Below are 52,806 nucleotides of genomic sequence, written 5' to 3'. Positions count from 1 at the left end.
GAGATAGGGGTGAGAGAGAGAGAGAGAGAGAGAGAGAGAGAGAGAGAGAGAGAGAGAGAGAGAGAGAGAGAGAGAGAGGAGGCAGGCTGTCCATCATGTGATGATATTTGACAGTGGTGATTATTGCTTTGATGGAGCAGAACACTTAATAAAGGAAGATGACATTTCTGAAGCCCTACCTAATTAAGGGGCTTCCTTTTAAAACAAAGAAGTATGCCATTAACTCCTTTTTATGTTTGGTGGTGGTTGAATCAGATATTTTCATCATTAATATGAAACTCTATTAGGAAACTCATTAAGTGGTGTCCTTTTTACTTTTGAAAAGCATACACTCTTTTTCCTTTTTTATGTTTGGTTGAATCAGAAGTTTTCTATGAATATCTTCCTTCTTTCCTTCCTTCTTTCCTTCCTTCCTTCAGAGTCTGTCAGGTGTAATAGGCGTAGAGGGAGGTTCATGGGGGGAGATATTACTGCGTGACCTTCTACAGAATAAGCATGTTGCTAAGGGCACCGGACCTGACGATAGCTACCACACCAGCCTCATTTACAATGCAAACGCAGCCACTGTAATCCAAGTGTCCTTTCTGCAATCACAGAGTATAATCTGCTGCCTCTCTTGTAATAGACAACACTGGCCACTTTACTGCCCGCGACGCCACACAATGAATATTTGAGCCTATATTATTTCTCCCCGGGCTATGCATTGTTCTCATCTGGGCATCAGCAAAGATTAAGGCAGATGAGTGCATTGTTGAGCCACTTGTGTGGAAAAGGAGGCTCATTCTAATACAGTTAAAATAGTCATTGGTCGTGTTCATGAATTATAATGGGCAACAAAAGGTTTGTCTGCCGCCAAAGCCTGTGAAAGAGAGATAGCTTTTGGTCTGATTCATCTCCATTCTGAAATAGATTTTAAAGCACTTTGTGTAATGCATTCACCAGCCAGTCAGCACTGGGCTGGCACATTCACGCCGGCCGCACGGCACGGGCTACTGTCATCTCTTATTATTGTATCTTAATCCAATTATAAATGGGATCTCTCATCCTTAGTCCAGTAATCCATGGTAGAGTGTTGCTCTTTAGGTTAAAGACTGATGTAAAATGGTCTCTCTTTTCAAAGGGGGATGTGATTATGTCACTCCTTTGTCTGAGGGGAGATCCAGCCATTCGTAATCTGTAGGAGTTCCTAACCCCAGCCCAGCCCAGCCGCCCGGCCTGGCCCCCTCAACCCTCTAGCCCACTCCATCTCTATCCCCAGCCACCTCAGCATCCACCTCTCCAGCCCTCTGAGAGAATCTCATTCCCCCTTGTTCTAGTAGATAGATAGAAGCCAGAGGCTGTGTCCCAAATGGCACACTTTTCCCTATATAGTGCACTACTTTTAACCAGAGCCCTATGGACCCTGGTCAAAACGTAGTGCACTGTAAAGGGAATAGGGTGCCGTTTGGGACGTAGAGGGAGACTCTGAGAAGACTTATTTGTAATGTACCGTCTTCTTCTTTCTGTTGCCTCCTTCTACTTTATCTAAAGATATATGCATTGTGTCATGATATCTCTAACAGAACTCTGTCTGTGTTTATCTAAAGATATATACATTGTGTCATGATATCTCTAACATAACTCTGTCTGTCTTTATCTAAAGATATATACATTGTGTCATGATATCTCTAACCGAATGCATGTCTATCTTTATCTAAAGATATATTACATCGTTGTCATGATATCTCTACAGAATCATGTCTATCTTTATCTAAAGATATATAACATGTGTCATGATATCTCTAACAGAATCATGTCTAATCTTATCTAAATATATACATTGTGTCATGATATCTCTAACAGAACTCTGTCTGTCTTTATCTAAAGATATATACATTGTGTCATGATATCTCTAACAGAATCATGTCTATCTTTATCTAAAGATATACAGTGCATTCAGAAAGTTATCAGACCCCTTGACTTTTTCCACATTTTGTTACGTTCCTCATCAAACTACACACCATACCCCATAATGGCAAAGCGGAAAACAGGTTTTTGCAAATTTATAAAAAATACAAAACAGAAATACCTTATTTATATAAGTATTCATAATTGACTCCAAATTGAGCTCAGGTGCATCCTGTTTCCATTGATCTCCTTGAGATGTTTCTACAACTTGATTGGAGTTCACCTGTGGTAAATTCAATTGATTGGACATGATTTGGAAAGACACACACAGTTGACAGTGCATGTCAGAGCAAAACCAAGCCATGAGGTCGAAGAAGAATGTCAGTAGAGCTCTGAGACAGGATTGTGTCAAGGCACAGATCTGGGGAAGGGTACCAAAACATGTCTGCAGCATTGAAGGTCAACATGTCTGCTTCCCTCATTCTTAAATGGAAGAAGTTTGGAACCACCAAGACTCTTCCTAGAGCTGGCCGCCCGGCCAAACTGAGCAATCGGGGAGAAGGGCCTTGGTCACGGAGGTGACCAAGAACCCGATGGTCACTCTGACAGAGCTCCTTCCAGAAGGACAACCATCTCTTCATCCCTCCACCAATCAGCCCTTTATGGTAGAGTGGCCAGACGGAAGCCACTCCTCAGTAAAAGGCGCACGACAGCCCGTTTGGAGTTTGCACCCCAAGATGCACCCAAAGGACTCTGAGAAACAGGATTCTCTGGTCTGATGAAACCAAGATTGAACTCTTTGGCCTGAATGCCAAGCGTCACGTCTAGAGGAAACCAGGCACCATCCCTACGGTGAAGCATGGTGGTGGCAGCATCATGCTGTGGGGATGTTTTTCCGCGGCAGGGTCTAGGAGACAAGTCAGGATCGAGGGACAGATGAACGGAGAAAAGTACAGAGAGATCCTTGATGAAAACCTGCTCCAGAGGACCTCAGACTGGGGTGAAGGTTCGTCGTCCAACAGGACAACGACCCTAGGCACACAGCCAAGACAACGCAGGAGTGGCTTCAGGACAAGTCTCTGAATGTCCTTGAGTGGCCCAGCCAGAGCCCAGACTTGAACCCGATCGAACATCTCTGGAGAGACCTGAAAATAGCTGTGCAGTGACGCTCCCCAACTAACCTGACAGAGCTTGAGAGGATCAACAGACAAGAATAGGAGAAACTCCCCAAATACAGGTGTGCCGAGCTTGTAGTGTCATACCCAACCCAAGAAGACTCAAGGCTGTAATCGCTGCCAAAGGTAAAGGGAACCCAAAGGGAAAAAAACATTTAATCAATTTTAGAATAATGCTGTAACGTAACAAAAGTGAAAAAGTCAAGGGGTCTGAATACTTTCCAAATGCACCGTATACATTGTGTCATGATATCTCGAACAGAACTATGTCTGTTTGCTGTGTACTGTCCTGCCTAGAAGTTTTTAGATACGCATTTGGACCTAAACATGTTGGAGAGACTCAAGGTTTGTTGTTTTCATGACAGAAATGATTCAGAAGCTATTAAGCTATTACTATTAAATAGTCATGGCTTAGTGATACCATTTGAGTAAACAATGGCATGGGTGGTTTTACCTTTGTGATGAAAAATGTAAAGATGTGATGAAAAAAGTGTACATGGGCATACCGTCCAGTTGACCTCTATGAAATTATGAACGTCATGATTTTCACTTCAAAGTTGGGACACTATCAAGTTTGACAACAGAGACCTCATTTGGTTTCATTCGTTTAGCGTGTCCTCTTGGACAAGGACATCACTAAAACAAAGAAATAATAATGATAACATTGTTGGGTAATAGGTTTGTTTATCTTTGTTTTTCGTATCTACCTTCATGCATTTGCTAAACTTGCCTCACGCTTGATGTAAAAGCAGCCTATTCGACAGACAGAGGATGTTCATCCCATAAGAATGAGTAGATATAGAAATAAGAATGAGTAGATATAGAAATAAGAATGAGTAGAATTTGAATGCCCATGGTTAGAGGTTCTATATCTGTTCCACTCATTCTAATTCTATGGTTCATCATGCCATTTGATTCTAGTGAAACTATAGGCTATGTTCAACCACTTTCATCAGCCAACTATAATTTATGGTTTTAATATGTTTAATTGATTTTAAGTCATGTTCTTGGCTAGACCGGAAGACACGCCAAATACCTTGTAAATAGTAAACACATACAGCTACAACAGGAAGTTCACTTCACGGTTTTGGTGTATCATTTCACTTCTTAATCATTGTTTCTGCTTGGGATGATAATTTATGAAGGACTAAATTGCTTAAAGGGATTTGACATTAAAGGGATTATTCCCATGTAATCCTCTGGTCCCAGTAGACCCAACCTGATCAGTGAGCGCTGCATGGCCAAACACCACCAGCGCACTTTAGGAAATACCAACACACACACACACAAACACACTGAAGGAAATACCAACGCCATGCAATTGGATATTCAAGAAGGAGGTTCGTATTAGAGGCAGAGACATATTAACAGCCTGCTGGTTTTCCTTGTCATCCCCAATTAACGATGGCAAATCCTGTTTTCATCCTAGTAAATGAGAGTGTTTAAAGGTTAGGGGATTTCATTTATTTCATTTTATAACTAAAGCAGCTTGTAATTTTCTATGGGTGTTAAGTTAGAATTTTGGGAGGGGGGTTAGAATTAGGAATGGGAATGGTGTTGTTACAGGATCCTGTATACCTCTGGAGACACACACACACACACACACACACACATACACACACACACATAGGTTCAGCCTATTAGGAGAGTAAAGGCTGTTTTAAAAACAAGACAATATACTCTGGACTGTTAGTATCTGTGTGTAGGTATGTGTGTGTGTGTGTGTGTATAGGTATGTGTGTGTGTGGGATGTTGCTGCATAAATACTAATAGTCCCTGTTCATGTCTTCCTCCCTGCAGGTGGAGCTGACAGGAAGTAGTGTATTTGACTACGTCCACCCTGGTGATCATGTGGAGATGGCAGAGCAGCTGGGCATGAAGCTGCCCCCGGGGCGAGGCCTCCTTTCTCAGGGCACCGCCACCGAGGACGGCGCCAGCTCTGCCTCCTCCTCCTCACACGCAGAGACCCCCGAGCCAGGTGGGCTTTACAGGGCACCCGCCGCGGGCAAAGGAGGAGGAGAGGGAGGCAGATGGATGGGAGATGGGTGGGGGAGTGGGAGAGGGGGAGAGTTGGGTGTATGGGAGACAGGGGATGGAGTGGGAGATGGGTGGGGGGAGTGAGAGAGGGGAAGAGTTGGGAATGTATAGGAGACAGGGGGATGGGGTGGGAGATGAGGGAGACAGTGGAGAGGGGATGGGGTGGCTTTTAATGAAAAAACTGATTGGTGTTAACATTAGAACGAAATGTGCCATCTTCAACATGGTTTCAAAAGGGAAAGCTTTTGGCATTTTTATGCTGTTTTGTAATTGCTTTACTTCGGTTATTTGAAAAGCTATTATGAGTTTGGGTGTTTGGCTGGCATACCTGATTGTGTTATTGTTTTTACAATAGAGTACAGACAGTTTAGACCATGTCAGTACTGAGTTGCTGCATTTTATCATTGTAGTGTCAAGTAAGAACAACAGTAGATTCATTTGGCTGTTGACTCACACTCAGACCAGTCTGTGGGGGTTTTCTGTTATGAAGGGTGGGTGTGTGACATGATACGTCTGATGAGTGTCTCCAGCAATGCCCCAGATCCTCACAGGGACAGTGGAGAGAGAGACTGTGAAGCCCAGCCGTACTGTAACACGAGCTTACCCACCCTGCCTCCTTCCCCAATTTAATTAGAGAAGGAATTGTATAGAAGGAATGAAAAGAGGTGACATTCCTCATTGGGATTCTTTTCAGGCCTGTTATAGGCTTTGCCTTCCAAATGTTCCCATTTTCATTGTGTTGTACTGATGATAATTTAAGTATTAGGGGGAAATCCATTTATAAATTMAACAAAATGACTTGATATCCATCAGTCCCTTAGTTCATCAAGCTGTTCAAACAGGAGGAAGATTGGCTGGTCGGCCCGAGTCTTCGGAGAGATTCTGTAATTAGATCTTCAAAGGATTTATTATTTCCTGATTGGGGCTGTAAATGAATTGAAGTTCCACATTTTGTCCTTTTCGTGCATTTTTTTCCAGCCAGGAGATATTTCACACTGGCAGAGCAGCGGAAGAAGAGAGGAGAGGGAGAGACTGTGTAGGAGTGCTTTCCAATGTTCATTTCTTTGGCGAGGAGAGAGAGAGAGAAAAATAAAGAGGGTATCTAATGAGCGTTAGGGCTCCTGACATTGAGATTTATTTGTGTACACAGGGACTATGAATGGGCTGTAGGAACAGAAAAAGGGCACCCAACACTTTCCCACCTCCACCACTTCCTGTCCTTTTCTCCTTTTTCTCTCTCTCTCTCTCTCTCTCTCTCTCTCTCTCTCTCTCTCTCTCTCTCTCTCTCTCTCTCTCTCTCTCTCTCTGGCAGCCAAGTGAAAGAGAAGCGGGCAGTGTTTAAGGGAATGCCAGGTTTTTCCATCCTCTTGTCACCTCCCACTTTACCCGTAAACACACACACACAGCGACCCCCCCCCTCCACCACACACACACACCACACACACACACACACAACACACACACACACACACACACACACACACACACACACACACACACACACACACACACACACACACACACACACACACACACACACACACACACCACACACACACAAACTCCACCACAGAGCTCCTGTTGTACTTCCTCTCTCAGCTCCACCAACAGGATGTCACATCTTCTTCCCCATCCATACCTGCAGGATATAATAGTGTTATCAACAGTCTATTTTGCATACATGCAGCAGACTGGGATTCCTCCCCCTTCTCCTCTCAAGGGCATGTCAGCTTGGTAATAAAGCTGTGAGTGGGGTGTGTGTACGTGTCTGAGCAGACAGTCTTTTTCTTGGAGATAGTAATCCTGGGTGTTTGTCAACAAGGTTTCTTTGGTAAGTATGAGAGTGGAACAGGATGCACTAGCGATGTGATTATTTACATTTGAGGGTTAAGTGCCTTCCTCAAGGGCACATCGACAGATTTTTTTTAACCTAGTCGGCTCTGGGTTTCGAACAAGTGACCTCTCGGTTTTTCTTCTATTTTTATTATATGAAGAATCATTTTGGGGGGGTTCATTTTCTGACTAAAGATTGCAGGAAGGGAATAGAGGTCGTTGAATATTTCACCCAATCAAGACGACAATACGGGTTAATAAATATACAACAGTTTTGCATTTTAGAATGCCAGTATAAAATCGTTTTCAATAGTTGTAGTGTTGCTACATACAAATGCACATGAAGTATTTCGGTCCAATCAAAGCAAAGCTTTGTTTGTTTACACTGAGATTCCAGAGAGGCACAAATTCCTCTTTTTCAATATATTTCAATCCATCAGTCTTCCTCAGGTCACACTAGGGAGTAATTTATTGATTGGAATTCATTTGAACTCCCAGTAATGTTCCCCCACAACAATCCTATATAGCATGTCTCTCCATATGAATGTTTTGGAACGTTTACGCCACTGTCTAAGGAGGAGACATAATTAAGTTTCAAGTTTTAACTTCATTTGCCATATGTGGGCAGCGGAGCTCTCGCATTAAAAACAGCATTTTCTTTTCTTATCACAGGAAGTAGTGTCCAGTCAAGGTAGTGCAGTTCAGTCTTACATCATTCAAATGAGTTCAACAATATTCTGTTCATTTAGGGGTAAAAAGAAAACTAATTGACATAAATAGTTCATTATGTGTCACAACAGTCTTAATTGTCCAAGGCATTGACTTATGTAAGGATCATAAGTCCTTGATTATTGTTGCTAATTATGCTATTAGTACAATGAATGTGAATAATTCTGTGTAATTGTACACATTTATCATAATTAGGAAGTTACCAAAGTTATTGTCATCTACATTTTACATCATGTAAAGGACAATTATCATTAGTTTCTCAAAAGATAGAGCGGCTGTGGAGCTGTGGGCAGTCGTGCCGGATGGTGTGGGTGTATGTGTTGGACAGTGTTTGTGTATACTGTATGTGTTAGGCAGTGTGTGTATATGCGCTGGGCAGTGTGTGTGTGCGAGCATGTGTGTGTGTGTGTGTGCGAGTATGTGTGTGTGTGCGTGGACTTGGTGAACTCCTATCCCAGTAGGTTAGACCTTTGATTTGTGTGGATCCTCCTCTAGCCTTTAACAGGTGTCTGCTGCATGTGACATTTGAAATGCAAATAAAGCTCTTTGCCAAAAGCCCCAGAATCTACCCTTGACAAGTCAGAGCAACCCCCTCTCACACACACACACACACACAGAAACACACACACCTGGTATGAGGGTCTGAGTCGAGGGCAGGGTTCTCCACCGTGGTATGTGTAGAAAAATATCTGTCAGAAAACACTATTAACTCCATAGACATGCACTGATTGTGGAAATTCAAATTCACACTTTTATTATGGATTTGCAAATGTGCTTCAATTAATTAAATAAAACCACTTTAACAAAGAAAGACTAAGTACGGTGCCATTATTATATTACAAAATTATTATACTAAAGCAAGAATTAGCCATTTTAAAAACGGGCGTGCTCTCCTAGTTTAATTGGATTTTTCAGAGTACATAATGAGCAATCAGAGACTATTATTAGTAGACTTTTCTAATGACTTTTTTAACTAAGACTAGAGGACGTGGATGTTCTGTTTACAATAGGGCATGAAAAAAGGTCATGGAAGAGTTGACTGACGACATAAGAGCTCACTGCTCCGATGTGAAATACATCTCATACTCCACGTGAATATCTCTCATAAATATAGATTTTAATGTCATGTAGGTTGAAATCAAACTTCTGAAGTGATATGTATAATTGAGAATATTATTTGACTACAGAGATCAGCTTCTGCTCTGCGTGTGTGTCTATGTGTGTGTGTGTTTTGGTGTGCGTGTGTGTGTGTGTGTGTGTTTGAATTATCCCCAGCCCCAGCTATTGTCCTGGGAAATAGGAGAGGAAGGAAACAATGACCTCCACCTGTTCTTGTGAATTAATGTTAGCCAGGAGAGGATGGGAGAGGAGGGTAGAGGAGGGTAGAGTAGAGGAGAGGAGAGGAGAGGAGAGGAGAGGAGAGAGGAGAGGAGAGGAGAGGAGAGGAGAGGAGAGGAGAGGAGAGGAGAGGAGAGGAGAGGAGAGGAGAGGAGAGGAGAGGAGAGGAGAGGAGGGAGAGAGAAGGAGCTAGCGTCTTTCTCGGTCCGCTGGAGGAAGGGTGGGGGTGTAGGAGGGTGGTTGAGTAGGCCCCGGCTCTCCTCCTGGCTGATAGACCTGCTGGAGGAAGGGTGGGGGTGTAGGAGGGTGGTTGAGTTAGGCCAGGCTCTCCTCCTGGCTGATAGACCTGCTGGAGCTGTTTATAAAGTGCGCAGACACACACACACACACACACTCGCCCTCTCTCACTGTCGCTCCTGGCCACAGTCAGCCAGAGAGGAAGTCTTCAGAGAGGCCCAGGGGCTGATATGCAGCCAGGTTGGTCGTGTTGGAGTAGTGTATAGAGGCTGGTTGGATAGGGTGGCAGGTTGGCTGTGTTGGGGTCATGTGTGCTCAGATGTGATACTCTTACACAGGGGCAGCTGTCACAGATTTGTATCTACCATAGCGCCCGTCCTGCCTCATTTATAGTCTGCTGGTGAAATTGCTCTCTTTTAGATGTCTTGTAGCCCAGAGTCCATATTGTTCTTTGGTGGTGTGGGCAGCAAGGCAATACCATGCAGTCGTATTGTACAGGCTATATGTGGAGTGTACATTTCACAGACGTGTATGTTCACAAATGTTGTGAAGGGTTTAACATGGCATGTTGTGACGGTGAATACTGTAGCTGGTGGCTGGTGACAGTGGATCCCGTCCCAGTCCATTCCAGCCCTGTCTAGCAGCATCAACCGGCGTCGGTTTATTCTCTCTCACGTCTCCCTCTGATTAGGAATGCAAATCCAAGTGTTTTGTTCATCTGTCTCTGTCAATACGAGGATATATTCAATTAAATAAACATCAGTCTTTGTTGTGATGCCCCCTTCTCTTTCTTTTATCTATAGAAACAGTCAGTCTACAAAGCAGACAGAGCTTATGTAGCTTCGAATGGAAATGCCAATGGAAATAAGGAAATGTGTTGCGTCTTGTGTACTCACCAGGAAATATGATATTTGCTGTCCAATATTTATTATTTGAAACATGCCCGTGACAAAGATTTCTGGATTTAGCGTTTGATTTTCATGTCGGTTACTTTCAATAAGGAGATAGGAAGTGGGATTTATGCTAGTTTCCTGTGACTGTGAGATGTGGTCTCCATCCCAAATGGCCCCCTATTCCCTATATGGGCCCTGGTCAAAAGCAGTGCACTAAATAGGGAATAGGGTTCCATTTGGGACACAGTAGTGGACTGTGCTGTGGCATTGAGTTCAGAGCGACTCTTTTTCTTTATTATTATGAGGAAAGTCCCTTAAGGGATCCCACTTCACAAACCTGCTGTGGTAATCCCAACAAATTTAAGGTCAATAGAGCAGGATAAATCGTATTGAAATATATTATTTTATTGATGAAATGAACACAGTAGCAATTACCAGAATTAAGTCAGAAGGAATTGCAAACAACCTACAAAAAAATATCTCGCTATTGTCTTTACTACTGTAAGTGCGTCTGAGGTTGCATGCGGTGTTGAAAGTAGTTGGTTTTCCTATATATAAATCAATATAGCTACCTATATGAATTGAGATTAGTGGTTGTTTAAACAAAGCTTGTACTGTGTGATTTCTGTGAATGATCTACCTGTCTTGGTATCCTAATTCAACACTCATAAAGCTCCTAACAGGGTAAAAGTCGTAATATAGTCCTTGATTTTCTGCTTGCAGGGGTAAAAACCATAAGTTACCTTAGAATGATGAAAGTACATATTAGTGCATCAGATAGATTCTCTGTCAAAGCATCAGTGTGGGTGTTGATGAACTAGGCATCGTAAATAAAGGCCTACCTGGCTCCTCGATCGCTAAGACAAATGTTTTTTAATCATCCGGTGTGTTCATTTATCCCAGGGCTCTAACTTTAGCCTTAAATTAAGCCTCTTGCTAAAGCATAACTTGATTTAAAAATTTTAATAAATCAAAATACCCATCAATCATGGCTAGCCTTCGTGTGGCAGCAGGTCTTTGATAAAATGATTCACCGCTTGCTGTATTTTCCCTTACAAAGCACTGAATATATTGTATTTTCTGTTATGCTTATAGCTGTAGTTTTAACCCAGACTTTATTCATAGACCCCACTTTTAGATATGAAACTAGTGTGTATTGATGAATTATGAGAGTGTTGTTTTGCTTGTGTTATTTATCAAATGAACCCCCTTCCACAAGGCCATTGTCCCCGCTGTGCCTCTTACACTTTTTATATCAATTCTGTCACTTACAGTTGGCTGTGACTGTGCTCAGTTATACATATTTGTTCTTAACGCAGATCAATGTTAGACAAGGAAAGCGTTCGTCTGAAAGCTGACATCTCAACCACTCTGTGGTGTAATTATTCAGGTTGCAGGTGCAGCCAATTATGTAGTATTATCTAGAGTCCGTCTGTGTACAACGCACACCTCTGACAGCTAGTTGACTGTACATGAAGACAATGGCTTCTGCTGTAACCCCTTAAAAAGCCCTTCCCACATTACTCAAAAGACTTATCAATGCTTTTGAAACGCATGTGCATTTCCATCATCACTCCTCCTAGTACCCGGAGCTGCTCCCAGGCGCTATCAAGCCGCTCGGGCTCGGCGCCTACATACGCAAAACAATCCCTAAAGAGGAACAAAGAAACTAATGACAGCTTAGCCGGCCTAAAAGATTGAAAATTCTGTCACGTTGAAAGTACAAGATCACTGGAGGAGGAAGGCATCAGAGCTTTGAAAGACAGAGGCAGGATCAAGCAGTCTCCTGACTATTAGAAGCCAGTTTTATTTAAGCTTATTTGGCTGATAAGGTTGTCAGAAAAGGCTTTTTTTATCAGCCTAGTGTAGTAGGGAGGCATTACCACACTGCTCTGTTCCCATGCAGTGTAGAGAGAGGGCTGCAGTGCTTTGTGGGAAAGGCTTTTGATAAAGCTGCCACATGTTTTCACACAGGAGGAAAAGCCACTTTGGAGTTCAGCTCTCTGATGTTAAGCGGTGGAGAATAATAACACACTGTTGAGAATGGGGACCCTCTTGTTTATATATTGTATTTTTGTCTTCATATGTAGACAGAGCTTTATTGTGTAGTCTGAACAGTCTGCGTTGGTTAATGTATTGTCAATGAATCGCTCTGTGTAAGAGAAATACGTGGTCAGAGAAGTAGTAACCTGGCAAGACAGAGGGGTTTTCAGACTTCCCCTCCGGGAAGAGAAAGGGAATACAAAATAGTAGCCATTGCAGTCACTCTGTTTTTTTTTTTTTAAAGCAATTGAGTTCTTTTTCCAGTTTGTGGAAATGACAAACCATGTCCCTTTGAATATCGCAGAGGGTGGAATATCAAAGACCAAGCATGTTGACAGAAAACGCAAACAAATAACAGTCATATTGTCCGAGTCCGACAACGACTCCTCGCTCACAAATAACGGCCTTCTAGAATTGTACATTGGGAGTATTAACTTATCAGACATGAAATATTGGGATGTCTGAATGACTCTGTCTAACTGGGTAGGAATGCATTGGTATTCTGTTAAGCTCTTATAGGCAAGATGGGTCACTGTGTTTCTCAGGCATTTATTCATAGAAAAGGAACTGCTGCTGCAATCTGACTTTCCTCCCTTTTAAATACATATTTTAGATCATTCACAGGAGTAAATAAAGGCCTTATTTGCAGCTTTGTGCACTATTTAGACTGCCCTCTCTCAGAGCTGAATTGCTTTTTGTTGGGCCTAAATTTCATATATATTTTTTTGTTTAACTAGGTGCTTATAAGACCCGGTAGTAGATAACAACAAACAGCAAACGGGTCTACTCCCAATAAACTGGGAAATTATCGCTTCTGCTCTTCCTCGTGACACAATTTGTCAAACCTGCTGATAGGAAACAAATTCTATTCATAAGGTCCCCCTCCTCCCGTCAGCATCGATGTGATTCGGTAGCAATTCAATTATAGTTTTGTGAGATAGTGAGCCCAGAGAGAGAATCCAGGCTGACAAGAAATATGACAGGACAGTTACAGAGTGTTTATGCAATTAAACTTTCACTGACAATACCTGGCGAATGATGAATGCCTGGGCTGAGGTGTGTGTGCACAAGCAATGTCCCACAAGGATTGCACATTTTTCATTATTTTACAGCTGCTCTGATCTTCCAGGGCTGGCCGGGAGCTGTTGCAGGGAGGGAGAAGAAGGGAGAGTTTGGAGGAGAGAGAAGGAGAGGGGGGTTAAAAGAGTGGGTGAGAGAGAGATGGAGATAGGGGTTAAGAAAGAGAGTGGGGAGAGGGGGAGAGAGAGAAGGAGATAGGGGTTATAGAAAGAGTGGAGAGAGGGAGAGAGAGGGGGAAAGGGAGAGGGCTTAGTAGAGAGAGGGTGTGGAGGGGTGTATAAGGGGGATGGAGTGTGGGGAAGGAAAAAGCTTGTTCTATTGTTGAGAGGACAGAAGCAACGAGTGACCCTTTTAAAACAGAGATGGGGTTTTTAAACGTGTCAATGACATGTTAAAAGAGGACTAGCTATTTCTTCCATAAAAATGACTGTGTTGTGAGCACTGAAACCATAGCACTTTTGGTTAGAATGACTTTACATTTAGTTTATGTTTAGCAATTACATTTAGTATGGGTATTTTGTATTTGATTTCTTCACACTCATACAGTGTATAAAATCTGCACCTGAAGGCTCAAACCCAGAGTAAAGTGTCAAGGGAGGCACAGCAGTTTGGTATAATCATAAGATTATCTTATGTGGTGCAAAAAATGTATTCCGTGTTAACATACAATCCAATTCTCAGGCAGTTTGCATTTCATTTGTTATCAGACAGTTGGCAAATTCAAACCCTATTTTAATAGGGTAGAAATGATTTCAAAGCTACTCTTTATCTAATGGAATCTGAATATTTTCCATCAAAGAGACTGACAGTATCTACATGGGATGTCAATATTCATAATTGCATGATGGTGTGTAGAGTCTGTTCCTATAGGACTCCTGTGATGATGTACTGTGTCTTAAATAAAATATAGGGCCAGGTTTGTGCGCCAGCTTGCTAGCGCTCAACACTCCTTACGTCTCAAATGGCACCCTATAGGCCCTGGTCAAAAGTAGTGTACTATATAAGGAATAGGTTGCCATTTGGGATGCAGCCCCCTACTGTCTTCCCCTTCATCCTGTCTTTGTCTTCTACCTTAATCGTGGTAGTCTTCAAAAGCCCATTAAAAGTAGGGAGCGAAGGCGTGGAGCAAAGAGTGTCCAACACAAACACACATTGATAATACACATCTGTCTGTCCTGTGAGGAGAAAAAACGCATTTAACGACAGAACACCGACGATCTCGCTAGCGTTACCTGCAGAGTGAAGTATAAAGAAGCAAGATCTACAATAATGGCATGGTAAAACGCGGACAAAAAGACAGTTGCGAAAAATGTAACGAGACAAGGGATCTTTTGGGAGTAGACAACTGTTAGAATGATGTTGTGCGATAGCTTCTCTGTTTATATTCTAGTTAACAAGGTCGTTGTGACCTTGGAAATACATGTCTTTGTCTACTTTGTCGCTGGCTTCATTTGCTAGTTATCAGCCATACAGGCATAGCCCGGTAAATGTTATTAGTGTGTTAGTCAATGGTTGGCATTCCACTGAGGGTTTCACCGACACCGGTTCGTTTGTCCACAGATCAGAATTTAGGAGAGGTGTTCTTTTTAATTAATCATTTGTCCTTCAAACAGTCAAGTTTCTCTCCTTCGTTATACGTTGGTTCTCCACAGATAATTAGGTCCCATAGTTCAGCTAATTCCACTTGAGAACTGGCTGTAGCCACCTGCTTCTTTTGTATGGGTAATCTTTGTCTTGTAAGATTCTGTCCCCGTAGACTATTGCAGCTCATGAAGAATGAGAAAATGTCTCTTTTTCCCCACAGTGTCCTCCGTGCACTTGCCTAAAATTTTAATTGTATGCGTACAACACTTCTCTCTCTCTCTCACGCACGCACGCACGCACGCAGGCACACACACACCTACACACCTACACACACACACACACACACACACACACACACACACACACACACACACACACACACACACACAACACACACACACACACACACACACACACACACACACACACGCAAATACACACACCTTGGTGTGATAGGGAGGTGTTGATTTTTAGGTGTATATGGATCTGAAAGGGAAACTAATCCTATTAATTCAAAGTGAATAACAAAGAGTAGCAGGCCTTTTCCCATGTTGTTCCATTTATTCAACCTGCTAGTGTTTTGTTCTTCCATCATAATTATTTCCCAGTCAGATCCGCACTGATTTCCTGGTGGACTTGTGTACCTCAGACTAACTTATAGAACAACGGAGCTGGGATAATTCACACTATTCCTCTGGGGTGGAGTTCTCCGTTTTTTCAAGGACATTTTTATTACAAAGCTGATGGAATTTGCATATTAATTCATTTCTTTCCATTTTTAAGATTAAATGTTGTCAACATGTATCAGTGCAAGGCTTTGACAGAGCTGATGAAATGGGTCAGTCAAGCTTGAACATTTTGGAGTATAGCAGCCATCTGCAACCTCCGAGCCCCCAGTGCCAAGCGCTCTCTGTCTCTCCTGCAACTTGATTAAAGAAAAGGACTTTGACTGGGGAGGGGCGGCGGGCGGATAGGAAGAGGGGAAGGCTAAAATGATATGCCAAATTCTATCAACTTGATTAGACTGTCATTAGAGGCTGTCGATTCATAAAGTGCATTTTCATGGTTTTTTTCTTTTTTAGAAAAAGACAAATACGATTTCCTTTCTAATACATCCCTTGTGCTTTTTTTGTATCTATTATCACACCAATAGACCGACCATCTGCAGCTCGAGGCTTCACCTATTTATTCTCATTCTGAACCACTCAAGAGTGAAGTCCAGTCCACTATCCCGCGTGATTATACGTTTCCTCGGCAGCACAACATTGATTAACTTAAACGACTGGCAATGAGCAAACCAGTTTTCAGAACGGTTTCATGTTCGCAATCATAAATGAACACAAATCCCTGGCTATCTCTATGTCTTTCATATGCTGGAGTCAGTGCTGTACTAGGCACTACACAGTAAGTAGCCCTGTCTCTGTTTATCTTCTCATCCCATGTTCATTAGTTGTGACTAGAGTCTCTGTCTTGACAAGTGTTATTGCTGTTCCGTCCTTTCCGTCCTATTCTGTCCTGTTCTGTCCTGTTCTGTCTCGTTCCATCCTGTTCCGTCCTGTTCCGTCCTGTTCCGTCCTGTATCATCCTCTTCCGTCCTGTTCCGTCCAGTTCCATCCAGTTCCATCCTGTACATCTACTCTGTCTGATCCATTCACCTCTTCCTCCAACACCCTAGCGAACTCCCTGAGATCTAGCCTGGCATAACTAATTTCCCTATGTTTCACTGTTGAGCACAGCGTTCAGTCTGGTTAAACCAGGCTACCTGTGATTAGCAGCGGGCCAGCAACCTCCTAAATGCAGCCATGACAAGACACACTCAACCCTCCCCATTGCCACCATCTCCCCCTGCACTGTTATGTCACACTCAGGGTGGGCCGTTATGATAAGGGAAGAAGAAACACACACCTTCATCTACTCCATCTAGCTTTCAATCTGACACCCACCACCTCACCCTCACCTCAGCGTCTCGCTTTCATTTCAAATCACGTAAGCAGCCAAGTCATGAGAAAAGAACAGAGCAGGCCATTTATCTGGTGTTGACTGTCAAAAGTAGTGCACTATGTAGGGAATATTGTGCTATTTGGGACGCAGCGTGGACATGGGGCTACAGTGACCTGCAGCTGATAACAACTGGACCGCCATATCAGCGCGTCACCTCCATTACCATATTAATAATGGATGGGCCTGGGTCACATCGCCCCGTGCTCCCCTGTCCTGTGCTCCCCCACAGGGTGGCAGGCTGGAGATGTCTAGGGGAGCATGTTATCTGACCACTGGCTATGGCTGTATGTATATACAGTTACAGGACAGGGAGGAGCTCCCTTGGACAAATGTCCATTCAGGGACAATAAAATTAATCTTCACTTGTCTAGATGGACATACAGTACCAGTCAAAAGTTGGGACACACCTACTCATTCAAGGGTTTTTCTTTATTATTTACTATTTTCTACATTGTAGAATAATAGTGAAGACATAAAAACTATGAAATAACACATATGGAATCATGTAGTAACCAAAAAAGTGTTATTATATAAAAATATATTTTAGATTTTAGATTCCTCAAAGTAGCCACCCTTTGCCTTGATGACATCTTTGCACACACTTGGAAATCTCTCAACCAGCTTCACCTGGAATGCTTTTCCAACGGTCTTGGAAAAGCTGAGCACTTGTTGGCTGACTTTCCTTCACTCTGCTGTTCAACTCATCCCAAACCATCTCAATTGAGTTGAGGTCAGGTGATTGTGGAGGCCAGGTCATCTGATGCAGCACTCTATCACTCTCCTTCTTGGTCAAATAGCCCTTACACAGTCTGGAGGTGTGTTGGGTCATTGTCCTGCTGAAAATAAATGATAGTCCCACTAAGCGCAAACCAGATGTGATGGTGTATCGCTGCAGAATGCTTTGGTAGCCATGCTGGTTAAGTGTGCCTTGAATTCTAAATAAATCACTGACAGTGTCACCAGAAAAAGCACCCCCAAAGCACCATCACACCTCCTCCTCCATGCATCACAGGAACCACACATGTGGAGATAATCCATTCACCTACTCTGCGTCTCACAAAGACATGGCGGTTGGAACCAAAAATCTCAAATTTGAACTCATCAGACCAAAGGACAGATTTACACCGGTCTAATGTCCATTGCTCGTGTTTCTTGACCCAAGCAAGTCTCTTCTTCTTATTGGTGTCCTTTAGAAGTGGTTTCTGTGCAGCAATTCGATCATGAAGGCCTGATTCAAATCAAATCAATCAAATCAAATTTTATTAGTCACATGCGCCGAATACAACAGGTTTAGACCTTACAGTGAAATGCTTACTTACGAACCCCTAACATACAATGCAGTTAAAAAAAATACGGATAAGAAAAAGAAATAAAAGTAACAAGTAATTAAAGAGCAGCAGTAAAATAACAATTGCGAGACTATATACAGGGGGGTACCGGTACAGAGTCAATGTGCGGGGGCACCGGTTAGTTGAGGTAATATGTACATGTAGGTAAAGTTATTAAAGGGACTATGTATAGATGATAATAACAGAGTAGCAGCGGTGTAAAAGAGGGGGGGTGGGCAATGCAACTAGTCTGGGTAGCCATTCGATTAGATGTTCAGCAGTCTTGTGGCTTGTGGGTAGAATCTGTTTAGAAGCCTCTTGGACCTAGACTTGGCGCTCGGGTACCGCTTGCCGTGCAGTAGCAGAGAGAACAGTCACTGCTGGGGTGGCTAGAGTCTTTGACTATTTTTAGGGCCTTCCTCTGACACCGCCTGGTATAGAGGTCCTGGATGGCAGGAAGCTTGGCCCCAGTGATGTACTGGACCGTTCGCACGACCCTCTGTAGAGCCTTGCGGTCGGAGGCCGAGCAGTTGCCATATCAGGCAGTGATGCAACCAGTCAGGATGCTCTCGATGGTGCAGCTGTAGAACCTTTTGAGGATCTGAGGACTCATACCAAATCTTTTCAGTCTCCTGAGTTGGAATAGGTTTTATCGTGCCCTCTTCACGACTGTCTTGGTGTGCTTGGACCATGTTAGTTTGTTGGTGATGTGGACACCAAGGAACTTGAAGCTCTCAACCTGCTCCACTGCAGCCTCGTCGATGAGAATGGGGGCATGCTCAGTCCTCTTTTTCTTTTAGTCCACAATCATCTCCTTTGTCTTGATCACGTTGAGGGAGAGGTTGTTGTCCTGGCACCACACAACCAGGTCTCTGACCTCCACCACATGGCCAGGTCTCTGTCTCGTCGTTGTTGGTGATCAGGCCTACCACTGTTGTGTCATTGGCAAACTTAATGATGGTGTTGGAGTTTCGCCTGGCTGTGCAGCCTTGAGTGAACAGGGAGTACAGGAGGGGACTGAGCAGACGCCCTGAGGGGCCCCTGTGTTGAGGATCAGCTTGGCAGATGTGTTGTTACCTACACTTACCACCTGGGGACGGCCCATCAGGATCCAGTTGCAGAGGGAGGTGTTTAGTCCCAGGGTCCTTAGTTTATTGATGAGCTTTGAGGGCACTATGGTGTTGAATGCCAAGCTGTAGTCAATGAATATCATTCTCACATAGGTGTTCCTTTTGTCCAGGTGGGAAAGGGCAGTGTGGAGGGCAATAGAGATTGCATCATCTGTGGATTTGTTGGGGCGGTATGCAAAATGGAGTGGATCTAGGGTTTCTGGGATGATGGTGTTGATGTGAGACATGACCAGCCTTTCAAAGCACTTCATGGCTACAGACGTGAGTACTATGGGTCATGTAGTCATTTAGGCAGGTTACCTTAGTGTTCTTGGGCACAGGGACTATGGTGGTCTGCTTAAAACATGTTGGTATTACAGACTCGGACAGTGAGAGGTTGAAAATGTCAGTGAAGACACTTGCCACTTGTTCAGTGCATGCCCGCAGTACACTCTCAGCTGTGCTTCCCTTTGTAGTCCGACGAGCGTCAGAGCCGGTGTAGTACGATTCGATCTTAGTCTTGTATTGACGCTTTGCCTGTTTGATGGTTCTTCGGAGTGCATAGCGCGATTTCTTATAAGCTTCCAGGTTAGAGTCCCGCTCCTTGAAAGCGGCAGCTCTAGCCTTTAGCTCAGTGCGGATGTTGCCTGTAATCCATGGCTTCTGGTTGGGTTATGTACGTACTGTCACTATGGGGGCGACGTCCTCAATGCACTTATTGATAAAGCCAATGGCTGATGTGGTGTACTCCTCAATGCCATCGGAGGAATCCCGGAACATATTCCAGTCTGTGCTAGCAAAACTGTCCTGTAGCTTAGCATCTGCTTCATCTGACCACTTTTTTATTGATCTAGTCACTGGTGCTTCCTGCTTTAATTTTTGCTTGTTAGCAGGAATCAGGAGGATAAAATTATGGTCAGATTTGGCGAATGGAGGGCGAGGGAGAGCTTTGTATGTGTCTCTGTGTGTGGAGTAAAGGTGAACCAGAGTGTTTTCCCTCTGGTTGCACATTTAACATGCTGATAGAAATGAGGGAAAACGAATTTAAGTTTCCCTGCATTAAAGTCCCCGGCTACAAGGAGCGCTGCCTCTGGGTGAGCATTTTCTTGTTTGCTTATGGCGGAATACAGCTCATTCAATGCTGTCTTAGTGCCAGCCTCTGACTGTGGTGGTATGTAAACAGCTACGAAAATACAGATGAAAACTCTCTAGGTAGATAGTGTGGTCTGCAGCTTATCATGAGATACTCTGCCTCAGGCGAGCAATAGCTCGAGACTTCCTTAGATATCGTGCACCAGCTGTTATTTACAAAAATACATAGTCCGCCGCCCCTTGTCTTTCCAGACGCCGCTGTTCTATCCTGCCGGTACAGCGTATAACCAGCCAGCTGTATGTTGACAGTGTTGTCCTTTAGCCACGACTATGTGAAGCATAAGATATTACAGTTTTGAATGTCCCGTTGGTAGTTTAATCTTCCGCGTAGGTCATCTATTTTATTCTCCAAAGATTGTACGTTTTCTAGCAGAATGGAAGGAAGAGGAGGTTTATTCGATCGCCTACGAATTCTAAGAAGGCAGCCCGCCCTCTGGCCCCTTTTTCTCCGCCTCCTCTTCACGCAAATGACAGGGATCTGGGCCTGTTCCCGAGAAAGCAGTATATCATTCGCGTTGGACTTGTTAAAGGAAAAAAAGGATTCTCCCAGTCCGTGGTGAGTAATCGCAGTCCTGATCTCCAGAAGTTATTTTCGGTCATAAGAGACGGTAGCAGCAACATTATGTACAAAATAAGAGAGAAAAAAAGTTGCAAACAACGCAAATAAACAAACAAAAAACCCAATCGGTTGGGGACACGTAAAACATCAGCCTTCTTCTCCGGCGCCATTGCTCTACCACTGCTTCACACAGTCTCCTCGGAACAGTTCATGTTAAGATGTGTCTGTTACTTCAACTCTGTGAAGCATTTATTTGGGCTGCAATTTCTGAGGCTCTAATGAACTTATCCTCTGCAGCGGAGGTAACTCTGCGTCTTCTTTTCCTGTGGCAGTCCTCATGAGAGCCAGTTTCTTTATAGCGCTTGATGGTTTTTGCGACTGCACTTGAAACTTTCAAAGTTCTTGAAATTTTCCGTATTGACTGACCTTCATGTCTTAAAGTAATGATGGACTGTTGTTTCTCTGCTTTTTTGCGCTGTTCTTGCCATAATATGGACTTGGTCTTTTACCAAATAGGGCTATCTTCTGTATACCACCCCTACCTTGTCACAACACAACTGATTGGCTCAAATGCATTAAGAAGGAAAAGAATTCCACAAATAAATTGTTAGCAAGGCACACCTGTTCATTGAAATGCATTCCAGGTGACTACCTCATGAAACTGGTTGAGAGAATGCCAAGAGTGTGCAAAGCTGTCATCAAGGCAAAGGGTGGCTACTTTGAAGAATCTCAAATATAAAATATATTTAGATTTGTTTAACACTTTTCTGGTAACTACATGATTCCATATGTGTTATTTCATAGCTTTGATGTCTGCAGTGTAGAAAATAGTAAAAAAAAAATAAGAAAAACTCTTGAATGAGTAGGTGTGTCCAAACTTTTGACTGGTACTGTATTTGTGGTTGGGATAACCATAATCAGTGTATGGAAGGTCTCTATGAAGTCTGGTCTGATACGTTAAACAGCATGTAGATGGGGGCTGGGCATCTGAAAACGTGATGTTGAAGAGATCAATATTCATCCTCAGTTCTTTTAATGACAAACTCGTTTGGCTTCTGATTTAGCCTTTTACATTTTAATAGACACAATAGAAATGATTGTTAGTTAGTCAACAAGACCCCTGTTTTTGTTATTCACGTTGATGGACTATATGGCTGTAGCTCCCTGATTGGAATAATAAATTAATTTGAAGGGATTTATGTCAATTTGAGAGAAAACCTTTTAAAGAGCATTTACAACTTGGGATTTAATTATCACTTCACTCTTCGGGGCCTTTCAGCTTTATTTGCACCTCCAAATTGATCTGCTGTGTTGATCGTTGTTGCGTTAGCGTTTAATCCTTCCATTTGGCTGTAAACGTACGCCTGTAAGCACGCCTCATGTTGCCTTCATCTAGCGCTTGACATGGTGACTCAGGTGGGGTTCCAGCTTAGATAGATACGGCTCTCAAATAGAGAGAAGATCTAGAGAGTGTTTTAGGGGAAATCGTTGGAAGTTTAGTTTTCCAAGCCAATGCGAACAGGCCAGTTTATAAAGGATATATTTATGAGTAGACCCTTATATGAGTATATTTATACTCATGGTTTGTCATGTTGTAGTTATCATATTGGCACTATGTACATGTAGGGTGGTTTAGAGAATATTTCAGGGAAAACCTTTGGAAGTTTAGTTTTCAAACAAAGTATTTTTCCTTGTTGCTGGTTTAGTCACGTTGGTACTTCAGTTTTTATTATTCAGTGTATATCATGTAGAAATTACTCTTAGAAACACCTTTTGTATCCTATACTTTCTGTATTGTCAACCAAGGCATATCACCACTTTATTCAACTATATTAGAGGTGCTCCATGTTTGGTTGGAAAAATGTGTTTTCATCAATTAACGTAATCACTTGGTCTAGGAGAAACATATTGGAACATATTTGCTTCTGTTTATCGTAATTTATCTTCAGAGATGTATTGTGAAATCAGCAAAGTGGCTGGGCACACTTAGTGATGGAGAGCGAACATGGCCGTCAAGGAAATGCAGCTATTGTATTGTATTACAATATAAGAGGTGCCTCTTGAAAGGTCTCAGGGGGTCCTGTAGGGAGAGCACAGCTCTGTATGATATGTACAGATTCCCACCACTAGCCGTCTCAGTGGCATTGCATGATGTTGAAATGGCGTCTATTGGCAACCATTTAAGAATGATATTGACCTTGATGCAAAAAGATACATGAATCCAGTTTTCCACTCTTGAGAGAAATACAGAACGTATTCACCCTTTCCACTCCCACTGTAAAGCTGGACACCTGTCACAGTACCTCAATTATTAGTTGATATCTTGAATTCGCCATACAGGAAATTTCTTTTGAATGTCACTGCCTGAAATGATGCATGGTACAGCTGTATGTTTTTAATTCATCTCCCTCCCTGGGATTGTTGGCTAGAGGGTTACTGGGTGTAGAGGATAGGAGGCACAAGTGACAGAGGAGGACAAGGTGCGTCACGGCATTTTTCCTGTCAACCTCTAATTATTAAAGGTGCCATTACAATACAAGTCTCTCTCTGTATGTTTCACATCCCGCTCACACATTAAACACAACACACACCACACACACACACACACCACACACACCACACCCACACACACACACACACACACAACACACACACACCACACACACACACTTTCTCTCCCAAACACAAAGGCGAGCTGTATTGAAAAATCACCCTCTACCTCTCAATATGGAGCCAGCCAGCAGAGCCTTTCCAATTAGTACAGGGCCTGGTGCATTATATATCATTACTAATGTACAGAGAGAGGCCCTCATTCATCAGAGCGGGGCGAGACAAGGACCTCCCCGCATCTAGATATGGAGGACAGACACACTGAGCCTGAGCCATGGGCTATACACTTTATCTTGATTTATCTGTGCGTTAAATGCTTGACGCTTTGAATTGGTACTAATATTTATATAAATGTAAATTGAGGAATATTAGCAGCCGGAGTAGGGGAGCCTCGCTAAGGCATATAAGTCATTTAAGACAGGGAGCTTGTAGCTTGTAGAAGTGTCTTGGCTTTGTAGCAGCTTCCTCCTCTGAGTCGTCCCAGGTGTGTAGAAATGGTATGGTGACGGGGGTTGTCAGGGAGAGGAGAGGAGCAACAGGGGGCTAAAGAACTGCCAGTGGGTTATTGATGATGGTCAACAATCAACACCACAGCACAGAAAGTAATACTTTTAAAGTCTCATCACTTACACACAGAGATGGTTCATTCTGAGGGCTTTCATCAGGAAAATTAATCCAGACCGGCAGACCCTGCCAAACCGTAAATTATGCTCACAAATTCTTTTTTCTTTTTAAGAAGTAATCTTTTATGGTGTCATTTTTTATATTAGATCCAGGCTTGTAAAGCTTATTGTCTTGTATAGTTTCACATTTCACTGCAAAGTGCTCTGGCACTTGATGTTTGACGGCTGCTTACTCTACATGTAAAAATGTGGTAGGCTACATTAACTTTTCAAGATTTGCGCACTGCTCTCTTTTTACTATCAACATAAACATGCATGGATCTCAATATGGTCACTTGACCAAACGATTAGGTGGTAATCACTCTATGGTTTACGTGTTAGCACGGTACTTCATGTATTACAACCCTATAACACATACCTACAGTACAGTAAATCATTATTCTCCCATGCAGTATCAAAACCATTCATTGGGCTGGGGCTGCCCTCGCAATAGAACCACGAGTGTGTCCCAAATGGCACCCTTTCCCCTATATAGTGCACTCATTTTGACCAAAGTCTCAAAAGTAGCGCACTATAAAGGGATTAGGGTGCCATTTGGGACGAATACACTATCATGTGAAATCAGCCTCTCTATCTAGGAACACAAATGATCCCCTGTGCCACTCCACACTATAATAATCAGAGTAATGCTCCAACAGACCAGATATTATCATTAGTTTGATGAAGAAAGTATTGCAATGGCGTTCGACGTGTCTGACTCGTAAATTGCCCAGTCTATAATTCACATTCACATCATAACCGCCAACTAACAGAAGCCCACTGGTGGGGAAACACACCACCCCCCCCAACCCCTCACAAATGACTCTGATGTTGCTTTAGTTAGACGTCCGTAGGGTGAAAAAAGAGCCCTGTGTCTTTAAGGCCAGTCGGTTGGCTCGTGCCTTCCCTCCTTCCCTAATGAAAATTCTCAGTTCGAAGAGGCTCTGATCTTGTGTTTTAGTAAAATAGAACTCTGCAGCTGACTGGCAGCTCTGATCTAAAGCATTTAAGTGTACGTTTTGATCTCTCTGCCTTTGATTAAAACTAATGAGCTCATTTAATTCAAAATGGGAATCTGTGATAAGAGAAATAAGGTTGATGTGATTGGATTAGAGAGGCGAATTAAACTCCTAGAGCTACTGCTGAAGTTTGTGGCTGCTGCTGCTTATACAGTGTATTAAAAAGCTGTTGGCGTATTCTGCTGTGTTAGATGATGAGCAAAATTTCATAGTAATTCATATTTAATCAGAAGAAATGAAATGACTAAATATAACATGGCTCTGGCTTCTCCCCAGAGTGATAAAGGACTGGTTAGATTTTAAATGACATTTAATTCATGTCCTCAGAAAAGAAGAGAAAAAAATGTCGCCTTGTGAAAGAGAATGGCACCACCACCCCTCACCCCCTCCCCCCCGGCCTCCTCACCCCTCCCTTCATCCCTCCATCCCCACCCTCCTCCTTTACACTGATCACATTGTTTCCGGTTCCAGAGACCCAAAGTCACTGCAGCCTTGTTATATGCAGAGTAGCAGAAAACCGGATTTTCCAGGTGTGCTGTTTTAGTAATCCCATTTCAATGTAATCTCCTAGTCTTGTCCATGGCTGTGTGTCTGCCTGTCTGCCTGTAGAGTAAAGTGGAGGCTGTCTAATGTCCTGTCCATCTTTGGGGACAGAGACAGTCAGGGGAGACACACGACATGCACACAAACATCACACACACCAACACACACCACACACACACACACACACACACACACACACACACACACACACACACCACACACAACACAACACACACACGGTCTTGTTTAACTAACCTGGGGCGCAACATTGATTCCCATTCAAAATCCTATTTTCCCTAACCCTACCCTAACCTAACCCTAAACTTAACCACTAACACTAACCTTAACCCAAAGCCTAACCTTACCCTGAACCTAACCTTAACTCCTAACCTGAACCTTACCTTTACACATTTTTCTTCCCAATTTGTGATATCCAATTGGTAGTTATAGTCTTGTCCCATCGCTGCAACTCTCGTACGGACTCTAGAGAGGCGACGCTCGAGAGCCGGCATCCTCAAAACACAACCCGCACTGCTCCTTGACCACCTGCTCGCTTAACCCGGAAGCCAGCCGCACCAATGTGTTGGAGGAAACACCGTACACCTGGCGACCGTGTCAGAGTGCATGCACCCGGCCCGCCACCAGGAGTCGCTAGTGCGCGATGGACAAGGACATCCCGGCCGGCCAAACCCTCCCCTAACCCGGACAACTCTGGGCCAATTGTGCGCCGCCTCATGGGTTCTCCCGGTTGCGGCCGGCTGCGACAAAGCCATGTATCAAACCTGGATCTGTAGTGACGGCGCTAGCAGTGCCTTAGATCGCTGCGCCATTCAGGAGGCTCCTAACCTTACCGTTAACCCTTATTTTAATCCTAACCATAATTCTAATCCTAACTCTAATTCTAACCTTAACACTAAACCCCTTAGAAATAGCCTTTAATCAATAATCAACCCAATAATCAACCCAATTTTCCTTAGTTTCCTATTCTTTTGTGGGGCTTCTGGTCCCCAAAAGTATAGTTTAACAAGTCTACTCACACACACACACACACACACACACACACACACACAACACACACACACACACACACACACACAACACACACACACACACACACAACACACACACACACAACACAAACACACACACACACACACACACACCACAGTCAGTGAGACAAGGAGGGGCGGGCCTGTCTGCACCTATATTATCTCCCCAGATGGATTGAATGTTATGAATATGCATTTGATTATTAAGCCTTGATCAGGAGCGCAGGGACACAGAGTGACAAATGGACCGTTTCACCTTTGACTAATAGGTGTCCTTGTTGTGTTCTGTTGCCGAGACTCAGACTGACCTCAGTTGTGGTCGTTTTTAAATGCGTTGAGATGAAAGATGACAAACGTATGTTTAGAATTGACTTCAAGATCTTGAACTTTGTTGAATCAAGGATGAATATCATTGTTTAGAGTTAGATGAGCTGTAATTCATTGACAATGTTACGCTTGTTTGTTTGTGCAAATAAAAAAAACGTGAATCAACTCTAATAAGTATTCCATTACATGAATTGAAATATTGTACTTCATGGAGAATACATACTACACTTGAGCTCAGTGAAGAGAAACATGCACTTGACTTTTTAAAAATTACAGTGTTAGACGAAGCAGAGGTTGTACCCTATTACAGAACATGATTAAACATTGTCCAACTATATTGGCAACTTGTATTGTGTTGTTTTGATTGAGTTTTTTTTCCAAATTAGAAGATTACCTGGAGATGATAGAAACTCCTGAGAGGTTACTACGTCTGCCCATCTTACTTATATCGCGCCACCTCTCTTAGGCTTACTACAAACACTACTACCAAAACACACACATGTTGGGCCAGGTAATGAAAGTAACCGTGTGTGTGTGGTGTTTGCCTCCACAGTTGAGTCCACCAGCCCCAGCTGCTTCCCAGACAACACTCTAGAGCGCGGCTCCTTCTTCATCCGTATGAGTCACACTGACCAAGAGAGGTGTCCACATCAAGTCTTCAGGCTATAAGGTAAGACCCAGAGGCACAGTGGCCAAGCCACAGAGATCCTTTAATCCCCATTCCATCAGCAGTATGGTGTTACATACATACAGTAAAATCGGTAAGTATTCAGACCCCTTGACGTTTTCCACATTTTGTTATGTTACAGCCTTATTCAAAAATGGATTAAATCGTTTTTTCCCCCTCGTCAATCTACACACAATACCTCATAATGAAAAAGCAAAAACAGGTTTTTGAAATTCTTGCAAATTTAATAAAATATATCAAATTTACTAAGTATTCAGACCTTTTACTCAGTACTTTGTTGAAGCACCTTTGGCAAGCTTGGCACCACTGTATTTGTGGAGTTTTTCTCTGAATCTTTCTGCAGATCCTTCTCAAGCTTTCTGAGGTTGGATGGGGAGCGTCGCTGCGCAGCTATTTTCAGGTCTCTCCAGAGATGTTAGATCGGGTTCAAGTCTGGGCTCTGGCTGGGCCATGCAAGGACATTCAGAGACTTGTCCCGAGACACTCCTGTGTTGTCTTGGCTGTGTGCTTATGGTCATTGTCTGTTGGAAGGTGAACCTTCGCCCCAGTCTGAGGTCCTGAGCGCTCTGGAGCAGGTTTTCATCAAGGATTTTAAACATTTTCACACTGAGTATACACAAAACATAGGAACAACCCCCCCCCCCCCATGCTGCCACCACCATGCTTCACCGTAAGGATGGTGCCAGGTTTTCTTCAGACGTGACGCTTGGCATTTAGGCCAAAGAGTTCAATCTTGATTTCATCAGACCAGAGAATCTTGTTTCTCATGGTCTGAGTGTCCTTTAGGTGCCTTTTGGCAAATCTCCAAGTGAGCTGTAATGTGCCTTTTACTGAGGAGTGGCTTCTGTCTGGCCTCTCTACCATAAAGGCCTAATTGGTAGAGTGCTGCAGAGATGGTTGTCTTTCTGGAAGGTTCTCCCATCTCCACAAAGGAACTCTGGAGCTCTGTCAGACTGACCATCGTGTTCTTGGCCACCTCCCTGACCAAGGCCCTTCTCCCCCAATTGCTCAATTTGGCCGGGCGGCCAGCTCTAGGAAGAGTCTTGGTGGTTCTTAACTTCTTCCATTTAAGAATGATGGAAGCCACTGTGTTCTTGAGGACCTTCAATGCTGCAGAAATGTGTTGGTAGCCTTCCCCAGATCTGTGCCTCAACACAATCCTGTCTCTGAGCTCTACGGACAATTCCTTCGATTTCATGGCTTGGTTTTTACTCAGACATGCACTGTCAACTGTGGGACCTTATATAGACAGGTGTGTGCCTTTCCAAATCATGTCCAATCAATTGAATTTAGAAACATCTCAAGGATGATCAATGGAAACATGATGCACCTGAGCTCAATTTTCGAGTCTCATAGCAAAGGGTCTGAATACTTATGTAAATAAGTTATTTTTGTTTTTCATTTTTGATTATATATTTGTTAACATGTAAAAAAAAACGTTTTTGCTTTGTCATTATAGGGTAATGTGTGTAGATAGATTTGTTTTATTTAATCCATTTTAGAATAAGGCTGTAATGTAACAAAATGTGGAAAAAGTCAAGGGATCTGAATTCTTTCCGAAGGCACTGTAAATACACTGAATATACAAAACATTAAGAACAACATCCTGATATTGAAGCATCCCCCCCCCCCCCTCACAAGGTGTCAGAAGCTCTAGAAGGTATCAAAAGCGTTCCAAGGGATGCTGGCTCATGTTCTTAATGTTTTGTATACTCAGTGTATGGCGTTCTATATGTCATTCTCCGGGCCTGTAGTCATCATCATATTCATAGCATGTCAGAAAAATTGTAGCTGTCTGTGTTAACATTATTTTTATAGAGAAATTCAAGAGCTCAACATTAAGTTGATAAGATGTATGGCTTCTGGGGTGTGAACAGAGATATAGGATTAAGGCTGATGCTATGGGCTGTAAGGAACACACAGGGACGAGCCCAGCCTCATCCTGATGCCTCTATCTTCTCCAAGGATCTCATATCATTCTCGTCTGTCTCTTGTCTGTGTCTGGCCTCATTCTGGCATTATCCCACCTAATGCCTTTGGTGTTCTCAAGGTAAACCCAACAGCAGTGGAGCGGGATTGGATATATCTCTCCAATGCTTTATTTGTATTTTGCAGTAGCAAAGTTTGCCGCGACTAAGAATGAGAAGGTAGAAAGAAATTGACGGTCTGACTTGACACGCAAAAATTGGGTTTTCGTTGGTCTTGGACGATAATGGCTGGCTATGGTAGTGAACTAAGGCTCTTCCTGAGAGAGAGAGAGAGAGAGAGAGAGAGAGAGGAGAGGAGAGGAGAGAGAGAGAGAGAGGAGAGAGAGAGAGAGAGAGAGAGAGAGAGAGAGAGAGAGAGGAGAGGAGAGAGAGAGAGAGAGAGAAGGGGAGAGGGAGAGGGAGAGAGAGACAGGGAGAGAGAGAGAGAAAGGAGAAAGAACAGGAAGTGGTGGAAGTGGTGGAGGTGGGAAAGTATTGGGTGCCCTTTTCTGTTCCTACAGCCCATTTCATAATGAGTCCCTGTGTACATAAATAAAGAGAGAGAGAGGAGAGAGAGAGAGAGAGAGAGAGAGAGAGAGAGAGAGAGAGAGAGAGAGAGAGAGAGAGAGAGAGAGGGAATCCAAAAGTATCTTTCCATAGTTCTACATCTCCCATGTTGTTTGCCATGTCCACCCAGACATATGCAAATAACCATGAAGTATGGACGCCATGGTGCCCAAGCATAAATATTCACATACACACACATGCATACATTACAGGCCAGACAAGGACACCTCTTATTGCGTTTACTTTAAATTAAGTCAACACTTGTGTTGTTACAGGCGGGTGGTTTTGTAGGTATGAATTTTGCATACAGCATCCACCAGGCATTAGGTGATCTGCTCCTCCACCTGAGAGCCCGGGCGGCGAAGCGAGGTGATGCACGGCAGCGTCGGCGGCACGCATCATGGCCGCTTATATCCCCACTTCACTCTGGAGGTCAAATCAAAGTGAATTCTGCTCTAGCTTTAAACCCATCTTTTTTAAACAGATCTCAGCCCATCTCATTTAATGCGCTCATGTAAAGGTTCTCCATCATTATTTGTGCTGTATCACATTTCAAAAGCACTCCAGAGAATCCCTGGGAACAGATGAATCTTATTTCTTATGTATACCTCTTCTATATTCACTGGCGGGGGAGAGAGTGCATTGTGTGCTGAACCATGAATTATAAAAATTGATCCCTTTGTTATGTTGGCTTGTATTAAATTGAGATATGCTATTCATCTGCCTCTCACTGCCGCTGTTGTGAACCCTTGCCGTGTCAGTTTGCATTTAGCTGCTTGAGCATATTTAATGTTTCGCCAGAGCTTATGATGTTCTTGCCAAGAGCACTCCTGCAGCAATCTAGCTAGCCGCCGCTTGCTTTGTGGCAATTACTTGAAAAGTTGTCTTTTTCAAACTAACTTTTAATGCCCCAAGCTTTGGGCTTCTGAAAATAGAATTTCCATTTTGTATGTTTTTAATACATTTGAATGTTTATTTATTTAACAGAGAGCTCCTTTGTATTCAATTGAGTGAAGCAGAGCGGTGTGTATTTTATTTTTGCAAGGGATGGTGTCCTCTGGAGCAAAGCATCATGGGCTTGTTCCATCCAGCCAGTACAGTCATTAGATGTCTTCCTCTGCCCTGGTTTCGTTGTGCTGCTGTGATGTCCTATTGAAACCTGCCAACCAACAGCCTTGTCAAATGTGTGTCAGCACCTGCCTGGCCGTCACTCTGAGGTCTGATCAAGATAGACAGCATACTGTCTGACTGATGTGTGAGCCTGATCGGCAGATTGTTCCAGACCTGGGTTCAAGTACTATTTCAAATCATTTCAAAAAGTAAAGCTGGGCTTGATTGAGCTTGCCTGGCACACTGGAACTAATTGAGAAGTTGGAAAAGAGCAGAACCCTACCTACCCAGGTTTCAGGCAGGCTAAAGCAAACGCTAAAACTATATTTGAAAGATGTCACGTTTTTCACCTTGTCAGCTGAGGGATTCGAACCACTAGGCTACCTGCTGCCCTAGATCTGTTCAACACCTTGCTGCCCAATGGACTGTAGGGAACTCTCATATGCAGAGTGATTCTGAATGGATCAACCAGACATTGATTGATATGATACATACACTTAGGTTGGAGTCATTAAAATTAGTTTTTCAACCACTCCACAAATGTTTTGTTAACAAAYTATAGTTTTGGCAAGTCAGTTAGGACATCTACTTTGTGCATGCCACAAGTAATTTTTCCAACAATTGTTTACAGACAGATTATTTAACTTATAATTCACTGTCTCAGAATTGCAGTGGGTCAGAAGTTTACATACACTAAGTTGACTGTGCCTTTAAACAGCTTGGAAAATTCATCCTTGGGAGCAATTTCCAAACGCCTGAAGGTACAACATTCATCTGTACAAATAATAGTATGCAAGTATAAACACCATGGGACCACACAGCCGTCATACCGCTCAGGAAGGAGACGCGTTCTGTCTCCTAGAGGTGAACGTACTTTGGTGCGAAAAGTGCAAATCAATCCCAGAACAACAGCAAAGGACCTTGTGAAGATGCTGGAGGAAACAGGTACAAAAGTATCTATATCCACAGTAAAACGAGTCCTATATCGATATAACCTGAAAGGCCGCTCAGCAAGGAAGAAGCCACTGCTCCAAAACCGCCATAAAAAAGCCAGACTACGGTTTGCAACTACACATGGGGACAAAGATCGTACTTGTTGGAGAAATGTCCTCTGGTCTGATGAAACACAAATAGAACTGTTCGGCCATAATGACCATTGTTATGTTTGGAGGAAAAAGGGGGATGCTTGCAAGCCGATGAACACCATCCAAACCGTGAAGCACAAGCATGTTGTGGGGGTGCTTTGCTGCAGGAGGGCTGGTGCACTTCACAAAATAGATGGCATCTTGAGCCAGGAAAATTATGTGAATATATTGAAACAACATCTCAAGACATCAGTCAGGAAGTTAAAGCTTGGTCGCAAATGGGTCTTCCAAATGGACAACGACCACAATCATACTTCCAAAGTTGTGGCAAAATGGCTTAAGGACAACAAAGTCAAGGTATTGGAGTGGCCATCACAAAGCCCTGACCTCAATCCTATAGAAAATTTGTGGGCAGAACTGAAAAGGCGCGTGCGAGCAAGGAGGCCTACAAACCTGACTCAGTTACACCAGCTCTGTCAGGAGGAATGGGCCAAAATTCACCCAACTTATTGTGGGAAGCTTGTGGAAGGCTACCCGAAACGTTTGAGCCAAATTAAACAATTTAAAGGCAATGCTACCAAATACTAATTGAGTGTATGTAAACTTCTGACCCACTGGGAATGTGATGAAAGAAATAAAAGCTGAAATTAACCATTCTCTCTACTATTATTCTGACATTTCACATTCTTAAAATGAAGTGGTGATCCTAACTGAACTAAGACAGGGAATTTTTATTAGGATTAAATGTCAGGAATTGTGAAAAACTGAGTTTAAATGTATTTGGCTAAGGTGTATGTACATTTCCGACTTCAACTGTACACGATGTAAAATATTACAGGAATTACTGTAGCTACAAAATATTGGGGACATACAGTACCTTCAGAAATGATTTATACCTCTTAACTTATTCCAGATTTTGTTGTGTTACAGACAGAATTCAAAATTTATTAAATATATTTTTTTTCTCACCAATCTACACACAACACCCCATAATGACAAAGTGAAAACATGTTCTTAGAAATTTTAGCAAATGTATTTAAAATTAAATACAGACATGTAATATACATAAGTATTCCCAGCCCTAAGTCAATACTTTGTCAAAGCACCTTTGGCAGCGATTACAGCTTTGGTTATTTTGGGGTAAGTCTCTAAGAGCTTTGCACACCTGGATCATACAATATTTTCCCATTATTCTTTTTTTAAATTGCCAAGTTGATTGTTGATCATTGCTAGACAGACATTTTTCAAGTCTTGCCATAGATCTTCAAGCAAATTTAAGTCAAAACTCAGGGACATTCAATGTCGTCTTGGTAAGCAACTCCAGTGTATATTGGGTCTTGTGCTTTAGGTTATTGTCCTGCTGAAAGGTGAATTCATCGCCCAGTATCTGGTGGAAAGCAGACCGAACCAGGTTTTCCTCTGGGATTTTGCCTGTGGTTATAGTTGTATTCCGTTTATTTTTATCCTAAAAAACGTCCTTGTCCTTGCTGATGACAAGCATACCCATAACATGATGCAGCCACCACCATGCTTGAAAATATGAAGAGTGGTACTCAGTGATGTGTTGTTTTGGATATGCCCCAAACATAACGCTTTGTATTCAGGACTAAAAGTTAATTTCTTTGCCACATTTTTTGCAGTTTTTCTTGCAAACAGGATGCATATTGTAGAATATTTGTATTCTGTACAGGCCTCCCTTTCTCTCTGTCCTGTATTGTGGAGTAATCACAATGTTCTTGATCCATCCTCAGTTTTTGATATCACTACTATTAAACTCTGTAACTTTTTTTAAATCACCATTAGTCTCATGGTGAAATCCCTGAGTGGTTTCCTTCCTCTCTGGCAACTGTTAGGAAAGAGCCTGTATATTTGTAGTAACTGGGTGTATTGATACACCATCCAAATCCTAATTAATAACTTCACCATGTTGAAAGGGATTTTCAGCATCTGCTTTTGTAATTTTTACACATTTACCAACCTTCTTTGTGAGGCATTGAAAAACCTCCCTGGTCTTTGTGGTTGAATCTGTACAGATAATTGTATGTGTGGGGTACAGAGATGTGGTAGTCATTCAAAAAATCATGTCAACCACTATTATTGAACATGGAATGAGTCCATGCAACTTCTTATGCGATTTGTTTACTCCTGAACTTAGTTAGGCTTGAGTTAAGTATTCAAAGGGGTTGAATACTTAACTCAAGACATTTCAGCTTGACATTTTTTATTAATTACATTTTTTTTATGGGCTATTGTGTGTAGATCCTTGACACAAAATCTGAATTTAATCAATTTTAAATTCAGTCTGTAACGCAACAAAGATGTGGAAAAGTAAAGGGGTGTGAATACTTTCTGAAAGCATTGTATATATTGATCACATATTTAACTCATATAGAATATACAGTATCTAACACATCAAATACATCTAACGCATACACTATATATACAAAAGTATGCGGACAAAAGTATGCTGAATCGTCTGTCCTCGGTTGCAACACTCACTACCGAGTTCGAAACTGCCTCTGGAAGCAACTTCAGCACAAGAACTGTTGGGAGCTTCATGAAATGGGTTTCCATGGCCGAGCAGCACACACACAAGCCTAAGATCACCATGCGCAATGCCAAGCATTGACAGGAGTGCTATAAAGCTAGCCACCGTTGGACTCTGGAGCAGTGGCAATGCTTTCTCTGGAGTAATGAATCACGCTTCCCCATTTGGCAGTCCGACGGACAAATCTAGGTTTGGCGGATGCCAGGAGAACGCTACATGCCCCAATGCCAACTGTAAAGTTTGGTGGAGGAGGAATAATGGTCTGGGGTTGTTTTTATGTTTTTTATAAATATAGATATATATATTTTTTTTTACCTCTTTTTCTCCCCAATTTTGTGGTATCCAATTGGTAGTTACAGTCTTGTCCCATCGCTGCAACTCCCGTACGAACTCAGGAGAGGCGAAGGCCGAGAGCCATGCGTCCTCAGAAAATCACAACCCAACCAAGCCGCACTGCTTCTTGACACAATGCCCACTTAACCCAGAAGCCAGCCACGCCAATGTGTCAGAGGAAACACCATACACCTGGAGACCGTGTCAGCATGCACTGCGCCCAGCCCACTCCAGGAGTCGCTAGTGCACGATGAGACAAGGATCTCCCTGCCGGCCAAACCCTCCCCTAACCTGGATGATGCTGGGCCAATTGTGGGCCACCCCATGGGTCTCTCGGTCGCGGCCGGCTGCGACAGAGCCTGGACTCGAACTCAGAATCTCTAGTGGCACAGCTAGCACTGCGATGCACTACCTTAGACCACTGCGCCACTCAGGAGGCCTGAAAAACCATGTTTTTCATGGTTCGGGCTAGGCCCCTTAGTTCCAGTGAAGGGAAATCTTAACGCTACAGCATACAATGACATTCTAGACGATTCTGTGCTTCCAAATTTGTGGCAACATTTTGGGGAAGGCCCTTTCCTGTTTCAGCATGACAATTGTATTATTATTTCTTTTTAACCTTTATTTAACTAGGCAAGTCAGTTAAGAACAAATTCTTATTTACAATGACGGCCGACCCCGGCCAAACCCTCCCCTAACCCGGATGATGCTAGGCCAATTGTGCACTGCCCTATGGAACTCCCGATGACGGCTGGTTGTAATACAGCCCGGGATCGAACCCGGGTCTGTAGTGATGCCTTAGACTGCCTTAGACTGCCGCACCACTTGGTGCCCCCAAATGCCCCCGAGCACAAAGCGAGGTCCATACAGAAATGGTTTGTCGAGATTGTTGTGGAAGAACTTGACTGCTCTGCAGAGAGCCCTGACCTCAACCCCATCAAACACCTTTGGGATGAATTGGAACTCTGACTGCGAGCCAGGCCTAATCGCCCAACATTAGTGCCTTGGTCATGTAGTGTACAGTGCATTTGGAAAGTATTCAGATCCCTTGACTTTTTCCACATTTTGTTACGTTACAGCCTTATTCTAAAATTGATTAAATTATTTGTTTTCCTCATCAATCTACACACAGTACCCCATAATGACAAAGCAAAAACAGTTTTTTTGACATTTTTGCAAATGTTTTAAAAAGAAAAAACAGAAATACCTTATTTATATACATATTCAGACCCTTTGCTATGAGACTCAAAATTGAATTCAGGTGCATCCTGTTTCCATTGATCATCCTTGAGATGTTTCTACAACTTGATTGGAGTCCACCTGTGGTAAATTCAATTGATTGGACATGCTTTGGAAAGGCACACACCTGTCTATATACAGTCCCACAGTTGACAGTGCATGTCAGAGAAAAAAAAACAAGCCATGAGGTTGAAGGAATTGTCCATAGCGCTCCGAGACAGGATTGTGTTGAGGCACAGATCTAGGAAAGGGTACCAACAAATTTCTGGAGCATTGAAGGTACCCAAGAACACAGTAGCCTCCATCATTCTTAAATGGAAGAAGTTTGGAACCACTAAGAGTCTTCCTAGAGTTGGCCACCTGGCCAAACTGAGCAATCGGGGGAGAAGTGCCTCGGTCAAGGGGGTAACAAGGTCACTCTGACAGAGCTCCAGAGTTCCTCTGTGGAGATGGGACAACCTTCCCAAAGGACAATCATCTCTGCAGCACTCCACCAATCAGGCCTTTATTGTAGAGTGGCCAGACGGAAGCAACTCCTCAGTAAAAGGCACATGACAAACCTGGAGTTTGCCAAAAGGCACCTAAATCATGGGGGGCATATTGAACAGAATATAATATACATGGGTAGTCGACTGAGAGTACCTGTAACTGTTCTTAACTGTTCTTCACAGTCATTCCCCTGGTGATTTTGAACAAGGTCTCACTGCACTCTTCAACTTAAAAAAACAGTAGTCTATTTGAGAGCAGCGTGACGTCAAGCCCTATAGACAGGCTGTAATCTTCAGCCCCAAAATGCCTCTCCTGGCATTCTGTTTTATGTGATTTAGCAGGTCTTGGCTCGTACCCACTTTCTGCTCTTTTGATTCTCACACTGTTTAAAAATGTTCAACTATGCCATTGGATGTCCTATTTAGTTGCGTTCAAAATGGGTTTGAAACGACAATTCACAGTCCTTCTTTGTCTGGAGAAACTCCAGGGAAAAGGAGTCAGTATCATTTAACTGTGGAAACTGATGATGGCTTCTAGCATGTCACAATCACTGATCGTTTCCCTTTGAAAAGGAGATATCATACACCATCAAAACCATTTTCCTCCTGGGCCAGCACTCTGACGGGGCCATTGTAACATGTCAATGTTCTGTTAGTTTCCCAAGCTCCAAAAACAACACCATGTCTGAAATAGGGCCGTTCTTTTTTTAGTGTGTGTGTGTGTGTCTCTCTGTCTCTCTATCCAATTGGCATTCAATGTCTCGTTCCCATTGTTGAGGGTTGCCTGTCCCTGGTGAAGCAGGAGAGGCACCGAGGTCCCCTATGGTCTGAGGCTTTGAATGAGTTTAGGGAGCAGGAACTGTCTGTGTGAATGATGATAATCGCGTCTCACCAATCTCAGAGGTGTGCCACTGAGAGGCCAGTGTCAGTAGTTTAAAGACTACAAAACAATTCCCCCTGGGTGTACTGGCAGTGATTAAAATGGATGGATCTGAAAGTGTAGTGTGCATATCTATTCAATTCCTCCTCTAGGGCAAAATGGAGCTACAAAGACTTTAAAGCTTAGCTGAAACTTTAAAGCTAGCAATAATTAGGACCTTCAACTCTCTCTCTCTTCTCTTGTGTAGAATATCATTTCAGGAGAAAACATTTGTGTCCTACCTCCATTCTCTGTCTATATTTTTTGTTTAGAATTCTCCATCACTGCTTTTGGACTGAAACACTCAGTCTCTTTCTCTCTCTCCCTCCACCCTCTCCCCCTCCTCATATAGGTGATCCATGTTACAGGCAGGCTGAGAATCCGGATGGCATTGACCCACAGTCGGTCGGTACCCATTCAGATCATGGGCATGGTGGTGGTAGCCCACGCCCTCCCCCCTCCCACCATCAACGAGGTGCGCATAGACTGCCAAATGTTTGTCACCCGGGTCAACATGGACCTCAACATTGTCTACTGCGAGAATAGGTAAGACTTGACTTTACCTTACCCACATGACTGTCAAATACATAACTGGAATACATGGGTGTTCACCAAGAGAAGACTGCATTTCAATGAGGGATTAATAGTTTGGATAATGAAATACACATTATTGTAAAATACACATGATAAAATACGTATCACAGAACTACTCACCTCTTTTGTTAACACTTTGATCACCCATGTCAATGTTGTCATTGTTGTCACAACTACATAAAAGGGGTTCTTACTACCAATATATCCACAATGGATTATGGGTAAAACTTGACATTACGTTGCTCTTATACCTGTGTAGGTAGTTACACTCTAATCACTACAGTGTTGTTACGTATTATTTGTATGATTTGTTTGTAATTGCATAGTAATAGGCCGATGTATTGTACACCTCATCTTGTACATTGTATTTCTTTGCTACCCGTCCTCATCTCTATGGGATTGAGATCACTGAGATGTATTTTACCGCTGTCTACCAGACAGTCAGTTATTTATGGGGAAATCACATCTGGACAGTCAGTTTTACAGTGAGATAGCCTCAGCCTTTCGGGAAAATAAAATGGGAAACTGATCAGGACTTCTTTCATCTGTTTCATAGGGTTTGTGGGAGACTAGAAATATCAGAAAATAACCGCACAATATTTAAGACAGATAGTAGACAGATTGCTTTTGGGTGAACAAAAAAAGAATGGATAGATGATATTCAATACTAAGTGATAGGCATTTTATCATGTGGAATGGGAAGACATCCTAGGTTCCATAATAGCCTTTTGTCCCTGAATGTTCTGAGTTATACGTGGGCTTATCTGCCTCAGAGTCATTAGTTTGACATATCAGGGTGACAAGAAAAATTGCCTATCTGGTTACACTGTAATGACACCCCATTCGAATCTTTCTCTCCCCGTTTCCGTTGGTGCTTCTTCTCTTGCCTTACATGCTGAATCCTGTTCAAATCCCTGTTCTAGAATTAGCGACTACATGGACCTGACGCCATTGGACATCGTAGGGAAGAGGTGTTACCAGTTCATTCATGCGGAGGACGTGGAGGGCATCCGACACAGCCATTTAGACTGTGAGTATTATACTTTAAACGTTACCACAACATCTCAGTATTGAGCACATCTTACTATGAACACTTTATTGCAGAGTAAAGTTCCTGATTTAGGATGCTTTTTTGTTATGGGTAGTGGTCCACTCAGGGCAGATCAGGACAACCGTCACAATTATCTCCAGCGTCATCTCTCCACCCAACACCAAAAGCATTGGTCCTCGTCTGCTTCACTGCAGAGCTGTTGTTCAGAACAAAGTTGTTCTGGTCTTGTTAGTGGTCAGAATCTGTGGAATAGGCCTGAAGAGAGACAACATCTAGATGATCTGCCTCTGTGACCATCTGGGGTTTGAACTCGGGTTAGCCTACCTGCCACAAGACGGGGTTAGTCCGCTGAGCTAAAGCCGGAATCAGTGTAATAGGCCTGTAGAGAGACAACAACTAGATGATCCATTGTGATCTGCCTCGGTGACTTACTTTGGACAGGGGAAATCTCTGGGGGTGGAAACATCAGGGCTCTAGAACTATGTGCCATTGAAATAAATCCTCCCCATACTGTAGGTCAGTAGGTAGTCCACTGATCTCCAAACCCCAGGGAGGGAGAAGTGAAACCAAGACCCCAGTGAAAGTGATATCAAGTTCACTCTCAACATTCCATTCAAATGAAATGGCTGCATGTCTTCTTTGTTTGTTTATGTTCAACTTTGAACTAAGTTTACTTTAAGAGTAGCGGTCATCTTTGTAAGATGTCTTTGCATCTTTACCCCAACTGACCAGTTTTTATAGCCCATGGCACGAGGTACGCTCTGCTTATTTGAACTTTTTTTTCCAAAACGTGCCATGATTTGCTATGTTTGTTTCGCCAATGAAACCTTTACTGTGGCTGGTAAAAACTGAGGAGGCGTTGCGTGAGCAGTGCACCATTTCATTGGGCTTTGCGACGTGGATTCAGTACTAGGCAGGCTGCCATTTTTGGAGTCCTGTGAGCTCAGCTGCGTCCTGGGTTTTCCCTTCGTGCTGTATGCTGGATTGTAGGGTGTAAAGGGTGTAAATTCCCTTGCTTTATTAGGTGTTTGCCGGGCAGGTAGGACGAGTGTCCTTGGGGTTGCCTCCTCGGCCAGGGAATTTGGAGCCGTCTGATTAGATATTGGGAGTTCAACTGAATTAGAGCACAATTACTGCTGCATGGAACTGTCCCTTCGCCTTAAAAAGGCACCAGATTGGGTCCATTAGCGGCTGATTTGAAACCCAGCAGAGGGAGAGTTAGAGAGGGAGTGTTGCCCATGGATCGCATTGATAAGACAGGCTTAGGCAGGCAGATTGAGGCAGCAGGCTAGGCAGTAGCAGCAAACAGTGGCTCCACCATTGCATATCTCCAGCTACCCCTGGCTGTCTCCTATCTATTACATCTGATCAACTCCACCGAGGCTTTAATCAATTTACAGTCGGTGCATTGGCTTGGAATTGGTTGAGTGTGCAATATTTATTTCATTTATTTGCACTGAACAAACACAATATATAAAGTGTTGGTCCCATGTTTCATGAGCTGAAATAAGGGGGATTTCTGTCTGTAATAAAGCCCTTTAGTGGGGAAAAACTCATTCTGATTGGCTGGACCTGGCTCCCCAGTGGGTGGGCCTGGCTCCCCAGTGGGTGGGCCTGGCTGCCAAGTGGGTGGGACTATGCTTGCCAAGGCCCACCCATGGCTGCATCCCTGATAGGTCATGTGAAATTCATAGATTAGGGCCTAATAAATGTATTTCAATTGACTGATTTCCTTATATGAACTGTAACTCATTAAAATCGTTGAAATTGTTGCATGTTGCGTTTATATTTTTGTTCAGTATATTTATTGAATAGTTGAATTAACAAGTCAGATGAATTGCAGCATCGCACTTAAGCGTGCACTAATTTCCAATGTTTGTCCCCTTAGTATGGCTGTTAGTGGATTCGATATTGATTTCATCAAGGTATATTATACAGTATCTACTGTTAGAGAAGAAAGCTATGGGAATTATTTTAGCAATTGGGATTCGGAAATTCCCCCTCTCAATTCCCCCTGACAAAATAACGACTTTGCTAAATTCCTATTTTCTATTGATGGTTTCATCATGACATATTCCCATCATTATCATCATCATGGACATATTCCCATCATTATCATCGTCAGTGACATTATCACCCCATATCTGATGATAACTTGGCCTGTATGAGGATAACTAACTGAACACAAATGTAGTTGCAGATGTTCGTGAGCAGCTATTAGCACCTAAGTCGTGCATCATAGTGCATTGGGCATAGCTCATAAGGCATCATGCATGTGCTGATAATGCATTATGAAGAGGGTGTTCATAGGTATTCGATTCTTTGGAAGTTGGTCTGAATAGCAACAATCAGCTGAGGACAAATGCACACTGCGAGCAGATCAGACAGGGTGACAAGGTCACTGGGTCTGGAGGAAATGTAAGATATTATTCCACTTGGCCAACTCTCTAGACACGAGGTCATAAGTGAGCCAGACTTGAGAAGGTGTTTAAATGAATTGGCTTTTGTCCAAGCTTTATAATATGGCCATTTAGTCGCTCGACTTTTTATTCATAGCATATCCTAGGACTATGAAACAATCAGATCGACTCATATACAGGAAGTCTATACTGTGTGTGCAGTTCATACTTCACTTCTCTAAGCATGTGGCACGACTGAAAAGGTCATTTTTTTGATTCATTCTAAAAAGATAGATGTTAAGACAAGACCTGCATTAGTCAGATTATCTGATACATGAACTGACGCATATACAGCAGGAACAAATGGCTTTGAGTGTCTCTGTTATATCAGACTTGGGGAAAAGAGATGATTTTCACGAGGTAGGGAGAGCGAGATTGGAGAGGATACTGTAGCTGAAAGAACTTCAATCTCAGAGGACTTAAGCCATCCGCCTCCAGGCATACTACCAGAAACTGTCTCCTAAGACTAGTTCAGACCGACTCTAATGAAACCAACTCAGCTCACTTGTTAGCATACTTAAAAGCAGACTCTACAGATACTGAAAAATACAGCCGAAATGTTGAATAGACACAGGCAAAAGTTGCTGTGATTTCAAAGCTTTGGTAAACAGTAGCTTTCGGCTTACACAATGCAATGTTCCTCGAAAAACATGACGTACACCACTCACCACAACAGGCAGCATTTTCTTGTAAAGCTAGACAAAAATCTAAAACCCGGCGGAGAAGAGAACATTCCCCCCCGTCTCCTCTCTCATTCATAAAAGGGTTGCCTTTACGATAATACCCTGATGGACTGCAAGGACTTTTCCATAAAGCAATTTCACGGGTGTAAATTACTTACTTTTATATGACGGTGACACCCCTCGTTGCAAGCCGGGCCACTTTGGGTAAAGGGTATCTGAAAGGTAGCCACCATTATGGAAAGAATCCAAGTGATTAAAACAAACTGAAGGACAGGAAGAGAAGAGAGGAGAGGGAGAGAAGAGGCTCACAGAAGCCATCCTACAGGCATGCCTGGGGCTGCAGGAGAGAGAGACAGATTAAAGGGCCCGTATTCCTTTTAATGCCTCCAAAAGCTAGCGGACGACTCCGGCACCGGAAAACACTGGCCTTCATTAACACTAAATCAATAGTCGCAAGCAGACCCCTGATTGATTTAATGGCACTGTAACTGAAAGGGGTTAAAATATAAGCCTCACCTGGAAAGACGTGGTGCCAGGGAAGCCAGGGGTGGAGTATATTGATGCTAATGCAGATGAGAGAGATCTGGTGTGTCTCGGGTTCAAAGGCAGAGAGATTCAGAGGTCCAGTACACTGGCTGTATAGGTGCAAGGCCTGGTCAAAACTCACTAAGATCAGAATATGACTGTAGGATTTACAGTTTGTCTGGTATACTTGATTTGTCAAGTTATTTACCTGGTTAGGGTTATGGTTAGAAAATGTTTTTTGTTATCTTAAGTAAATATGGCAATAAATGAATAGAAAAATATGAAATGTGCCTTTACCAATAGTATTAATCAATATGATCACAGTAGATACGGTATAAAGTGAACAAATTCTTAATTATTTTTTTTAAAAAATCTACCACCTTTCCCAAATATTGTAGTTGCAGTTTGAATCAATATTTTGGTATTCAGATAATCATGAATGATTATTCAACTGAAACGAATGTAAATATTCTTTATCCATCTCCCTTTTAAAATGTAGCACATTATACATCAAATCATTGTTGACTCGTAGAATAAACAATGAAGGTGAGAGCAAGGTTATACACTACAGTATATCTCCTCTGTACTACCCTTAGTTGGTTGGAAAGCAAAACAAGTTTTTTCTTTCAATTCCCTCTATCTTGTCCTCTAATTCTATATATGTATAGGAAAAGAAAGCAGTCAGTGATCTAAAGTAAATTTTTTGAACCCTTGGGATGGTTTCTTAAACAATGCTATTAGTTCCTAATAGTTTTTAATTACTGGCCTTCTTTTTATATAAATCATTCCCCCCCATGGAACTATTTTTATGGTAGAGGCTATTTGTAGCCGTAATTAAACTAAGAATATGAATTTACTACCTCGCTCACATTCTGACTGTTTCAGTTTTAGAGAGCCATGATTAATGCAAATACATATTGGTTGAGATAACCAATCAGCGGTTAATTTAGCCAAATTTATTGCAACCACCAGAGCGTCTTCACTTATGCTCAGGCAGACAAGGACATAGCCAGCAGTGTAGCGTAGTGTAGTTAGGTATCTGGTAGCTGCAGAGTCACAGTGCCCCTTGGTGGTGGGCGAGGCTCACTGCAGCCAGCCTCCATGCATACAGAGTGCTGGGTTGGAAACAAGCGCACAATATTTCTTTAGAAAACCCTTTCTATCACCTACAATATAATTTTAAGCATCTACCCGATAATTACAACACTAACCTTATGCCTAACCCTATGCCTAACCCTAAATCAAGACCCATAGATACAAGTGCAATCACTAACTAACGAACTAGTTATACTCTGTACATTGTTTGAAATCACACACATATGTAGTGATATCTTTGCATTTGTTACAACGGATATATATTTCACCATGATGCACTAATTTATTCATAAGTGGTCCCGATTGACTCTCATTCATTCCATATTACATATGCACACGTTTTTTCCCTTATCGTTTGTTTCCAGATCAGCACACACACTGTCCTCTGAGGTATTTAATAGTGTGCCCTGTGCAGCCAAGTACACATCCCCGTTCCTGTTTTAGCCAGTCAGAGAAGTTGATTAATGATGGTAGGTAGAACAGAGAGCAGCACAGCCCCTCTCACAGCTGTTGGACGCCACCTGATGGTCTCTCTCTTATCTCTCCTCTCCCCTCTCCATCTCTCTCCTCTCCCCTCTCTTCTCTCTCCCGTCCTCTCCTCTCGCCCCTCTCGTATCTCACCTCTCTCCTCTATTCCTCTATTCCTCTCCCCTCTCTCCACCCCCAGTGATAAACAAGGGACAGTGTGTGACCAAGTACTACCGCTGGATCCAGAAGAACGGTGGGTACATCTGGATCCAGTCCAGTGCCACCATCGCCATCAATGCCAAGAACGCCAATGAAAAGAACATAATCTGGGTCAACTACGTACTCAGGTAAGGCAGGGCTCCATCTGTGAACTACCCAACACATGCCAGCCAGCGCACAGAAACAGTCTGCTTCCCAAATGGCACCATTTTCCCTATGTAGTGCACTACTTTTGACCAGCGCCCATAGGGTTCTGGTCAAAAGTAATACACTATACTGTATAGGGAATAGGGTGCGACTTGGGAAGCAGACACAGCTACACCAGGAAGCAAACACAAGCATTGATTCAGTTTTCATTAAATATGTATTTTTTTCATTTTTCAACCAATGAGATGGGGCACATGGAACATAATTAAAAAGTTATTTTAATCATTTCAGTATTTTAACCATGCATTCTTGTGAATTCCTATTAATCACATTTAGCATCCCCCCCCCCCCCCCATTGTTTAAGCATATTTATAGTACATCTATTCTATAGCTGCCAATTTGTCATACGAGGATAATGGCAGTATTACTAATGGCAGTATTAGTTTTCTGTAAGGCACTGTCATTGTAAATGATTTCTGCCATTGGCATCACTGAATTGATCATTGTAGAATTGTGTCAGCACTCTAAAGTGATTGAGATGTTGTTTTTGTAATTTTTCTAATTGAATTTAGCTACCAGCACAGGAGAAAAAAAACAATTTCGTCAACTGTAATAGATTTATCTTTTCAATTGCCTTCCTAATTTTTCCTCACCTCTGCAGGCCCATAGAGCAGCTGTGAGAGCCAGAGAGCGAGAGGCTATGCTTTAGGGACAGCTGGATCAATCAGAACGCTAGGAGAATGGCAAACGCTGTGTGCTGTGCAATCCCTGGCAGGAATCTGTTTTAAATTCTCTATTGGCAAAGACAATGACTTCTTTCCTGTATTGTCCATCTCCTGCAGTAATCCAGAGTACAAGGACACGCCCATGGACATCGCCCAGCTGCCCAACCTTCCAGAGAAAGCCTCTGAGTCTTCAGAGACTTCCGACTCCGAGTCCGAGTCCAAAGAGAACTCTGGTATGGTACCATCGATCAATCAATCAATATAATTGTATTAATAAAGTAATTTTTTGGTCTTGTGTGGCTCAGTCGGTAGAGCATGGTGCTTACATATACGTAAAATTAATGCAGGCATGACTGTAAGTCACTTTGTATAAAAGCGTCTGCTAAATAGCATATATACTGTACATCAACAGTTGCTTGACAGTGCTTGACACTATAACCTGGCCTAAGATAGATGTTTATTTAGGTAGCAGCCAGCACTACTGTTTAGATATTATATACAAGCTGCAGGACTATACACAGCTTTGTTCAAATACCTAATACAGACAAGGGGGAGGAGGGGGGAGGATAGGAGAGGATGATTTTGGGTGACAGTCTGTGGGAAGTGCCAGCATATTGGCCATTGGCACCAGGCCTCCCTCAGTGCCCCCTATGCCAGCGTGCATGGTGAGAGTTGTGACCCATGCCAGCTGCTGCTGGGTAGCGAGTCCTCCTCACTCTGACAGTACGGTTGGAGAGCTCCACTGCTCCAGTATCCAAGGGGTGATCGGGTGCCAAGCCAACACCATAGCTACAGACAGACAGACAGTATAACAGCAGTAGAACACCATGGTTTTTTGGGAAGTAAAGAAGTGCAGTCTTCAAATTGAGTGATGATGGGAATTATACATATATCTGAATATCATCTATACCAAAATATTTTTTTTATAGCTAAATGAACGGCATGAAAGATTATTTCATTTCTAAAGCAGTGGCTATTTAGACATATAATTATACAGAATACATGGAGTTTTGAGTACTGTTCAGGTTTGCACACTAAACGGCATCTTTCTCCCAGAAGACAACGAGAACTCAAAGTCGGACGGAAAGGGGAACCAGACTGAGAACAGCGAGGACCCGGAGACAGACAGTAAAAAGCAGCAGCAGGGCCAGTCGTCCTCAGAGCAGGAGATGAGGCGTCAGGAGGAGGGAGACAGCTCCTCCAACCCAGAGAGCCAGGAGAGCGAGGATGACCTGGAGCCCAGCGACTGCGAGCTGGAGACCAAGGAGAGCAGACTAGGCCGACTGGGGGGCCTGCACATCAAGGTGGAGCACTACGGAGATAGAGATGGAAGAGTAGAGCTGCACAACTCGCCGTCCTCCTCTGAAGAAGAGGAAGATGATGATGAGGACGATGATGATGATGATGACGACAGCATTAAAGACTGTGACAGGGCCACTGAGATGCTCGCCGCCCCCGCCGCCAGCAAGCAGCAGAAGCGTAAGAAGAGGAGGAAAAAGCAGAAGTGGGACGGTAGTCGTTCTAGACGCCTGCGCCTCTCCTCTGCCACCACCAGCCCTGGCATCATGAACCACCCCACCCTGGGGGGGGACGCCGCCCTCCTGCTGCCCCCCTCCCCTGCCAGTGCATCCGTGCTCAAGATCAAAACAGAAATGTCCGAGCCCATCAACTTCGACAACGACAGCAGCATCTGGAACTACCCTCCCAACAGGGAGATCTCCAGGAATGAGTCCCCCTACAGCATGACGAAGCACGTCCCAACCCACGACACCTTTCCCTCCCCACAGCCTGGCAGTCTGCAGGTCTCCATCCCAGACTCAGTGCTCACTCCCCCAGGAACAGAGGGAGGCGGCGGGGGTGGAGGAACCAGGAAGGGCGTTCCTCCCTCCTTCAACGGTAACAGCAGCGCCCCCTCCTCGGCCTCCAGCGTGGCCAGCCTGGCCCCTCCCTCCAGCTCTGGCTCCTCCTCCGACCCCCTGTCCCCACCCCTCTCAGCCTCGCCGCGCGACAAGCAGCAGGGTCAGGGCACCCCCACCGCCTCCAACTCCTCCTCCTCCCTGCTGTACACCAGCGACCTGGAGGCCCTGCAGAGGTTGCAGGCTGGGAACGTGGTGCTTCCTCTGGTCCACCGGGTCACCGGCACCCTCGCCACGACCAGCACTGCCGCCTCCCGGGTGTACACCACTGGCACCATCCGCTATGCCCCCGCCGACGTCACCTTGGCCATGCAGGCAGGCGCCAACCTGTTGCCCAACAACGTTGCCCACGCTATGAACTTTGTGGATGTCAACGGTAGCCCCGGCTTCGGCATCGACCCCAAGACGCCCATGGAGATGCTGTATCATCACGTCCACCGGCTCAACATGGCTGGCCCCTTTGGCGGTGCCGTGTCCGGCGCCAGCCTCACCCAGATGCCAGCAACCAATGTATTCACCACGGCAGAGGGACTATTCTCTACTCTTCCATTCCCTGTCTACAGTAACGGGATACACAACACACAAACTCTGGAGCGCAAAGAAGATTAAAGCAAAACACCAAGACCATATTACTGTGTTCAACTGTCAAAGACTCGTTGAGGCATAAGACTGTGTTTCAAGTGGAAAATAAATATATTCTAGCACTTTGAATTTGAGCAAACGAGCTTATATAATAGAAATGAATGGCTCCATGTCTTTCTATCTTTTCGCTCTCTCTACTGACTCCCACTCTATCAATCTTTCGTCCTCTTCTTACTCCTCTTACAGTACGATGGACATTTTCTCTGATCAAACTAAACGGACTATTCTTTATTGTAAAGAATTCCTTTTTGCCTACAGAGAATGCATATTACCGTTGGTCTCCTACTGGAGTCTTGGGTAAACTACTTTTTATTTGAGTTGATTATGTTGCATCTTTATGAAGATGTCTAGTGTATTTTAAGGGTGATGGCGGAAAAAAGATATTTCTATGGAAAGAAACCCTTGGATGGTTTTGCTGCACATCTTGATGTGATCAAGGTAGACGAAGACAAAAGGATGTTTGACATGGTCATAGACATAACCTTAAAAGAAAGAGATGTGGAAGTTATTTCATAATGAGGGAATAGTTGTCTATTTTAGAATTAATTTTTATTCTTTTTTTTATAGCTCAGATTTAACTTGCAAATCAAGCATTAAAAAAGCAATTTCAGCCGGGTATTGACCTGTGAATAGAATGTTACGACAAATCCCAGGACTTTGGAACAAGAGACAGGTCAGTACAAGATATGAGTGTTCTCCCGGTTCCATTTCCTCGGTTATGTCTCAAATGACACCCTATTTCCTTTATAGTGCGCCACTTTTTACCAGGCTTATGGCTCTGGTCAAAAGTAGTGCACTATATAGAGAATAGGGTGCCATTTGGGATGCACTCCTTCTCTGCAGTTCCATGGTGCTACTGTTCCATCCAGTTACTACCCTCCTTCAGCGGGCTGATGTAGGTTATTCTGTTCCACAGCGCTCTCACAGAGATGAGTGATTGAGTGACAGCTGGGGAGATTTCCTTCCTTCGGTAAAGTCAAACCTCTAATCAACATATTTTCATGTTCATTACTACTCCCCTCAGTCAAGTTGTTTGAAAGGCTCGGTCGGATTGGGCCTGAAGGATAGAATATACCTATATGGAGCAGGTTGATTTTAGTTGTATTTTTTCAAAACTAGATCACTTTTTCTCAGTGTAACTGAGGCTAATTTGCATCATTAACTTGAAAAATGAATGTTTAACTTTGACCGGCTTCTGTCAATTGTTTTTTCTACTCTACCCTTCCTCTTTCTCTTCCATCCTAAACCTCACTACTATCAACAACAGTCTCCCAAATCTGTTCTTCCATCAGCCATTGTCGGACTCTCTGAAATCACATATCAAGGAGATTGTAATAAGGACATGCATTTCAATCAAACGGAGTATGAGTTTTTTTTAAATCACATTCCCACATTTTTTCTCTGTTGCCAAAAAAAAGTTATTTCACAGTTTGGTGTTAAGAACACTGTGATTGTTGTTTAAAAAAAATAGTAATAAAATGGAAAAACTGTCACTTCATCTTTTGACAGCCGTCCATCAAGTCATCTATTACCAAGCGTGATAACCGTAAACGTGTACAATGTGTAAGTGTCACTGGCTGTCAGTCTCCATAGCGATTTCAGTGTGTGTTACTATATGCAGTATATACTGAGCTGATGTAGCCGTTTTGTCCTTTGTCTTCTCTGTGCTTTATCTGTAGTCTGGGGTTGGACAGGGAACGTTTGTAACCCTCTCCGTCTCCTCTGCAGTCTTAGTGAACCCGTGGAGGTTAGTGGATTTCGTGTGGTGGCCTTCCAATGTAGCGTCACCTTTTTGCTGCTTCCTTTTGTCTGTATTTCTTTCTGTTTCTGCTGTTGCTTTGCTGTTGTGTAGTCTACAGACCTCTCTTTCTCTCAGAGATAAAAGTCTCTTAACTAGCTCAAAGGTTTAAGGAGCCATTTTTTGCCACTGAGGAATTCTGGGATAACAGTTTCCAGCTTGCATTTACCTACACTACGAAAAATGACAACAAAAAGCTAAAGTAGCATTTAGATGTATCTTCTAGACTGGAACCATAAAAGCCTCAGTTGTGAAACATTCCCAGAGTCCTTTGTGCTTCTTGTATGCATTGGGTGTATTTCATTGGTTTCCACCAAACCTGTTGACTTCAAGGACCCTGCAACTTACAGGACAAAAAGATCACGATAGCATTTCAGGACAATAAACAATTTTAAAGATTTCTAAAGAAATGAAAATAAAAAATATTTCGCACTATAAATCTATTTTTATAGCTAGGTGTTTTGGAAATGCATGTTAATTAAGTTGATTGTTTGGTTTACTTCATTTTGTTCGGTCCAGCAGCTTTGTCTCAACGTTCAGTGTTTTTTAGTCTGTCCAGCAAAGGGAGGGGGAGCCTTTGTCTTTTGAAATGAATCAGGCTACTCCCCTACATCAGGAAACAGTGTCTGTGGTTTCTGTGAAGATGTGTTGTTACTCAAATCCAGGTCATGAAATAAATGTGTTTTTAAAAAAAAAAGAACAAAAATTGGGGGTCGGTTGGTTGGAACGGTGGAATGGTTGCAGGAGAGCGTAGTGTCACCACTTGAGATTGATTCTATCCTAGATGTTAGTGTTTTCTACGACGTAGCGAAGCGGGGTGAGAGTGGGAGACTGTCGGGTCGAGGGCAGCTCACTTAAAACAGACACTGTGGACGGACCAGGAAATACACCCATATGTTACAACAGAACAGCAGGGTGAGCTGTTTTAATGTCTCTGTGACTGTGTTGTGTCAAAATGAATTGCTGGTGATTTAAACTTAAACTAATCTCAGCTACTGTCAGATAAATAGTGTTTAAAATTAAAATATGAAAAATCACTTCATTACCTGTGAAGACTGTGTCCGTGTTTTTAACTATTTCTTGTACAATTATACAGATTCTTTTATGAGGAACTTGGTGCCAAGTAGATGAATACTACAGGAGAAGGGGATTCTCTTAGTATCAGTGTTAACAATGTTATAAATTCTAAATACAAACAAATTAAAATATTAAAAAGAGAAAACGATGGTACATTTATTATTTGATTTGTTTTGTTTTTTTCTTTGAAGAAAAAACACATAACTAACTGATGCTAACTTTGAGTGCCTGGCTTATTTTAAAACATTTTGAAAAACATATTTTTATTTTCATTTACCATGAATAATGCTGCAATTCCAGAAATGTACATACTTCATTTTACAACAGGGTTATTTTATACTTTTGTAGGTTTCCATCCTTTCAAAGAAACATGTCATACATGGTTGTTCTTTCTGTAACAAGTTTTTTGTACCATCTTACATGTGCCATATTCATAATAAACTTCTCTTGGATTTGTTCACATCTGGCATCATTTATTTTATTCAACCATCGCAATGACTATCCCACACCTCAGTGAGCTGCCTCAATTTTTCTTTCTTTCTTTATGCCTTTCTTTCTTTTCTGATCTTGCTTGAGAAAATGTGTACTGGTCTTTAATGCTTTTCCTAGTTGGAAACTATGTTGTGGGAACATTGCTGGGACATCCATTCAGGTATGTTCACACTCAACACTCCTGCCATAACGGTAGCTATGTCAGACCGCAGTCCTGGATACACCAGGTTCATCCCCCTCCAATCAGAAGACTCTGTTAATGATTTCATGTAGTCTGATTGATCACATCGTTATATGATTCAGCAGAGGGTCAATCAGAGTGCAGCTAGTACTGTTTGTTGAAACATACAGTATGACGTTAGCTCACCCATGGACAGACAATACTGTGATAATGACCGAAAGACTGTTTAACAACAAGACAAATGAAGCGACTATCATCACATGGAATAACACTCACACACGCATCATTATCTTGGACAGACAATCTGACTATCTTGTCAATGTCACTGTGGTGTAATACCAGTTTAAAGCTGAAACTGTCTTTCAAACTAGCTATATCCTCTACAATGTTTTTGTCTCATTTTGTTTGCCCATTAGGCCTATCATGCCTAGAGAGAAATGCAGCTAGTGGAAATGCATTGAAAACACTGACGTCTTATTGAATGCCATAGTTATCCGGAGATACTGTATGTTTGATCCGAGTAATGAGACAACCAGACTAAGCGGCAGAAAATAAATGTGTAGAACATTTTAAACACTTTCCCCAGTTATTGCCG

At 42.9% G+C, this 52,806-nt stretch overlaps 1 protein-coding gene across 1 annotated transcript; it reads left to right on the top strand.

The window, feature by feature from the left end:
• The first annotated feature begins 4,844 nt into the window (after window positions 1-4,844).
• On the top strand, window positions 4,845-51,998 carry LOC111968512 (neuronal PAS domain-containing protein 3-like). The gene is given in 8 exon segments (XM_023994140.2): window positions 4,845-5,040; window positions 27,749-27,818; window positions 27,820-27,865; window positions 38,492-38,685; window positions 39,657-39,763; window positions 45,214-45,361; window positions 46,223-46,338; window positions 47,162-51,998. Coding segments are annotated over 8 exon segments (2,346 nt in total). The 3' UTR covers window positions 48,631-51,998.
• Window positions 51,999-52,806: the final 808 nt, after the last annotated feature.

The sequence above is a fragment of the Salvelinus sp. IW2-2015 genome, linkage group LG9 (assembly GCF_002910315.2).
Source record: "Salvelinus sp. IW2-2015 linkage group LG9, ASM291031v2, whole genome shotgun sequence".
In the NCBI taxonomy this organism is placed as follows: Eukaryota; Metazoa; Chordata; class Actinopteri; order Salmoniformes; family Salmonidae; genus Salvelinus; species Salvelinus sp. IW2-2015.
This window is presented reverse-complemented; position numbering and strand designations above follow the sequence as displayed.